At 37.9% G+C, this 69165-nt stretch overlaps 4 protein-coding genes across 6 annotated transcripts in view; 1 reads left to right on the top strand and 3 right to left on the bottom strand.

The window, feature by feature from the left end:
• The window catches only part of slc1a2b (solute carrier family 1 member 2b), a 13496-nt gene extending 8780 nt beyond the window's left edge, over positions 1-4716 (top strand). The window contains exon 11 of the mRNA XM_067501736.1: positions 1337-4716. Coding sequence (XP_067357837.1) covers positions 1337-1408 — 72 coding nt within the window. The 3' untranslated portion in view covers positions 1409-4716. The remainder of the gene's footprint in view (positions 1-1336) is intronic.
• A 4128-nt stretch (positions 4717-8844) lies between these two features.
• Positions 8845-20830, bottom strand: LOC137125863 (CD44 antigen-like). Of its 2 annotated transcripts, none has more exons than XM_067501994.1 (8): positions 20364-20830; positions 13691-13856; positions 13079-13221; positions 12900-12953; positions 11479-11760; positions 10768-10818; positions 10550-10631; positions 8845-10393 (listed from the first exon to the last, which is right to left on the bottom strand). In XM_067501994.1, the coding sequence occupies exons 1-8, from the start codon at positions 20428-20430 to the stop codon at positions 10183-10185; spliced, it is 1056 nt and encodes a 351-aa protein (XP_067358095.1). In that variant the 5' UTR covers positions 20431-20830; the 3' UTR covers positions 8845-10182. The 2 variants fall into 2 exon arrangements, with proteins under 2 accessions (XP_067358095.1, XP_067358093.1); XM_067501992.1 differs by having other exon boundaries at positions 11479-11763; positions 20364-20828.
• A 4198-nt stretch (positions 20831-25028) lies between these two features.
• On the bottom strand, positions 25029-49051 carry pdhx (pyruvate dehydrogenase complex component X). Its single transcript, XM_067501735.1, has 11 exons — positions 48805-49051; positions 46016-46099; positions 43901-44001; positions 39295-39491; positions 38358-38456; positions 33695-33860; positions 33184-33331; positions 31191-31249; positions 30484-30642; positions 28611-28675; positions 25029-27646 (listed from the first exon to the last, which is right to left on the bottom strand). Exons 1-11 carry the CDS (start codon positions 48938-48940, stop codon positions 27391-27393), a joined length of 1470 nt encoding a protein of 489 aa, XP_067357836.1. The 5' UTR covers positions 48941-49051; the 3' UTR covers positions 25029-27390.
• Positions 49052-53338: 4287 nt separating this feature from the next.
• ehf (ets homologous factor) lies at positions 53339-60428 on the bottom strand. 2 transcript variants are annotated; one of them, XM_067502714.1, is made up of 9 exons: positions 60242-60428; positions 57720-57858; positions 57157-57222; positions 55902-55937; positions 55741-55782; positions 55575-55646; positions 55397-55441; positions 55110-55305; positions 53339-53994 (listed from the first exon to the last, which is right to left on the bottom strand). In XM_067502714.1, the coding sequence occupies exons 2-9, from the start codon at positions 57793-57795 to the stop codon at positions 53895-53897; spliced, it is 633 nt and encodes a 210-aa protein (XP_067358815.1). In that variant the 5' UTR covers positions 57796-57858; positions 60242-60428; the 3' UTR covers positions 53339-53894. The 2 variants fall into 2 exon arrangements, with proteins under 2 accessions (XP_067358815.1, XP_067358814.1); XM_067502713.1 differs by having other exon boundaries at positions 56965-57222; positions 60242-60427.
• Between the last annotated feature and the right edge of the window lie 8737 nt (positions 60429-69165).

The following is a 69165-nucleotide window of genomic DNA, read 5'->3' as shown; positions in this document are numbered from 1 at the left end:
TCACCTAATGACCGAAATATGGTGGGCATTGGCTCTGACTCAGCAGCACTATATAATCCTTATTATGTGCCTAAGGAATTATTTAACATCCTTCCCGTCTATCAAAAGTTGACACAACATCCAGCCTCCAAAAAACACTTAATGCTTCCCTTTCTCTGTAATAAGCTCCTTATAAGCGTACACAGTGTGGATCATTCTGCTCAGAATTTTAAAAAGTGTCTGCTTTGTTTTAAATGCAGACAGAGAGAGTGTTACAACTACACATAGAATATTTACCATGCTGTCACGGAAACATTCATCTCTTTCTGCCCATTGTGAGAGACGTGCTGTGAAAATTAAGTTTCCGAAATGCGCATGCACATGCACTTTAAATCTTGTTTTGAATGTATCCCAGGCATTTAAAATAATAGAATGTAGTTCAGAGTGCTGAACAGTTCCCTGATACACACACACCCTGGTGAAAAAGGTCTACTGATGAGCCTTTTCATTTATTAAAGGATGAAAGGTGTTGCCTAGCAACACTGACAACCTGACACACTGCCAATCGGTATAGTAAAAAGTTATAGGCTGTCTTCCGCACTAAATCTCCATTCATTAATCGAAATTTACATATACATTTGTCAAAAAAGCTGCTATTTCCAGTATCCATGACTAATTTTTTTCTGTTTTCTTTTCTGCTTGCCTGTAAAAAGAGTGACTTACATTTCCAAACCCATTTTCAAAGAAACAAACCACTTTAAAAATGGGGTTTTAGAAGTGCTTGCAAAACAGCTAGAACATGGCCATGCATTCATTCTGTAGAATTTGTACTTTGTTTTCTATTTACTGTCTATTTTGCATTTGTAATTTATTTGTTTAATATTTATTATTTATTATTGGTCATCAAAAGTGTGTGGTCTGTCCCAATGTCAGAAACTGGACTCTCATAAGCATCATCACCAGTGGTTGTCCAGACATTCCAGTTTTCATCTATAGTTTATATTTCTTCATCTATAGTACCTAAGAGACTGTGTTTTAATCACCAAAGTAACAGTGCTACAACATTCAAGTTAATAAAAGCTATATGTTCCAAAGGGTATTCGGGCTTTACAGTAATAACATTTTTTCCAGTTGTGTATTATTTAAAATGATTACCTCAACATAGATTTTTATATAACAGGATATATCGAAGTATAGAAAGTTTTAAGCCTTATAAGCCTCATCCATCAATTAGAGTTTTTGGCTTAAACCTGTAAGTGGCATAAAATCATGTGGTGTTTATTTCTTTTATGTACTCTGTCAATATTACTTGTGCCTTGGATCCATTGATTAGATCTCCATTGCTAACTGCTTGCAGGTAACCTCAGCCACTAACGGCTCTGCTGCGGAGTGCACGCTTGTTGAGGAGGAACCATGGAAACATGAATAATGGCAGCACAGAGATCCCCTGCTCCTGGGCTCCACAAGCTTTCTTATCTGGTGATAAAAAATGAGCGAATGACAAAAAAGTCACACAAACAGAACTACTAATTGTTTTTCTTTATGTAATTTAGTTTTCTTTTTTTTTTAGTCCCTTTAAAAGTTTTGTAACTGTCTATGTGTCTGATATACAATACTAATTCACTTAACTATGAAGTGATAATTGAGGTATACTGTACCTGTTAGAGCACAATTATATCCTGTATACAGTAGCAGATACTTGCACAACATACTTCAAGGCTTGGGGAGGGAAGGAAGAGAAAAAATGTTAGATAAGCTATCATTAGCAATACGGTGTGGTTTTATATTGCAAAATGAGAGAAGTGGCTGTATAACATGGAATGCACTGGAATGCACGCACACAGATTATCTTCCAAGTTTTATGCAGGTGATTCATTATTGTAATGCCAGAAGATATGTGAGACTTGATTGGTTGATCATCACAACCAATGTAATGTTTGTACTAAACATCCTTGCTTTAGACCCCTGTCAGTGCCATTATGTATGTTTGGCCACTGCTCTGCCTTTTCAGCTCAGTGGCTCATCTGAGCACTTCACTTAACTGTCAGAGTCTATGAAGTGCCTCTGACTGCATTTGCATTTCCCCGATATTACCCACCAAGCTCCAGCAAACTGATGAAAGAGTAGGGAGACCAATAACAAAGAGGGAAACTATACTGAGCCTTATAACCTCACAGTCACCATGGATTCATAGAGCACAACAATATCCAATATCTCAAAGCCCATTTTTATCCTTATATTGTTTTATTTTTTTCTTCTAATGTAAAGGGACTTTTTTCTTTGTGTCACCTGTTGACTGAGATATAAATCTTGTATGTTACTCGCTTTCTCTCTCTCCCTCTCTCGTTCTCTCTCTCTCTCTCTGAGAGAGAGCTGTAGTTAACCACATCCATTACAGGGACCAAACGAGCAGAAAATCAATCAATTCCCAGAGACCTTGTAACTGCGTCCAGGATGCAACACAGTTTTTTTCCTTACATTGATATACTGTATGTTTCTATAACCAGCTAGCTCAGTGGTGGTTTATAACCACTTTATCTGATGAAGCTTCGACTTAAAAAAAAATCATATAAATGTCAATAGGGTGGTGACACATAATATTTAATTAGAAATCACCTACATAATTTGTTTTGAGAAATAAACAATCTGAAATTATGATGACAATTAATATAATTGTATCACCAAATTCTAAAGAGCACAAACAAAAGGAAAGAGCACAAATTAAAGTAAATATGCCAATGAAAACAAAAATCATTTCACAATCATGCCTGTTGCATGCTGATACTGATCATGTTCCAGGTTAAAAAAAAAACTTAGTAGTACAAATCTAAATAGAAAACTTTTGGGGTCCTAGCACGGCTGGTACTTGAACTCCTAATAGGAGAGAGGAAATGATACTCAGACCTCTGTGTGTTTTATAGAGAAAATATTGTAAGTGTAAGTGTTTACTAGAGCTCTTCACCTCAAGAAAATAAATGACCTCTCAATTATACAATTTTGGAATGATTTGACTTTGAAAAGAATATTTAATGAGTTTACTGAAAAGATCTTTGTCAAAAGACAACGATTTTTAGTATGATAATGTGACAGGGAGGAGCGTTTGCCAGCACATGTAATAAGCACACACATACTTCAGACCACATTCCAGGGTTGAATGATCTTCAACCTGTATCATATGTAAAAGCACAGACAAAGTTATTGTCTTATTGTCTTATTATTAAAAACTGACACAGTACACAAGTTTTACTACCACAAAAAATGTAAAATGATGAGGAAGTTATGCAGCACTTGGTTGTCAGATTCTTGCCTTGCACAAACACAGACAGATAACACTATAATGGAGGGGTTTACCAGTTTGGTGTTTAGCCAGATCTAAAAAGGTAAATAATATGTATCTTCTCCACCAGAGCTCATGACTGTTTCTACAAACCCTAGATGCTGCAGCTGTGCCCATATTGGCAATGAGACATTTAGGAAACCTTAGAAAAGAACAATAGACTTGTACAGTGACATGCATTATGCCAGAATGTTGCCAACTATCAGGTACTAAAAATATATTTCTCTCATGAAACCAAATGACTTGAAAATGGTCTACAAACATACACACGACTCCGGACTGCCAGCTGTTAATCTTTTTTATTCTGTGTGAGCAAGAGGTCAGATTCTTGTGATGTGGGTGTGGATTTGCTTTTCTTATCAGTACTGTGTCCTTCTCTCCTGTCTTGTTTCTTGTCATTTGTTCCCAATGACAACCTTGCCTTGAAGATGTTCTCTTTGATCAAACTCCAACAACACATTCCAATTAAAGTAACACTAGGGAACTTAACAAAACATTTAGTGCAGCACTACGTCTTTTAGTTTCTGAAACATACACTGTCACAATGAAGAATACCATGCACACAGAAACAAGATGCACACACGCTCTCTCACACACACACATAATCACTCAAACATTGAAGGTCACTACATGTATAATTGTAATCAGTGAGCTGCAGAGCTCTGACACAGCACTGACACCCAGGTCAGGCCCTTTGAGTCTGATCTTTTGACCTTGTGATCTTCATGAAGAAAGAAAAAAGAAAAAAACCCTCTCCAGTAAGGAGACAATGCAGACCATAGTGTCACCCATGGGGATTGAGTGTTTGACCACTATTATGTTCAAACTCACGGTTTTAGAAGCATGAATAAAATAAAATTATGTTTTGCACCACTTTCTTAAAAGCATGATATTTTGGAGTGCCTCCTTGCACTTTGTGTATATATTGTAGGTAACTGATTTTTTTCTTTTTGCTTGTTTGTTCTCTTTTGTTTTCTTTGGGGGGCTTGAAATTTGAAAATGTAGAAACGTAGTTCTTGTGACAATTTAAATGTAATCTTCTAGGAAAAATATCATCTATGTCCTGAGTAAAATTAGATTAGACAAAATGTATAGAGAGGAAATTGTGTCATAAATTTGCTTGTTTTTTATTCTCTAATAGTTGTTAACTAGTCGTTACTTACCTGTCACAGACCAATATATAAATATTTTTTTTTTAATCTAATGTAAGCGTTTTGAATGTTTGTTCCATGAAGATATAAGCAGTGTGCATTCATTTCATTGTACATAAATAAATATATAATTGTTCTATTCAATGGCATAGCAGAATTCCAGAAATTAGGGGGATCTTGAAACAAACATTGTTTGCATGAATAAGAGAAAGAGGGAAAGAGCAAGGTGAAGTTTTGGGTTTGACAAAAGGGGTGGGGGGTGGCAACATGAGTTCTTGTTGTGGAAATTAGTGGGACAAAGGTTGCTGAGAAGAGAAACAAACAAAGGAAGAGGTTAGATCATCCCCCCATGGACGTAGGATAAGCGAGGAATCAAACAAAGCCTAATAGCTGATTTGAGTGAAAGAAAAAAAACAAAAACAAAACAACAAACATACAAAAAAAACATCAGATGTATTCAAATGCATGTCAGAGTATAAAGCAACATTCCTCAGGTGACTCATCTGAACCATTTTGTCTTTACAGTGGAGTAGTGGCTGTAGTCTCATCAGTCGCATCTTTGTTTGTTGCATCTAGGCGCAAAACATGGCTATTTACATCCTTTAGATTCTGTGTAAGGCTGTCTATAAACCAACTCTTCACACATTTTACCTAACTCCGTCATACCATAATCCTACTCTGTAAACTGCCTTTTCTCTTTTTGATTTCTACACAGAAACTATATGCACACATCAACAGCTGGAGCTGGCTGTGTAAATGGTACATGATTACATGGGAAATGAGTGACGCAGTATTTCAACAAAGAGTCAGTGTATCTTTAAGCTTGTTCTTTTCTACTGAAATGTCTTTTTGAAGAAACTCCTAAACAGATCTGATAACTTGTCACACTCCTGCCTACAATGTGCTTTCCTGATCTTACTTTTCTAGGCCTTCCCTCTTTGTAAAGCTGTTGTAATTTGGATGTAAAGGCAGAGTATATGTGTGGGAGGAGATACAGTAGCAAAAAAGACAAAAAAATTATGAATTCATTCCTTGGTCTACAGTATACATAAAAAAATCTGTTTCTACATATCAATAAGTGTTGTACCTTTGGTGTACATATACAAATATAACTAATAAATGTTCATTCATAACTAAATATTCACAGCTTTTTCTATCTTCTTTCACAATATGAATTTTTACATCATGTTGCATAATGTCGAACAATGCACACACACAATACCCTTTTCGATGCAGGTAGGCCTCTATACACTATATATATCTACAGGAAATGTGCCATGGTCGATAATTCTGAAGACGAACTCACGCGGGGAATAAAAATACAGCTTAAACAGCTTTCAGTTACACAACATGTAATTTTCCACTGTCCTGGCAGATTGCTGGGGGCTCAGAGTACAACTAGTCTTTCCTGGTTTTTGTTATCCCTAATGAGATGAACCGCCACCCATGGGGGACAGTTAGTGGTGTCTCTGTGATAACTGTGCACCGATGGACACAAAATAGGAATTATACCGTTACCTTTTCCAGTTGCTTCTTTTGCTGTGGGGGTGGGCAGCGAGCATAAAAGTTTAAGCCACATATCTAAGGGAATGCTGGAAACGGTCTTCAGGATACCGAGCAAACTAAAGCTACCAAAGCCTGCAGATGAGCATCACGTGAGTACAATTTACTACTATTATGGCTTTGTTATGGCTACTTCTAAATTCAGACAAAACTGGAATTATTCTATTTGGACCTAAAAATATAAGAACTATGCTGTCTAACTAGTAACCTTGGAGTTACCTTTAACCAGGATATGTCTTTTACATCACTTATAAAACAAATGTCTAGAACAGCCTTCTTCCACCTATGGAACATTGGAAAAAGTTAGGAGCATCCTGTCTCAAAGTGAAAAAACTGGTCCATGCATTTGTTACTTCTAGGTTATAGGTACCTTTACTAGCTTCTCTCCCTTGGCTTCCCATAAAATCTTAAATAAAGTTCAAAACCCTCCCTTTTGCATGCGAAGCTCTTAATGGTCAAGCTCCATCATATTAAGACCTCATAGTACCGTAACGTCCGATTAGACCACTTCGATGCCAGAGTGCAGGCCTACTTGTTGTTCCCAGAGTTTCCAGAAGTAGAGTGGGAGGCAGAACCTTTAGCTATCAGGCTTGCCTCTAAATACTTGTATAGTCTGGACTTTGTTATGTAAAGTGCCTTGAGAGGACCCTGTTGTGAATTGGCCCTATATAAATAAAGTTGAAATTAATTGAATTGAATTGTTGTTTTAGCTTCTTGCTAACATTTAGTAAAGTTGCCAATTCAGGCCTGTGGGGCTTTATGTGTTGCTTCGAGTAACTAACATTACAATGTCAAGTTTCTTAGCATTTCTATCAATACCTTGTGCTGTTAGCTTGGCTTTAGCAGATATCAGCAACTCAATGCTAACATTTATATTTTTAGGCAATACAACATAAAATTTAACCGTAGAGTATAGTGAGATTTTGTTTTCACTTGCATAAGTCGTTACGTTACTGCATAAAAGTCCCCTGGCTTGAAGTGGACGATAAAAATATTGTTTTCAAACTTCCCTTCACTGCATACTGTATTCTTTTCTTAATGGTTTTCCAGCCTGGTACAATGCAGGTCGACACCACTGCGGCTAAAAAGTTCTTCTGAATCAATTAGAGCCAAGTAAAAAACTTTGTTCTAATAATACATCAATCGTAAAAACAAACTGAACAACCAGCAAGCGGTCTACTACCTGTAATAGAAGTTGCTTGCAGTAGTCCTGTCCTCTGACCTGCAGAGGCCTAACCAAGCGGGCGTGCGGCCTTGGAAATGCCAGAGCGCAATGCATTTTGGGTGTTGTAATTCACCCGTTTTCTCTGTTTTCTCCTGACCCAGAAAACCAATTCCAAATGTAACTGCACATTTCAACAACAGGTGTGCACAATATCTAAGAAATTACTGTTTGTTCAGAGGTGAAAAATCACTTTAAGAGGTGGTTGTAATATTTTGGCCACCCAATTTAAATAACACCTGTGCATCAGGTCACAGGTGTATCTAATGTTGTGACTGATTGGTGAACACATGACACGTCCCACATTAGAACTCAATACCAGAGCAAGAACACACTTGTCAAGTCTGTGACTTTAAAGTGACAATAGTGGCCTAAGGCAACAAAACACTAAACAGGGCCACAATTACTACTAATTCATGTGTACCATACATTAGTCTTCACAGTAATCACAAAGACACAACATGAACACAAAAATTACTCCACACAAAACAATTCAAAGAACAACATGTGTAACAGAGAATGCATGTTCCTCTTAAACCTATCTGCGATTAAGTCATTATGATGGCAGCGTAGTCACAGCATTTATTGATTGAGTGCTCTGTATGAACGCACCATGGAAACCCAACTTCTTCTTATCTGGAGGATATGTAACTGCTCGCATCCCCCTCTCATGGCATTTATTTGTTCCCTTTTGTCTTCGCACACACCCAGTAATCAGTAAGTGAAAACCACATGCCAGCACATCTCTTTCTATACACATTTATTTTGTTCATGACTTTACAAATTTTTTTCAGCTTTTCTTAATTTTTCATAAAATCAGCCTACACTGTCACAGTTGCTACATTTCCTCAAAATTAATCATTTAAAAGTGAAAGCAGGACACAAAATAATAATTAAAATCAGTAAGAAACCTTTGTTGGCAATTGCTGTATGAATTGAGCCATTTGAAAACAACAACAACTACTAGCTTGAGCACATGGGATATTTATATGACACAACGTATGATATATTTTATTAAAAACATTTAATTTACATGTGTGACTCCACAGAGTTTCAACACCTCGAATGTGGAAGCTTTGTTTTCTAATTCTATATTTTGACAGTACCCATTATCATATGTTATTTAGTCCCACATCTGAGTTAATTAAGAAAAAATCCATATGCTATAGATATAATCCAATCTCTTCCCCTTCCAATCAAGATACACACTGTGTATATCAGAGTATGCATGTCATTGTTTTTCTACTTATCCTCGGGATAATATCACAGACTTTTAATCTTTTTCCCACTTTACTTTAAATGTGTGTAAACTGTGTAAATTTTACTTAAGTGATACATAAAATGTGGTTGATATTTAAATGCAATGCATCAAGTTGATTTCTATCCACACCACTATGACTATTCAAAATCCATTCACAATTGTTTACCTCAAAGGTACTGCTTCTAATTAAATAACTCTGAAAAATGACACATTCCTTTATTTAAAACCCCTTCCTACCAACAAATAAAAACGCATTGGCAGCTATATTGCTAAGGCAATTCATATACTTTATATACAGAGACAAGCAAAAATTGAATAAAAGGTTCATAAATTAATGTTGTGACGTTGCCGTTTTATTGAAACTCGAAAAAAACAAACTGTAGTACACAAGCAATGTCTGATATATACACAACCTTACAATAACAAATCAAAAAAATTATACACCTGGAAAACACAAAGTGTGTTTCTTTGATTTTTTGTCTGCAAATTATTTGTTTCCTTTTTTCTCCTTTTTTTTTTGTCCTTTTGGCTTATGCCGTGAGTTCAGGGTCACCACTGTGGAGCATTGTCCACAAGTTGATTTGGCACAGTTTTTTATGGGTTAACAATGAGCGCCACTGGTGCTGTTGACCTACAGCATAGCGGTGGAAATTAGGCTACTGTTGGTCAAAGAAGGAGAGGAGGAAGGCGTGTTTGTAGGCAGAGAGAGAAGAGGAAAGCCAAGAGTGTAGGACTGACAGTAGGGACTGTGAATGTTGGAACGATGACAGGGAAGGCTAGACAGTTGGTTGACATGATGCATAGAAGGAAGGTGGATATTCTGTGTGTAGCAAGGCTCAAAGCTTACGAGCAGGGTTCAAGTTGTTTTACCATGGGTCGGATAGAAAGAGAACTGGAGTAGGAGTTATCCTGAAAAAGCAGTTTGTGAGGAATGTTCTAAAGGTGAAAAGAGTATCAGAGAGGTCGATGAGTCTGAAGCTGAAAATTCAAGGTGTGATGTTCAATGTTGTGAGAAGAGAGAGTTGTTATAGAAGAGAAGGAAAAATTCTGGAGTGAGTTAGATGAAGTGATGAGGAGCATCAACAGAGGTAAGAGAGTGTGGGGATTGGTGCAGATTTGGTTTGAAACGGTCTGACATGTTCAGAGGAAAGACTGTGATTATATCGGTAGAAGGAGGTTAGAGGTTGGAGCTGCCAGGCAGGAGGTCTAGAGGAAGACCAAAGAGGAGATTTATGGATGTAGTGAGAGAGGTGTGAAAGGAGAGCATGCAGAGAATAGGGTTAGATGGAGACACATCCCCCGAGTTATCATTTGTCATTTATGCAGAAAGGGCTTACGTGGAAAGGGCTTCGTCAATTATATATAAAAAGTGAACAATCACAAATCCAATCACAAAGTGGACCCCATCCACGAACGCTCCCTCTAAAACCCAAAGCACACAACCTCACAAACACAAAAAACACATTCACACACCATTCGTGCTTTGATGTACATTAACACATTCATGTCAATCTATCTACACACACATACACCCTTACTCAATGTTCATTCAGTGCTGACCACCAACCCAGTTTATATTACCAGTGTATGGAGCCCCAACCCCTCACCCATTCCTCGCTATATCTCTCTGCTTGTACCTATTGTGTATCCTCCCTGATGCTACACTCTCTCATGCCTGTTGTTCTTTCTCTGGCGACTCCTCTAGCGTGATGACAGTGAACTCCTCTGTGTTGCCATTTTCCTGGACCTTCTCCTTGTTCATGAGAGTCACCATCTCCTGTTCTCTCTCCTGGGCATGGGAGCTGGATGCTACTGCTGTTGCCCCATTCCCCTCACCTTCTTTGTCTGTGATCATCAGGGTCCTTCGTTTGCCACACATGCTGCAAAAGCACATTCACAAAACACATTTATTTTCTTTGATTGTTTTTTTTTGATTATCCATTTTGCAGCAAAATGTTATGGGAACCTGACTATGTTTAGTTTAAAAAGGTGTGACATGATGACATGACAATATAAAATAGCAATCAAAGTCATACCCTTTTTTTTTGGCGAAAACGGCACACAGACACAGAAGTGCAGCCAAAACTGCTAAGATGATTAGAAGGATCACCAGCCATTCTGGATGTGGAAGGAAAAAGCAGCCAGTCAACAGTAATAAAGCTGAGGCAGTCACATCAGTTTCACAACATGATTTCATTTGACAGAAATCGCTTTAGTGTGCGAGATGCACATGTAAAGTAACACAACTGCTCACCTGGTCGCCAACTGGTCTGTCTGTGATTATTACCCAGGTCTAGAGGTGTGCCTCAATAAAACACAAATGTAAACATTCACTTTTAGATACAGACTATTCATATTATAGTAGTATAGTACATTTATTAAACAGAAAAGGTCTTTATTTTCCCATAATGAGCCATTTGACTGGAATTGATTTGTGCAGCAAACTGAACTTAATATATGTTTCAATGCCTTCAATGCACACTTTTTCATTTTACTATACACTAACCCTGATTGTAATTCCTCCTAAGTACACAGTAACAATTTCATGAGGCCTGCTTTGTGACAAATCTGGATCACAACTTTAACCAACACAAGGGGGTGCCATGTCTTCTAGAAGTTGCCTCAGTCCTCCAAAAACCATTGGTGCTGTTCTTTAAGAATGCTTCAATGCATTTTAAATGTAAAGTGACTCAAGTGTTGCCATTATCTATCATTTCTTCCTTGGATTCACAGAGGACAGACCATATTGTATAGCAGGAGGTAAGGAACATCAAGATTCAGCAGCCCTTTATTATTATGGCCATTATATTGTCAGGTGTTGTTATTTCTCCCAAACCCTAAATACTTTACTGAGCTGCAACCCTACATGTGTTTTGATTTGAAGCAATGATGTGTTTTGGTGTATTGTTTTGCTTGTTGTTGTTTTTCTTACACGCTGTAATTACATCATCTTCAACATTCTTACTTTTGTCAATAGAAGTTTCAGTTGAAGTTGGTGTTTCCCTGTTTTCTCCAGTAGCTGCTTTGTCATCAGTGGCAGATGGCTGCATCCCAGAACCACTGGTCTGGTCGAAATTGTCACTAGTCGTCGCCACAGCCCTCCTCCCACTATTTGTTATAGGATCCTTTTCCCAATAGTCCTCTGATGTTGTGGGTGTTGGAATAGTATTTACTGATGTGTTCACATCTTCATATGTTGGAGTTGGAGCTGCTGTGGGGTCAGAATCCACCTCAGGTTGTGGCCCATCTTCTGATCAGACAATGAAGAGAATCACGCTTGGTTAAATTCCCTTATATTTATGAATAGCCATTTCGTAGCAAAGCAGTAATGTCTATCTAGATAGAGTTTGTTAGTTTAAATCAAATTTGCTTGTAAGATTTGTTATAATATTTATGTTTTAATTCAATTTTATGTCAATATGTATGATATAATAACAACTACAATATATAGCTAAAAACATGAATAAAAAAAACATGATTGACACTTCTAGTCTTGTGCAGAAACATGATCCATACAGTACTGCAGCATAGTATGTATTAAATAGACTTAAATCATTGAACAATGTCTTGTCAGACACTACATTTAGAGACAAACAATGTTGGGGCTGGGATATAAATACGTGTGACAAATTCACACATTCTGCTTAATTCAATTGGGGTCCATCATTCGTTCTCTCCATATGTGGTCTTAAGAAAGACAGGCAGGATTATATTATGCATTTTAAAACGTATATGAGATCATTGTGCAAATCATTGTTTGGACCAAACTGTTGTTTGGTGTTACATCCTGATCAAATTATACAAAATACTGTGTTAGAGCTACTTTCATTATTATGCATTTCAAATGTATTGTTCTGTGATTCCAGTATACATTTTTTTATTTGTATACATTTGCTACCACTGCTCATGAACTTACATTTACATTTACAATTAGTCGTTTATCAGACGCTTTTATCCAAATCAACTTACAAGTGAGGTACATGAATGATCTTAGTTGTGCAGTTTAACCCAGTAGTTGGGGAACTGATTGCTCATACGCTCTCAAAGCTGTGGTCTACTTTAAGCAAAGAAAATTTGGGTTAACCGTATGCCAATGTGGGTACCATAGTAGTAGCTGCTAGTAGCTGGGAGGATGTCAGCTTTGAATGTAGTGATGTTTCCTATCATAGCAGATCTGAGTAATCTGAGTTTCACTACCTGCAAAATCTGCAGCTTTAAAGCTCCAGGTGTAAAGACAGACAACATATTACACTGATGTTAATCTATTAGTTTGGAACTTTAGTTTGGTCCATCAAACACCAATGGGACTTCATCATCAGTGATGAATATACTACATACCACAGTGACAAAAGAGTGTGAGTTAAGGCAGGGGTGTACCGTACTGACCTGCTGCACTGAAGTTCCTATTGAAGGACATCGTACAATTCATCTCTAGCCCAGCTGGCAGATGTGAAAACAGGAAGAAGACATTAACAAAATGAGGTGTTCAATGAGAGTAAATGAGATTCTCAGCTTTGGACTGCACAGAAAAAAGGCAACTGATTATTTCATGTGGATATAATCACCTTTCTCATCAAAGCAGTATGCATCAAATAGATCATCAATCTTTACATACGAAGAAATAAAAAGCCCAGTCATGTTCTTTGCACAGTTTTCATGGTGCGTGTGTCTGAGGATGGCAACGCTCCCATTACTGATCCAGCCATTCCTGAATGGACACAACAATATTATTATTAGAAGACATGTTTTAAACACATTTCGTTGATACAGAATTTAATATGTCATATCCAGGTCTAAACACACAGATGAGGAACAGATGGTAGCTTCCATTGTTAGAAGTTTACTCAGTTTCAACCACACCACAAATGTTGGGTAAAACTAAAAAGATCCTCATCCTCTTGTCAGATGTAATGTTGCTGGATGATGTAAAGTGATAGTTACTAGGTTGATTTAAAGTATAATTGATTTACTGTAATTATGATTCTGACTATAAGTAAAATCATCTTCATGACATTTTAAAAGGTGCAATTTTGAAGGGTGTGAGTGGGCCAGATCTTGGGAATTTGCGACCATGAAGCTTTCATAATATACTGTACAGTCAGTCAGTACAGCGTCTCAAGTACAAAGTCTCAAGTTCAAACAAGTTATTACAAAAAGGGAAAGGCATGTGGTTTCACCTGCAGGTTTCCATATTGTTATCATAGGCCTTTTTGACTTCGTCTGGAAATGCAATGGTGGTGTTCAACTGTTTGCACACATTTTCGGCCATCACAAAGTTCAGGCTGTGCCGCTGTTCCCCCTCAACCAGAAATACCCCAGCATAGCTGCAGCCACGAAACCTCACTTTAGGGAGGGAAAAAGAAACAAGAAGAAGAAACATCTACAATAGGTTAAGTGTTTCACAAAATCCATCATCATTTAGACACAGTCTATGGGGGTTAAACCCTGCTTTATTTAGGTGTGGTGTGTTACACATCAATATTCAAGTATGAGTCACAAGATGACTGGTTTGTTTAGTCAGCTTACTGAGAGAGACATCATGAGACAGGCAGCATATTCATATACAGTGTTTGGCCCTTAGGACAAGCTAAGGTTTAATTTCAGTCTTTTTGGTCTAAACAAAGTGTGCAGTCTGTGTATACATAGCACTTAGAGAGAGGGAGGGATATACAAAAGTACACAAACACATCCATAAGCATGTTGTTTAATGAGTTTTATGAATAAATGTGAATTGACTTAACATACTGGATAGAAGCAAATACTTTCGTCATCCAAATATAATGTGGAGATATCAGAATCTTTTGGCTGTTGTGAAAGAAGCCAACGAAGCAAATTGTGCTTGCTGGACAAACTTTGATACCTCTTTAAAGCGCATTTTATTTTGAGCTTTAGGCTGTGACATTATTTATTTTAATAAACAATTTAGGAATGATAAATTGATCAGTAACATGTCATTTCCGAGCACACCTTGTGCGTTATTAGATTTGTGTGTTTTCTCATCTTTCACAACTTAGGGTGTGCTCACAGCTGAAAGTTCAAACCAAAGTTGTTTTTGTTAAAATGCATACATTTGACCCAGTTAGTTTTGGTTTCACGTTGCAATGTTGTGAGCACACTACAGACCTTTGCATTCCATCACCTACACAGGAATTTTCTTATATTAATGTTTTGCTATGGTAATGTTCTGTGTAATGGTTAATGTTCTTCTGTCCTGTCATACCCCCTCTCTCTCAGGAAATAAAAGGTGTATGTTTCAGCTCACTTTATTTCTTCCTATTGTAGGACCAAATTGAATTTAAATATCTTGTCTCTTCCTCTCCCACAAGTTCTCCACAGCTCAGTTTTAATTGAGCTTTTTTTCCTTCTATGATATACTGCCTCAACTTCCTGTAATTGTTCCAAAAGTCTGTACCATCCAAACAGTGTTTTCACACTAAACAAAACCCAAACCATGGTTCAGATTGATCCAGTCCTTTGGTCGTTCCTTTGATCTGGAACATGATGTGGTAGGTACACTTTTTAATTTTGGATCAAACTTGAAAAGTCGGAAAATGCGAACAAAAACCAGAAGTGGTAAAAAACCCCGTTTCTGTCTGTGTAATTAGCTTTGTATTCTTCACGCACTTTATTTGTATTTGGTCTAAATAAAAGCATTTGATAGTGAAGTGGTTAAAGAATAGATTGAAGCTTCAAAGCTTTTGTGCACATAAAACATAGACCAGTGAAAGGTTTTAGAGTAAAACATATTTATTAATGCACAATGTGTGTTGCCTCTTTGCTTTTAATTTTTACTCTCAGCCTCATTGAAACCAACACAAAAATGCAAGTTAGAGCCAGCAAATAAACAGGTGAGCTAGCGTCAGTACATTTACACATCACCTCATTCAAATAGCCATATGCACTGAGCACACACGCCACACAACAACAAAGCAATAGTTAGACTTGGAATGAAATGCAATTTTAAATTGAAACTCTAAGGGATTTTCTTCACAGGGGAAGTTGAACATTTGCATTGCAAATACTACACCTGTTATCTTTGCATTAGAGTTCCCCCTCCAACACAGAAAATAGTTTAGTGTAAAACTATTTACTTAATCACGTGTTTTACAACAATTGGTAAAAAAGTAAGGGCGTGGTAAGAGCGTAGTGGCATTTGTGGTACCTTCAAAAGAGTTTTTGAAATCTGTACCGTTGATGCATAAATCTATATTTGCCTTGTTTGGTGCTTGTTTAAATATGCTACCATGGTGACAGATGCAAAAATTATGAAAGATGTGTAAGTCACTTTGCAACAACATGACACTTACACAGGAAGGATCTTTTAGATTGCAGAGCTTCCTGGAAAGTAGACAAACAATATCTTAAAGCTGCAATCACAGTTAGAACCGAATTTTGAACAAACAAAACCTCTATTATCCTTTTTTAATTAAAAGATTGCCCCCCCCCCCCCCCCCCCCCCCCCCCCCCCCCCCCCCCCCACACACACACACACACACACACACACACACACACACACACACACACACACACACACAACACACAAACACACACACACTTTCCTTTTTATAGCAGTGAAAACACCAAAAACATGCCTGGACACAATTATACAGCAACTTAAAAATGTTGTAAACAACAATGCCTCTACAATGTATAATCTAATACAATTGTTCTACAATAAATTCCACATCGGATAGCAATTAAGTCAGCTCTAGTGCTTTTTCTCTACAGTGGCTTCCTCCTGCATGTGGGCACATAGTAGTCACATGTTGTGTAGCAAAATAGCAGTCAAATGTTCAGTTTCACTAAAAAAGGAAGTGAACACTTTGGCAACCAAATGTACTGATTGCCAGTTTCTTAGGCTGTATCCTGAAGCTGGGTCTTGCATTGCAGCCTGACATGATGAAATACTGAGATTATAGAAAAACTGTTCTGTACCTCCGCCTCACCCCATACACCCCCTAACCTCATGAACAATGTTTATCTGCGAAAGCTGACCTCCTTAAGACTATGATTAAAATAAAATCCCCCCACCTTTCCACTGGTTGTTATGAGTAAACAGATTGCTAGCAGCAGCAGGAAACTGAGCTCTCTGCTGCTAGTGGCATTTGGGCAACAAGAAAGTTTCAGTTCTTTGCCTCCCTCCTTCACTCTCACACTCACATAAACACACACTGAAAGAACCTCAACACATGCTGCCACATGGCACAGTGTCCCTAAAAGTAAAGGGTTGAAAAACAAGACAACAGGCCTGGTCTTCCAAACCTGGCCAGAAAGATCAAAGGGCATAGCTTTGCATCAGTGAGCTGAAAAGCGGTCTGAGTAGTCATTAGTATGCAGAGGGGACGGCCATTGGTGTCTTTATACAGTCCAGAGGCCTGCTATGCCAAGGCACTGACTCTCCCAAAGGCTCTATTGTTACCTAATGGAGTTGAAACCAAGGAGACTGCAAAGTCTGGGTGTTCAGGACCTGGGAGAAAGGGAGGTTTAAAACAGCAACTTGCCAAAGACTACAGCTGCACTAGAAGTAATAGACAAAGCCAGAGGTCCACTCTCACATACTCCTCCTCACTTATTTTCTCTTGTTTTCTCTCATTACTCCCTGTTTGTCTTTTCCATGCCAGCAATAATACATTCATGCAGGTAAAACACACACACACACAAATGCAGTTGAAGGTTGGCTTTTAATTTCTTAACTCATATCCTCTGTTGACTCATGACACAGCATGGAGAGTAAGATATCAGTAGGCTTACTACCCTGATGTGAAGATTAAGAAGATGCACCACAATTACTTTTTTTTTTAACCCTTTAATGCTTTCCTTTGCCCTCGTCATTTTAACACACGCCGAGTTTTCTGAACATATTCAAAGAGCATTAAAGATGCATTATATGTTTCCCACTACTGTTTTTACTATTTTTTTTAAAGTTCACCAGCTGGTTCAGAGAGAGACCATGTTACCATCACTCCCACAATACTCCAATGTCCTGCATCATCACAGGTGAGTGAAAGTGCTCTGTCAGCAGACATGTCATAGCTTCCACTGGTCATAACAAAGGTCCACCGGGCAAGTGGGACAGGTGAAACATGAGATCTGGTGGAAATGTGCTTGTGTATACACACACGCACACACATACACATTACCTAAAGGCCACGAGAAGGACTTTCAGAGTTAGAATTTTTTCTCTAAGGTACCATTTCCTTATCAACATCCACCTACACTTTGAAACAATGAAAGTGTTTTTCAAGTAGAACAGGGAGGGGCCCCTTTTATTTTGCCTTTTGATAAACATCAGCTTCAAAGCCCTCTGCTAAATGACAAAGATGGTTAAAAAACATTTTCACTGAATTGAAATAGATGATATGTGATAATCATGACCCCACTGTTCTTTTCAAAGATTCACATATAAAGATATTGCAACACCCATATTCGAGGTTTTTGTTCTTTAGAAATCCACTATAATCCTCTGTTATTCGTAATGATACAGTGATTTTGGAAATTCCTGCTTGGTGCTGGAGGATGTGTGTGCATTTCAGAGCTCTTGTTAAGCAGCTTCCCCAGAGACACAAAGACGTAGTGTAAATGGGGAAGCACACATGAAGAGTGTAGTCAAGGAGTTTGACGGACACAGAAAAGCTCATAAAACGTAATTTGAAGGTTTACAAATTTACAGCAAGATAAACATAATCTGCAGGTTTTGAGGACCTGTGCACCATTTAGGACAAGATACTTCAGTGTTGATGGCGCTGGCCTGAAGAATAGAAAATAAGGAGAGGACAGTTATACACAATGGTGCAGGGCCATGTAATTTCAGGGTGGTTTGTTTAGTTTTACCAGTACAGGAGGCAAACGTGTGAGAGTCTCGGGTAGCAGAAGATGGTACTCAGAGGTTGTACAGGCACAAGCCCTCTTTGTCAGGGCCCATTCTCAGTCCACAGAGCCCCTGTCTAGCCTTCACCTTGAAACATGACACTAACACTTGAAGGAGGTGTTGAAGGAGGGGTTTTAAATGCATTTACAGGAAGTCCAGCAGTGAAGTTGCCCTGAGTGCATGGATTTGTGTTTATATTGTGTGAGTGTGTTTGTGATCAGTTACTATGTTAGGGCCCAGAAAAAGGACCTTTTGGCAAAGTAACAACATTTTGCCAGTCCTAACAAGTTTGTGGGGCTGTTGAAAGGGTCATGGCTTCGAGTTAGAAGTAGGATTTAGAAATGTAGTGAGTGTGTTATTACTTTGAGTGGACAATCTGCACTGACCGGCATAAAAGGAAACTCAAGGTACCGATACATGGCCTCTAAGCTCGCCAATCAGATAATATTACTGAGAAATTTGCATGTGGGGTCTGCTCTGCATATAATTTTCTATGATGAGCAGATTACTACAGCTGAATCCCTGACTTGGGGTTGGACAAAAGAATATCAAATATAAACTGAAAAACTAAACTAAAAAATAAACGCTCTCGCAGATCTGGTGATACCTCCATACAGTCCTATGATCAACGGAATACACTGATTAAGTAAGTGATGAGTGATCCCACATTATGTATGTTTTACATTACCTGTAGTTGGCCAGTTGGTGGAAAAAACACTTTTGAATGCCTTTACAACAAGTTAAGTCACTACTGTACTACTGTACATATTAGAGGTTGATACTGTTTTGCTCGGACAGAGATTAAATCATTCATGTTCATTGGCAGTGGGTACAAAGGCAGTACTGTAAAAAACGATCATAAAAATTATCTGTTTAAATATAGTAGTCTGGCATGGCCATACAGTAAATCCTGATATAAATTATTTAATTTAGGCTAAACAGCGCTACTGGCTTGAAGTTCAAAGTCGTCTGGACGAGGATGAGCAGTCACTACACTGATCCTTTTTCTCCATGACACCAGTTACTCTCAAGACTCAGACATGGAGATATGTGCATAAATACACACCGAAAAACAAATATCTGTGTAGTTGTTACCTCCTTGCCCCCACCCACTCCGCCCCCCCCTCCCCTCATGAGAATAACTGACAAGAAAAACACATGAAAAAGTACCTCCCTGTTTCAACATACTGTTACTTCCCACCAAATGTTGGTCACAATTATAGCTTGATGCTGATTATTGCCAGAGGGAATCTTTATGAACAGCCACCTCCAGAGGGAACAAGCCAGACAAATCCTAGACCTGTTTGATTCAGATTCAACTTTACCTCCAGAGATATTTTGCTCTGAGAAACAAATCCATTTAAAACCTAACACAGAAAGCACATGTGGATGAGAGACAAAGAGAAAAGAGGAAGCCATTGATGAAAGGATAACTAGAGGGATTGCTGATCGTCCTTTGTGTCAGAGAATAAAACATTAAGCATGGCAGCAAAGACTCCAGCTGTAGCAGCACAGCAGACTCGAAAAATTTAATTTCAACATCCCTATTTTCCATTCTAACTAAAAATGTCTGAAAGCTAGACTGATTATCCAACACCCAGATAAGTCTGGTTCACTCCCCAGCATGTGAATACATGTGAGACGGAGAATGAGCGAGAGCGCCTGTCTCCTTTGTGTCTATCAGGAGTCTCAGACAGCCAGACGTAAGCCTGTCTGTGCTGGTGTAGCACACACTCTTGCCGGCATCCACTCATCCATTCGACCAGTAGCAGTAGCAGCAGCAGCAGCAGACCACAGCCTATTTCTTACACCGTCTTGTCTTTAAATTTAAAGTCTTAACAAGGATAAAAGAAATACCAATACCATCAGTGTTTTAAAATCGGTTGCCAGACTGCATGGCACAATTTATGCTGACTAAGGTAAGGAAAAAAAAAATCCCTAAACAAAGAGCCATCCGCTGGGTGCAGGCACACTCCCCTCACCTTTGAGTTGTTCTGAACTGGAAGAGGCCAGTAATCCAAAGGTGACCCCAAAGAGAAGCATCCACATCTTGGACACAGCGTCTTTTGATGGTTGGGTGAGTAGCTGGGAGTCAAGGTGTGTAACGGTTCTTCTGTGGTCCTGTCTTCCCTCTGCCAGGAGTGATGGTGGTGTGTGTGTGTGTTTGTGTGTGTGTGTGTGTGTGCGTGCGTGTGTGCTTGTGTGTGTGAAAGAGAGAGCGAGTTAATGAGTAAAAGAGCTGTCAAAAAAGAGAGAGAGAGATGAGTGAAAAAGGAAACCTGGTAGTGTGCAGTTGGAGTTGATGTGAGTGTCTGGTAGCTGCTGGAACTGACTCAGACTTTGCTCCAACTTTTCTATTCTCTGACAGAGAGACGCAGAGGCTAGTGGCACACACACCAAAGAGGATAAGTGGTTTGTGTTAGCACACACCCTTCTGCCTCTCCCACACTCGCCCCACCTCCCCTCCCGCCCCACCTCACACAGCCTCTCTTTTCCTGTCTTGCTCTTTCTCTCCCTTTCTGTCCGCCTCTACTGTATGTAATTGATAAAAGGAAGATCAGCTCTCCTTCTGACTTTTTATCGTTGTCTGTCTCCCGCTTTACTTTCCTACCTCCCTAGACACCCCCAGCACAGCCCCTCCTCTTTTCATGATCCTGACACGAACCGTTTCTGAGACCCCATCTGGTCTTTTGTTCACTCATCACTTCATTTTCAATTCATCAGATTTTCTTGTCTCTGCTCTCCTGCACTCTGGGTTTCTCCCTGCATGATCCTGTGCCACCAACTGAAAAAAGTCACATTCATGTAACAGAAATCCACAATTTATTGATCCACAATATTGATTTCTTGTAGTTTGTACCTGTTATGGTCCCCCCTTCACTGACTAGACACCATACTATATTTCACAAATAGAGACAAGTTTAAAATACAGCAAAAGAAAAGCCCTGCTTGTCCTATTAAAACCTCTCCTTACTGTACACTCATAGGACAAACATAATAGTCATGGAAATATTTCATTAATTTTCTTACTAAGAACCCACGCTTACAAGTATGGGCAAAATCTCGGTAGCCAGATAATTTTCCACTTTCCTTATTTCAAACTTTCCTTCACTCCTACTTCAGCTTTAGTCACTTAACCAGATGCCAGATGGAATCAACTGTTTCCTAGAATCTCCCCAGCAACAACATATCCAGTGCAGTGTGTGTATTTGATTGTTGTGCAATACCTGAAATAAACTGCTGTGGTAAAAAAGAACTACTGCTTGTCTGTAATTGTGTGACTTCCTCTCTAACTGATCATGAACAATGTCTAATTCAACATGGCCAGTAATTGTGAAGTCATGGGAACAGCAAAGAAACTAAATAAACTATGACTCAATCATTAGCCTCAGGTTACTAAGGAATCACATTCACAGCAGCTTATGAAACTTAAATCTGAAAAAAAAAAAGTTTAATTATATCAGGACACAGTAAAACAGGACCTTTGGGAGCTCGAAGAGGCTATTGGGTGATTTTATCAGCATTAAAATCACCTTATTTGAAACATTTGATTCTGGCACTAAACACGAAATGAACACAGTTCATAACTGTGCTGTGAAGATAAATGTGCAAGCATTAGTAACAACATAATACTAACATGCAGATATTAGGCAGGTGGGATATTTACTCTGTTGACCACTTTAGCTTTGTTACTTAAGCCTGTTTAGTTATAAGCATTGTGCAAAGTGATGTAGTTATAGCATTAAATGAAAAGCTAAATGATTATTTAAATAATTACAGTGCATCTAAAGTGGAGTGTAGATATCTGACCCACATTTAATGGTAATTCATTGAAAAGGACAGTTGTTGTGCAATTTACCACAGCCAAAGCCACAAATGTTAACCTCCTGTTGGTAATGTATGGAAAATCAGGTGATGATTAAAGTCATTAGGCCACCCAATCTGGGTGACATAAAATCTTCTTCAGGACAAATTTCAAACCAAAATGATACTATTGTGCACCGTAGTCGTGCTGCATGGGTAAAAATGTAAGAATACACATTTACATAAATGTTGACATCATGATCAGCTGATAAAGACCTATAATTAATCATGCAGGAAAAGGTCAACAAATGAGTGGAACTCAAACAATGCTGAAGACATTGAGAATAATTTCAAGATTCAAGATTCAAAGTGTTTATTGTCATATGCATAGACAGAAAGCATGTTTCCCTGCACAATGAGAACAATGTAGTCCACTCCAGTTAAATCCCTCAACTTCCCCTTAGCCTTCACTGATCTCCGGTTTTGGGCCAAACTACTGAGTGATTTCTTAAGAGACTACTACTACTGGGACATTTTCTGAGTTTCTGACGGGATCTGGAGAAGATACTGCACATGGAATTAATTACTTCAAACTGAAATCTGGATACGATTATACACCCAAACACAGTTTGTTTTCTGATGATTCACACTCATCACTGAAAAAATTAAATAAAATATAGGTTATAAGAAGTCTTCACATTTCCTACAATACAGATGAAACTCACTTCCTGTTTTAGATGTTGCCATAGTGATATTTGTTTACCGGTCGCACACATTTAGAACATCCATGTACAGGAAGGCAATCAACAAGAAAAAACGTGCACAGCTGTATGTGTTAATTTTAGTTTTTTTTTCTTAAGTAAACCACACTGAATTTTTTCATGCTACATGAATTGTGCTACATAAATAACATTTGTCTTACCCTGCCAGTAGTGATTGATATACAGTACTTTGAAGACTAATGTTGAAATTAAAAAGGATTTATAGTCCAATGTAATAATGTCTAACTAAAAACAAAACTGATAAATTGAAAGTGAAATCTTAACAGATAATGAAAAAAAAGAAAGTTACAGAAACATTAAACATGTATAATAAAATATTATACAGTCTGAATTTGCTTGTCTCAGAACAATATGTGCCCTAGTTACTCTCTCTGGAGAAACACTGACACAAAACCAATGATGATCCACTTCTTTAATGAACTCTTGGTTAAATGTGTAACATTTGCTGTAATATATTGATGGGCTTCTTTTCAAACAGACAAATATACACATTTCCCCCCTAGACTGAATAAAGGAACTATTCAATCAACTATTCACTACAACACAATAGACAAAACTCTCACTTGTATACATGTAAAATAAAGTCATTCACTGTAGTTGGACTCATCGTGCTTAAGAGCTTGTGTGAACATGAAGGTGGCCTAAAAAAAAGTAGGTCATTTTAATCTTTTTATGAGGGAAGTAGCAATATAAAAAATGTAAAGAGGGAAAAAGCCTCGTTGAGCCAGATCAGCCCGTTGGTTTGGAAAAATAAACCATTAACCAAGACGCCAGGGTTATTATGAGGCTATATTTGCTGTATGACGTTACAGCACCAAGGAAGAGAGAATCACTGGCAGTGAACAGCTGCATACTGAGCTTGACTGAACCCAAAATGAAACATTAGACTGTTGAGTCAGCCAATACGCATCCGAAATCCTAAATCCACAACAGTTACCTAGCGAGGACACACACTGCCATTCTCGTCAGACGTCCTTGTGGTTGGGGATCCTTGCGGTAGGAGCCAGCTACTGGCACCTCCTCAACATTCCTTTTAGGCAACGTTCCTTTTTCCCTCTAACCAGTACAGTCGCTGGAATGCGAGTAGAACAGATTAAAATTTGTCCATATACGTACAGATCAGCAAGTTGACATCTCCTATTCACTGATCACACATGCAATAAATATGCACGGTTATTGTGTAATAATGAGAGCTGGATAGTTACTTTTGCAGAATATCTGCATTTAATATCAGATGGGGACATATAAGTGTATTACATTTCTATTCATTCTAATCTGATCAATCTAAGGAAGAACATGTGACCTCATGGGATTATTTTTGGTTTGTCTTCACCTTGTACTACTTTCTGTGAGTTGAAACTACAGCTGATCACAAGTATTTGCTACTGTTCATGTTGGGGCTCTCTGACGAGGTGTCAGGAGTGTGTCCTTGTTGTGAACCTTTGACCAGCAGTGTGTCTGTCTGCGAATGAGCTGTCCCAGCATCATGGAAGCATGACTGGACTGCTTCAAAAGGCCAGGCTTTGTCCAACAACAACAAAGCAAGGGCCTAGCGTGTTTGGGTGCTGGGACAACAGAGCGAGCATGTTTGGACAGTGAGTGTCACAGCGTACTGTATAGCCAAATGGAATGTCCTTTGTCATCCCGTGTGTATGTACCCTCAGTGAGCATGGTGAAGATTAGCCATAATCATGTCACAAGTAAAAAGTTTGCAGCTGCAAGTCTCTTTGTAGATTTTTGAAATGAGCTTCCTCTGAGAACACGTAACAGGGTGCCTCAAGTTGAGGGTGTACAAACCTGAATGTAGCATACATGTGAAACTTAGGATGTTAACAAGGAACATCTGAAAACTGGTCACTGCAATTTACAACTGAATAGATCTTGTTAGTAAGGGAAAATGGGGAGACAAGAGGAAATCCTGTCAACAATGGTTGTACAAACGTGAGCGTGAGATAATGTGGGTGAGACTGAGCCTCTCCCCAACCCTGGTCATTCAGAAAGGCTTTTCAGACAGTGAAACGTGTGTGTATGTAAAAGAGACACCAGAGAGACAGAAGGGGAGCCATGTATAAAATGGTTTACTATTGGATATTACAAACATCAGTTCCCTTTTATAAGTGGGCAAATAATTCATTATCATCCTCCAGAACCTTCTGTTTGTAAGCAATAAGACTGTTAATACAGAATGGTTCAATGCTTGCCCAGGTGGACTGGATGAAGGCTTAGGAAAAGGGCGGGTGTGGATGTTTGGATGTGTGGCAGAAACTCCTCACACATGGAATTCAGTCCTTCAGATCAATTCTTCTATTTTGCCCAATACATTAATCAGCCAAAATGTCTGAAGGACACCCAAATATTAGCACAACAGAACTGCACACTTCCCCACTATGGTTTCCATAGCAACTGCCTGCTTCATTCAGCAACACGCTGTGCGTCTATGAGTCTGACCTACACGCCTGCCAGTGTGCGCGCACTATCTTCAAGAGCCTGCACGCAGTTCATCAAAACCTCGGTGGGAGCAAATCGGATTCCCTCTGTCTGCCGGCTCCCTTGCCCAGCTGTTTCACATAACAACATTGCTGGGCAGAGATTGGCAGCCAGCATTCAGAGGAGTAAATGTTAAATTGTGACAGGCAAGCCAAAGAGAGGTGTCTGATTCTGTTTTGCTGCATTTTCAGAGCGAATATTTACACAGGCATTGTTCAACTGCTGTGCTTAACAGCTCCAGCAGCTGTCAAGCTGATGGCATAGCAGGAAGGTGTAACAAAGGAACAAGATTTCATCAACCTGATTTACAGTACACCAAACAAGGCTGCATAACCAAAAAGCTTATTGTACTAACAGCAAGAGCGGTCAAGGATATTACGCGAGGAGGCTTTGTACAAACACAAACGTGTTATAAAGCTACGAAATATGGAGCATGACCATGGGAACATTTACATGTGGTTATCACATGCTCTGAGCCTTCTTCACATCTTTTTTTATGTGAAAATAAAAAGCTACAGTATGTAAAAAAAAAAAAAAAAAAGCATACTACATGTATATACACACATTCTTAGAAATGTGTTAAACGATTGGTTAAACTGCTCTGTAGGTGTATGTGAGAACAGTGGACATGCAGGTAAACATATGCTGCACCAGATGCATTACCCCCTCCCCCATCCACGTCTACCCTGGTTGGACATCTTGCTTCTCAACACTACACGCTACACATCAACCCCAGAAGGAAAGGTTATTGCTTCACAGTCATTATAAAGTGGCTGTCAAGAGTATGAAGAGCCAGAATAAAAGCAGAATATTAAATGAAAAAAGTCAGTTGTTGGCAGCGGTTTTCACTACAGCCCTGGTCAGGACCATATTAAATATGAATGCACCTTCGTTGCAAAGAGTATTATCCACAACTCTGAATTATGGTGTAAAACTCACATCTTATAAATCAGGAACTGCACGATGAAAATAAAAGTCATGAATACATGGGTGTCTTATGAGTGGTGTCCCTATAAATTCATTTTCCTATAAGTGAGTGAGACAGTATGTGGTGGATAGAATGAAACTGTAGAGTGATAACATAAGAAAGTGTGACCCCAGCCGTGTCTTTTTAACAAACATTCTCTGTAAACTTTAAAAATAACAATATCTATGAAAAGCTTTGCTCAACGTGTGCAGGTACATATGTAAACAGCTGTTCTGCCTATGCTCAAAGGTAAGATAAACATCTGGCAGCAGTAGCTGGCCCCTGATCTCAGCCCAGCAAATTATCTTAACTGGCTTTTAGACAAAAAAAAAAAAAGAAAAAAAAAGTAATCTCCAGATTAAATATTAACTCCCCTCCCCCCGGGACACAAACACACCTGCACACCTGTAAGTTGGGGGAGAATTGTGTTGTAATTAGGCACACAGATATTTTAAGGGTGTTTTATTGTCATCTGAAGAAACCAAAATCAAAATGATTGTATGTATTAAGTATACACATGTACCTTAAAGTTTAGTTTTTTTTAGGGATGACTTCATATTATTTAAAATAAGTTACAACATATTATCATGAACATGTAGACTCCTAACAGAAAACAATGGGACTGTATGCGACTTTCGACGTAGTATATGGCCACTCACATTCAGTAATATATATCAAATTTACAAAGGATGTTTATAGTCTCATGGACTGCTTGTGTCTTAATAGGGAGTCAGTACATGGACTGGAATACAGAAGTTGAAACAGAATGACCACATCGAGCCTTATTACAAGTAGCTTGCAATGCCACCTCTGTGTTTCCACTTCCATCACAAATACAGCTACTCTGTATTTGTTAATCAAAACATGAAACGAAATCTACTTTTTCCAAGTTTTCGAGACAGGCTTTGTCATGCAGGTGTTTTGAAGATTTAATTTTCCAATTAATTAAATGCATTTTTTCTTAGTTTTTCAGGATAAGGCCATGCGTTGAGGTCGTTCTAAGTTAGCGCGGAATTTATCAAGAAACTGTGAGGCTAATTCATCATCAACTAGGCGTCCATCACTGGAAAGAGTAACTGTCATTAGTTGCTGGGTACGCAGTGTCTGGTTATCCTCGCACAGGTGAAGCTCAGCCCTGGAGGTCCCGATGGCGAGGATACATGCTTGAGGAGGGTTGATCACTGCGCTGAAGCCAGTGATACCAAACATCCCTAGGTTAGATATACTGTCACAGAAAGAAACAGAGCAAACAGAGGGAGGAGAGAGGAAAATATGCATGTATTACATAAGTCAAGCTCACCAGAGGAGAACATTCATAAAAACAAAATAAAGTTAACCAGGCATTACTGTTGTTTTAAAACCAGTTTCTTGATACAAAAGGCAACATTGCTTAGAGTGACTAAATAAAAAATGAGAGGGTGAATAACTAAGCACTAAAGATTAAGACAAAAGCACCAGCTTCAAATCCTAAATGTTGTGTTTGGTGAGTAAGACAGAACGGAGCCAGGGCAGTTTGCCTTAATGAAAATTCAAGCTCAGGGGGATAAAAAATGAAAGAGGAAGGGCATAGACATATATCCCCAGGAGGACAAAGAGGGCTGCTTCTCTATAGGAATTCATTGCGCCTGCCTGACACAGAAACCCATTTATTCCTAAATGACATCATTAATTCTAATGAGTTGAAATGAAACCCTTTTTCATTTTTCTGCAATTGATGGCACAGTAACTGATGGTCATTGCACCCCCCAATACCTAATTCAGTTAAGGCTAACGTGATATGTAGGTTGTGACTAATAGCTTGATTTAAATCATAGTAGTTGATAATAGTTGAAATTTAGGCTGGCTGTTTTATAACTGAGGTACACAAGAAAAAGTAAGATGGATGTTAGAGATGAAAGGACGCTACAATCGCACAAGCGACAATGACTACCAACAAGCGTTGTAGTTTGTGTAATAACCATGAAAGAGGGCCATAAAATTCATGGTTATACCTAAAATATTACCCCTATATTACATTGTTATATTTGAAATATTACCCCACCATTATAGAGCTGTGTTACCCAAAAATGTATTTTATGAATTTACAAGTTATGCTAAAGGCTGAAGCCTAATGTGTTTAATGTTTAAAACGCTACGACTCTCCATTTGTGTCTTCTATACCAAAGAGTCAATGTAGGACTTAGGTTTACCTAAACGATCCTCCCTGGTACTCCTCAGGTAGTAGCTTCCCATCTCGAGCCTTCTGGGCCAATGCCTATAAAAGAAAAGAAATGTGTCATGTTACTCAGAATTCCAAGATTTGTTTCAGAAATGGAAAGATCCAAGCAGCTATTTAGAGGGCAAAAAGGAAGAACAACTGTACTCATGCCATGGAACAAAATGCAAAATAAAGCTAACATCCACATGATTAAATGGAAGATATTAAAAACACCAAATTCTACCACTGAATGCCAGTCATTAAAGAGATGCATTACAGAATAGGAAGAGCTTGCTGGACCTTTTCCATGAACGATACAATCGATTCTATAAGCATATAGTCATATCGTTGATCAAATAATAACAAAATTTCAGCACAAACCATTCTGAAAGAATCGTAGACTACTCTTAAAAATATATTATTAAAATGATCTTTTTCTAAAATATTGCTGTCAGGTTGAAACTGCTGGATGGCCACCACATGTGTAACAAGATGTTTATTTGAATGGACTTGAACTTAAAAGGTTAATGCAGAGACAGAACTACCACACAGTCTAGAATGAATCACAGGATTGTGAGACACAGTTAGAAATGGTGGGCACATTTGAGATAAAAGCTTTAATTAAGTACAAGCAACAGCCGTATGTTACAATCCATCAGATCAATAGCCAGGAGCAATCTCCCAATGTTTTATTAAACTGCATACCCTCATTAATTTAAGACCAATTGCCACTTACAAGTTTAAATTTAACTGTAATCTGATTGCATGGATTTATATCATTACAGAATAGTCATAGATGTTGGAATTTAGGTAATAGTAAGTCTAAAACACAATTTTACAGCCTCTAACTTCCTCCTGACACACACAAACTGTGTGTGTTCCCTAAAACTGCCACATACACTCTCACCTATGCCAGGCTGAAATAAGTACTGTCACTACTACACATATATGTAGACTAATTCTACTTCAGCCAGAGTCAGCATTAACAATACAGCTACTACTGCTTATTACTACTGCTAAAGTTGAAATGTGATGTCAACACTCTTCAGGCTAATACTGTATCATTAGGTTAATTGGCAGGTGTCCACAGTCACACGTCTGCCATGTTTGTTGCATCTTAAGAGACTTGATTTACATAAACATGTTATGGGATAAAATACATGGTAATAACATTACATTTTTACTTACATCTTGAGAAACTCATCTATTTGATCAGATTAATTTGTGTGTATCTCTTTAACATGCCATGGAGCTAATCATTAACACTGGAGAGCATATAAGGTTTTGAAAAGATCTTTGTGTGTTTGTGAGGAAAAGCCTGTCCACAGCTGCAGACTGTGAGCAGGCAAAAGCACTGATCAATGTTGTTTCATACTCCAACTGTGCCCAGTGACAGCTGACAACATAAACCTAACAATCAAAAATTCAAACTATCCCAGGTCTAAAAAGTAATTTATGAATCTATCCAGGGAATTTGAAGCAATCGTTTACGCTTTCCTTTTTCGGTAATTTCTGAGTGAATATGAATTGTTTGAATTTAGTGCCTCAGTGATTTGATGGATAAAAGTAAATAACTATTTGCTAACGCTTTAATCACAGGGCCAAGTGGGGCACAAACTGCAGATACACATAGAATGTGCTTTCCTATACAAGAGGGCTGTAGACAAGCTTCAACTCCCTTCTCTATTTCCACAAATAAATTAACAGTGTAGCTGCACATCAACTTACTGAACACCCCAAGATTTTGAGGTTATAAACTTACTAATATAGGAGACTTTAGGGGACAATTCACCACATTACTAATAACATATTATAACATATTTGCTTATAGTTTTATAGCCCTACCCTGTAATTCTTACCCTTACCTTAGCATTAGTAGAGATCTCCTGAACACCTTTGTTAGCAGCATCCTTGATGATGGGAGTAATGAGGCCTTTATCTGTCGCCACTGCAACTGAAATATGGATTGAATCAAGTGCACAGGGTCCATCACCAGACCAGGTCACGTTCACTTCTGGCATTTCCTAGAATAAGGAGTGAGAGGTCAGCATGTTGTTGCATGACGCTCTGACAGTACAGTGATATAAAAATTATGTAGTGTTCGAAATTACAGAGCTGCTTGTTTGTGAACCGTTTTAGTCGTCTCTATATTTGCAGATATATATATGACCTTAATCATATTCTAATTTTACAAAAGTACTCGAGTCCTAAAAGTAAAAGATAAAAAAAAAAAGACAAAATAAATTAATTACTAGTAAGTGGTTATTAGCCATGTATATTGAGTTTCTATTTACAGAACAGCTCAAACCTGATTATGTTAGATAGCTTTGCTAGAACAACTTCTGGTTTTGTTCCTTGTCTTGCTGCATGACCTACAATGTTACCAATAAGCTAAACCATTATATTCTTTACTGAATTGCAGTAGGCTGAGCTTTAAGGCACAGAGGAAATAGAACAGAATATTGTACACATACACCACATTCAGGAATGACTTAACAAAAACCCTAACTTGAAAATGAAACAGATTAAACCAACAAATTACACAGAAGAACGGATTCTCAACCATACTTACTTTAAGTGTAACAGCAGCTGCCTTAATAATGAAATCATTAACAGACACTTTGATCTGCTCTGAAAGACAAAGGAAACACAGAATGTGAGCCGGATTCACTGATTCACTGATGACAAGCAACATGGGTCCCCTATTCTTTACAGGACCTTTGACATGTGATGGTCCACAAAGCACCCAGTCCCTACATGGGAAACATTAGCAAAATATATCAGTCAGTTTCAAACACTCTGTTGCAAAAGAGTTATACTACACACTGCTGCACTGCATCTGATAAGAATCTTTCCCCCTCTATACAACCCAGTCTCTCACTATGTGTGACACTTACAGGCCAAATAGCTTTGTCCTGGCATCACGGCCAACTTTTACTAGTGACCATTAGGGCTGTAGCAGACAGATATGAATGCTTTGAGCAGGATGATTAACGAGCTAACCGTGAAATCGTGCTGCTCCTGAACAATGAGATTCCGCAAAAACAACCGGACACAGAATCCCTCATAGACACACAACCTCCCTAATAGGTCTGGTATAACCATAACCATTTCCTCCGTCACAGAGACAGGACCTAGAGAGATTTACTGTTTGGTTGATTGCTAGGCAATGTCAAGCTAAATAAAGTGAATTATGTGATAATATGTTGAACTAAAAGTTTAAAATAAGAATCTGACACAGTACTCTTGTGATACAAGCAGGCATTGTGGCCCAAAGTAAGCATAAGTTACATCCTAGGAAGGAATGAAAATAGGCCGTTAAGTGTAAAAAAAATGTCCTTATCAACAAACCGCCTATTCTGATGGGCGTTGCACAAGAAGCTGTGGTTTGGTCAACAACAGTTACTAGGGGAGGATACGAGACTTACAAAGTGAAGGAGCAGCTTCATGGAAGGACAATGCAAGACCATGCTAGTATTTTCTTGGGGGGGTATTTAGGCTACATCAAGCTTAGTCTATCCAGATGTTTTCCTCTAATGAACATCTCAAACACTCTCAAAAGAGTGTTAATGCTTTTACTGATCTTAAATACGGTCATTAATCACACAGGGCACACTAAGAGCTAACACACAAAAAATCCATTAGAAAGTGTTGGGACTAGAGAAAATGTATTCTGGATAAATATCTCACTGCCCTGTAGAACACAAAAGTGTATGATTGAAAGCTCATGTTTATGAATGACAACAGCTTCCATTTCAATCAAATGTTATTAATGTATATGACACTACTTGATTACTGAACTTATGTGATTCATTCCAAGTTTGTTAGTCAATTGACAAAAATTATACATTAGAGCTACTATGTGCTACAGGTATGAAGTATAGTCATACAATGATGTGATTTGAGTAAAAAAGCAGGTATGGTCATTTCAGATGTAGATGCTTAAAATATCCCATAATGCATTATTCAGACTTCTGGAGGTGTCAGGCCTCAGGATGTGTTTCAACCATTAAGGAAACCTACCACCCAAACCTCGACTGGTACCTCTACTTTTGTTTCCATGGCCATTCCCCTGCCACGGTGACCAGTTGCAGGAGCTATATTTTAGAATACCTTAGGGAAGTTATGCTAAATCAAATCTTGAGGGGGTACTTTGGCTCATTCTTGGCCAAACAGAATTATGGTCATTAGTAACCTCAATTTAAATTTTACCTTCTGAGTTTACATTTGCCAAAAAAGATGTTAGAACCTGTCTTTGCTGTTGCATTTTTATTAACATACATCTGATCTTTCGGTTTGCAGTGGAAAATTTAAAAATATGACATTCGAACTGCCACCCACCTACACCATTCCAGGCTATACTTAGAGAAAAGGTGAATTTTGTACGATATGAAAAGAAATTGACCACAGGTCCTTTCAATGACTGTACAATGAAAATCTTGAAATCCACATCCTCACAGGAACATTTCTTCCCAAATTTTATTGTCAGACACTGACTGAAGAACCTTGCAGTTATGTGGACATAAACATCAATGGTAATGTGAAAAATTTCAGCATATATTTACCTTTAGCCAAGTCTTTGCGAAGCTGCATGACGGCAGCCATATCACAGTCGATTGAGGCATATGCATGGGGGATGGTGGTCTTTGATTGTGTTAGTCTTTGAGCAATGACACGACGGATATTTGAGGTTGGGATTTCAGTGAAAGTGCCCTAAGGAAGATAGGTGTTTGGAAGGGGGGAGGTAAATAATTGAATGAGGAGAAAAGGGAATTTTGAGAAAGACAAAAAAGCTAAAGGAGGAGATGTAGCAGAATAAAATGAGTAAGGACTGAGCAAATTAATTATTAAAAATCTAAAACAAATGGATGGTAAGCAATATAAAGATGCTATTCATAAGCTTAGATCAGGTCTTAAAGCTTGCACAGTTGTGAATAACATTTTTTGCCATTATTGCCTAACAGATAAAACCAGTTGCTGGTTACAATATACGTACAGCAATACCAAATAAATTGAGCTAGTAGGCATTAAAGAGACTTGAGTGCTTGAAATACAAACAGGGAAAGAGGTGCTCACCGGTGCTCCTGGTTTCCCTGGTATAGAGAGAGGAGGGATGTTGGGTCTAACGCCTGGTGGTGGAGGTGTAACTGTTGGGGTGGGGACAGGACTTGGGGCAGTGGGGGCATCCATGGCTTGACTTGCTTTAGGGGCAGGAGCTGTCTTCAAGAGATTCAAGGCATCTCTGTGAAAGTAAAAACCACCACAAAAATAATATGGGGCAGAATTTCATATAGTAATGTAAAAAAAAACATCATTATGGTGCTGTTACTCTGACACGATTGACAAGGTACCCAAAAAGTCAATTTTCTTGTGCTAGAATTCATATGTTTAGGCACTGGTACAAACAATTACTTTGTCATATTTTCCACAATGTTATTATCCAAAAGTAAACAGGAAAAGCTCTTTAGTCAAACTTGTGGAAAATTGGTATTCTAATTACAGAGCAGGAGTGCTGTGGGTAGAAAAACAGGCTAAAAAGCAGTGATTGGAGTATACCTGAACCTTTGGAAACAAAGCTGGGCAAATATTGTATGTTGACATGATGAAATATTCATGATGATAACACATGTTCACTCACATGGGTACAGATATTTTCTGAAATATTCAGCTTAATGTCAGTGTAAATTTCAGTTGGTTTTATTTTTATTGACCTGCAGTGTCCAGTATGACATATTGAATTATTCTATGCCATGGCTCTGGCAAACATTTTATCCATCATGTTCTTGTTTATTTTAGTATACTGTATATTAATCAGTTCCTTTAGTAATTCGTGATATTGCGACAGAAAATAATTCAATCAACCCCTCATGAATTTTGTATGGCATTGCAATTCGAAACAAAATACAATATCACAACTTTCAGAGGAATATTTTTTAGACAATCTGTGCCAAAATCTGGCATTTTATGCTGTAACAGTTACAAAAGGTTTGCAAAATCCAAAAAAGAGCTAATGATTTACAATTATACTACTTGACAACCTTGTAAGTGCCACTTTTCTACCCTTGTCTGGTTTATATTTGCGTCACACCTGTAGACCGAAAGGTAGCTTTAAACTTTCTAATTTTAAAATGTAATGTTATCTTTTCATGGATTTGCATCATGGGAATCATTTGCTAGACACAAACAAACCCCAACAGCCTAGGCAGGATCAGGTGTCATCTGCATCAAGAGACAAACCACTGCGTTCATTATTGTTCCCACTGGTATGGTGAGCCATGGATATCCCTACTTTTCATATAACATCCTTTTCCTAAGGCAACAACTCTAAAAAGCACAGACCTCATGTAAATTTGAATCTTTTATTAAGTTGCAGAGAAACCTAGATGATAAAATGAGATAAACCAAGATGCAGACTGAAAAACTGAATATTTATAAAAGGTCAAGAAAAAAATAGAAGCAATGATTTTGGCCAGTATTCAGAGAATTGCCCTGTTTTTTTTCACCCAATAATTTAGGTCTTAGCAGAGAAAGAGGTGAGAAGGGCAGGTATCAGGTGTGCCTGCTTGAAGCTCTGCAATTCCAGCTCAGTGCACTGGGATCTACAATCCCTCATGCGTCTTTTGTCTAGACCAGCTGCCTCTGACCTCACCATGTAGCCTTAACCAGTCTGGCCCACAGCCATTCTCTTCTTGTTCCTCTCTGAGCCACATCATTTTAGATATCTTTTAGCAGACTGGCCCCTCCCTTTCTCTCACTGACAGGATTATTTGTTAGTGGAAGGACTGAGGCAACTTGGAAATCCCCTGCTGCTACTTTAAAAAAAAAAAAAAAGAAAAAAAAAAAAAGAAATTCAGCAATTTAAAAAAAACAGATAATCTAGACAAGGTTATACATTATAAATAAGTAAATAGAAAAAAAGTAAAAGTAAATGAAAGTTAACAAAAGATCCAAAATGCAAAGTTGTGCAAAACCTAATGTATTCTTTAATGAGAATGTACAGGAATATCCTATATTATTCACACAATGTTTCTGTTGAAATGAAAGGAAGTAATTTCAATAGCTGCCTGCATTGGCCATGAAGATGACACCATGGATACTTTTTGTGTGACTACCTGATGTGCATTTTTCACACTGACCATTTACACCCGTACTGACAACCAAGGCAAAAGAACCTCTGAAGGCTGTGAGACAGTGACTGGAATATTAAAAGGTATCGAGGCAAAGCTCACATGTGCATTGGTACCCTCCTAAAGTGAGCACCAAACAGACACACATTAATAAACTTACTCTTCTACTGCCATCTAGAACAAGCCAAGAGAGGAAAAGGTTGTTAATAGGCAACTTGCCCATTGGAATGATGTCCATATGCCCTGTTCATCCACAATCAATGATGAAAATTACAATGTATGAGTAAGCTTAAAAGAACAGTAAGACAATTTACACATCCGGTTATGGCTGACATCGAGTAGTCACTTAGGAAAGAGCAATGCTGTAGTGCAATTTTGTGTGGATCTTCTCTTTAGTAATAACACTAGAGAAGCATCACAAAAAACAGTAAGTACAACTACAACAGTGGCACAGTACACAAGAGAAAAAAGAAAAGATAAAGTTTCCAATTTACTACTTCATCCTTCAAATGGTTAAGAAATTTGACATAATATTTACACTAAAGTTTGGCTAGTGCAGCTACTAATACTGCTACAGCTTGTTTTCTTGCAGATAATAGTATGGGAAGACTGTTTAAATAGGATACCATATGTACTGTATAGTACTCAATATAATATAATTCATATTTAATCATTGGAAAAAAGGTTTATAAAGTAAGATTTTGTCCCAAATTTGTTAATGTGGATTATGTAATATTCTAAGATCTCTTCCCCGGTTTGCATGCCCGCTAAAGAGGGGTGTCAGTGGAGCAGAAGGAGGAATCGGAGGGGTATCTTACCCCAATTGAATGTTATCTGAGGTGCCAAATGACAAAGAAAAGGAAATGGGGAGCATGCTTCCCTTTCTTAAAAGGTACTTCGCCTGTGTGAAAGTATTTACACAAGAGATTTGGTTTCCGACAAGCACAGAAGTGTTCATTTATAAGACATTGCGATACTAAAGCCCCAGTTTGGCCAGTCGGTGACATTAAATTGAACATATCTAAATTTCCAAGACACTGACGATATGAAACTATTTTCACGCCAATGGATTTCTATGCTTGAGTAAGCAGCCATCTGAAAAGTCAAACGATCGTCTCAGCGAGGATCAGTGAGTATATCAACATGCATGTAGACTACTGAATTAAATTAAAAATTAAATAGACTTGTAGTCTGGGGTACTGAAAACATTACACAACAGAAAATGTAAACAGTTGGACCATTTGTGGCTTGATCAGCCAATTTAGGCCTCCTATAGCAAAGAGACACATTGGTTTCTCTTAAATATATCTGTTCACTGATCCTCTTCTCTGTCGTCTTTTTTCTTTCAGCATCATTATTTGTTTTTAAAGATTTTCTGAGCTAATTAGCCAGATTAGACATCAGTAAGTGAATCGCCAAACCATTTATTCAAATCTTGATTTGAATATGTGGCTCTAATTGATGTAACTGAACAATTCTTTCAAATTAAATCACTGCCTTGTAATTAAATTTGCATTACTATTTAAAAACTTCACACTCTAGAAATTATAATGACACCTGTACAGTACACAGCATGTTTCTGTGTATTAACCTAGAATATTAATTTACAGCTTTAAACTAACGGAAATGCCTTCTCACAGTGGTGTTCCTTTTATATTATAAAGTTTCTAGTGTGTCATTTTATGACAGCAGACCTGACACCCAGCTTACTGTAGAAGAAAAATTATGAAGATGCATATGAGACGTTATCTCAAATGTAAACAGATAGTTTACAGTTCCTCATGGTTATACCATATATTCAGTTTTAAATTTGCCCATTTGTTTCATTTACAGAAAAAAAAAAAAACATAATTTACTGTTCACAGTGTTTGGCTTATGAAACTTCATAGTTATTTCAATTTTACTCTCTAAGACACACGTCGGTGAAAACACATGGTCTTTTCTTTCTATGGTCACTGGTGGATTCTAAAGACTGGGTTGCTATGGCAACAGAACTTGCTTAATGAGATTCCCCAGCAGGGTGTTAGGTGGGTAACACGAGCATTCAATCAGGTCCCAACTGGCAGTAGTTATCTAGATGAACTGTGTGTGTCTGTCACTCTGTCTGTGATCACAGCTTTCTGCAGTGTGAATTCAACACATAACAGGATTAAGTTACCTAAAATCTTAAACATCTCTCAGTCACACTTTTTAATTTACCTAGTCTCACCTTTTCTATTTCTATGGCTACAACAGCTTTTGATGACTGACATCACTTCCCTTCAGAGATAGTATGATGGCCACAAGTGGACCCTTTCGAATCTGTGTCCTTAGACCTATCGAAATCCTAAAGAAGCACCTAATCCCAACACACTAATGTCTGTGTTAATGACTGAATGTAACGCACTGGCAATGTACGTGCGTAATTTCTTTATTTTGAATGTCAAAGCAAATTTTTTCCACTAACATGGCAAAAAATGCTCCATCCCAAACCCGGGATCATAGTAAGTTAGTTTGAGGAACAGAGAATGATAAATGTTTCTACCATGAAAGAGCTAATTGATTTTGCTAACCCTGATGTGGCTTTGGCTATTACAAATGTGACTTAGCGGTAAGCAAAAGACCATACTCACTCCTTGGTGATAAGTCCTCTGGGTCCAGTGGGTGTAGCCAATTTCGGGTCTAAACCATGAGTGTCCAGGATGTGTCTTGCTGCTGGACTCAGACGTAACCTAGACAAGGAAGCGAGAATAACAACTACACAGTGGTTCTACTTCTAACTTGCTTTAAACATTATTCTTGTGCTTTAGAGACTGGATAACTGATGTATACCAGGTAATTATATAAAAAAGTCAATTTCTCTATTTACCGTTTAAGTCTTAACAAGAACAGGAGCTACCCAATATACTACTACATGCTTGATTATAGCATAATTAGCGATTAGCAAAGCTCCATGTTTGACTCAAAACATAGCTTATTCCTACATCTTTTTTCTAGTAATCATGATTTTTTGCCTTTTATCTTCTACGCATTTACTTTTCATCTTTAAAGCATGCTTGGGGTGATTGCACCAGGTTGCAAATCTGAAAGTGTGGATGGACACAGTGTAAAATGTTTGCATACCAAATAGGCCTGTTTATTCTGTGGCAGTATTCAGCATGTAAATAGGGGAAGGCAAGATATTACACATTTTGAAATGTCAACACAGGGCTTTTCTATTTACATCTTATTTAGCATGTTAGGTGGCAATAGATGTGGCTAAACCTGAAATCAGCACGGTTCTAACCTTCAGTTCAATCTTAATGTGTTTTATATAACTGAATCTGGATACAATGGGTATTTCATCAACTAGAATTATAACAAACTACCACAAGTTAATGGTAATCTTAGACTAGTCATTGATACTATGACTGACTCTTTACTTTTCTATTTACTTACAGATGAACAAGATGCAGTTTATTTTGCAGGCTCACTTTATAAGTGAGCTTAAGAACATTCATGGTCAACTTATTAATCTACATACAAGACAGGTATGACTTGAGCAGTTCAAATAAGGGGATTAACACTCACATGGCTGTTGTGGCCGATCTCGGTGGAGGTGGTGGAGAGGGAGCCGCAGATTGCACAAATTGGGCAACAGCTGCCTGCATAGAAGGTGGAGCTGCAACATCTGGTGGAGGGATGTCAACCTGCTTCCAATCTTGCCCTTCCTCTACCATAAGAGCAATGGGAGTGCCCAGTCGTACACTGCGACTGCCCTCCTCCATCTGTAAACAGAGGGATAGAGGCACTTATAGAGGAGCATGTCAGCAAAAGCTCCTCAGCAGTGCAACTGAGATAAAGGTGATGTGTCTTGTTAATGATTCTGAAGCAGAGATTAAAAAAAACAAAAACAAAAAAAAAACCCCACAATGATCACTGAACAAAAATCTTTTTGAGACCTCATCAAAATAAATGTTTTGCATCAATTAACTCTATTAACTAAAAAAACAACAATCGTGTTGGAAAAGAAGGCCAATGGATTTGTTTTGATGCTGTTCAAAGCTGTGATTCACTCTCTTGTTACTGAGTAATCTAAATCCAAAGCAACCCCTTTGCTGCTCTCCCAAAGCTTTGCAAGGTGTTGTTATTCAGTCAATATTGATCATTCTAAATGAAAGGCCAGGCACAATATCCAGCTGCAGCACATCTCTTCTCAAAAGGCATCCACTTAGTGAGCTGTCTCTTAAAGCTGTGGGTCGATACAAGGAAACAAGCAAGAGGCACCAAAATGACAAAGAGACATCGGATTCTAGCTGTGCTTGTTCATTCTTTCATTCATCCAACATCATAAAGTTATTTTGGTGATGATCATCACCACATCCCATTGCCAGCCCCTGTTTCTAGCAGGCCTGCAAAATCAAAGGCAGCACTTCAACAATCACTTCTACCTAAAACAGCACTGGAATATATGAAAACCACTGGTCACTGGTATTAAAGACCCAGGTCTTCCTTCTTATTCTTTGCTGACTACTATAGGCAATATGATTGTAACCTTTTTCAGTCGGGGGCCTGGTGGAGTAGGGGTAGAGCATTGGATTGGGATACAGAAGGCCATGGGTTTGAGGCCACAAGGTGTGACCCTGCCCAGCCACCAAGGGCAGCCTTGGCGCCATTCCCGAGCCCGGATGAAAAAAAAATTGATCATTGATTGATTGATCATTTATTGGTACTCTTTTTAAACAAAGGCCGACACCATAAGGGCTTTTCTTGTGTACATGTATATAGTTTAAAAAAAAAAAGTGTTCTGTATGTGTAGATTGGCAAATATTAGAAAGATGTTCCAGATAAAGTATAATACAAGGCTTTTCTCAGAAATCTGGAAGTGACTACGTGAAATCAATTATTTAATTTATGAAATAAATCCCCCACCCACACACATATTTTTTATTCTTGTTAGGACTAATTGACATAATACTTTAGCTCTTCTACTAACTGATCATCACAAATGAAAGCCTAACCCTAATCCTTTCCCTAACCTAAACCACATTTCAACTGTAAAAACAACTCATAATCAAGCCTTTAATTTGTTAGGATTAGCAAAATGCCCCCACTTTGCCAAAATGTTCTCACACAGTTAGGTAAAAACTTTTTTTGTACAATCAGACACAGACACAAAATAGCATTTGGGTGGATTCAAAGTCAAACAGTAAAGACAGTGTGCAATATGGATGATAGGTTGCTACATAACCAGATGCTTTGGCAACACAGTGTCGTTTTACTCAACACTGCCACCAAATGCTTACGCAACAAAGTTGAACCTATAGAGAGTGTAAACATGTATTTACAATAGTTAAACTATACATAATACTAAAATACACAAACCCTGTACTTATTTGCCATTTACAAGGAAATGTTCTAGATGAATGGGGGACTCAATAATGTAATTACATGATGTGGGATCTTTGATCCTTAGTGTGTCATGTTGTCACAGCCATTGACCGTGAAGAAAACACCCTGCTAGCATTTTCTATGGGAACACTCACTGTAAATACGCTGACAAATTGCATAAGGGGATCTCAAAGGACCTCATAAGAGCCCATCAGCAAAGCTAATATTAATACAAAGTCAGACCAGACCATTTATGAGGCTTAACCAACTTAATACCTAACTGTTATTATACAGCCACACAAGACCCCTGAGAAAACAGATCAGTTTCAATTAGTTTAGCTTTGAAAGGTATAAATGCTTACGTTACTTTAACAGGTCAGATGGTAAAGCTTTCGATTTTCATTACATAAAACTTGATGGTTTTCTTTGTGTCAGTAAGTTGACATAGGTGACAATTTATAATCAAACGATACAAAGTGAATGGTTATTTACATTAGTTAGGAAGGTCAATAGAGCATGAAAGATATTGAAAAAGAAAGATCAGGCACATCGATCTACTCAGCCTGCTAGTTCCATGTAATTTCACACATAAAACGACAACGATACAAATCTGAGACCAATCTTTCTTTTTTTATCTTGATCATTTTTGGTTTCTAACCATATAACTGCGATGTCCTGGGTTCAACCCTCCAAGTTGTCTTTAATCACAGGTTATTTCCACCTTTTCTATCACATATTTTTAATTTGGTGTTCACTCTGAGCCATTAAATTTATGTATAATCTTATGATGTTTTAGATACCCACTGGGATATATGGACTGTAAACTAATTCAGTTTAGCATTTTACCCTGTAGTATAAAGGCTCTTTAGCCTCAATTTGAAGTTTATTTGATTTGAAATTCAGAAACAGAAAATAAGACAGTGGTATTTTTAAAAAAAGGGCTTCAACAAGGTTAGACAAGTTATTAATCTAGAACGTGCTGGATTTAGTCAACTCCTCTATTCAAATATCTTGCTCTTAATATGTTTCTGCCATGCAATTCATTATATGAGTAATCAAATCATGAAGATTGAAATACTTATCCGTCCATTTGTAGCCTAGTGTTTTTAATTTTAGGTTGAGGCTTATACAAAACACAGAGGAGCTTTATGCGTTTATCGTCGGACAGACGGATGGACTGATGGACTGTACCACCGCAGATTTTCACAGTGAAGCCCTCAGGTTAGGGTAGTTAAAGTGCTACAAGATCCAGAAATCCATGTTTATGCCTGTATCCCCAACCACCCCTCCCCAATATGATAAGAATATATCCTTCATTCTCTAACCCAAGCAGCCATAGTTTGAAATTGGTAGAGGGCCACATCAGTAATTGACCCCCCATAAATAATTCCCATGGAGCACAGGAAGCTTTACATCTACTGCAGCCTGTACAGGCATTTTGCCACAGGCAGGTCATTATGGTAGCCCCTAAATTAGAAGCCTACTGGGTGCCTGGAAAGCCACAATTTCACCACTGAGGACTAATGCGCTCTTGCCCAGACAAAGCAGATGCTACATTTCCTATGCCATGTAAGGGGAGTGTGCACATCTCTAAAATATTTCCACTAGGTGTTGTTTTCCTTATTAACTAAACATGTGTTCTCTACCACAGTGACAGAAAAAAAACAGAGTTAGGAGGCTTACCCAATGCCGACCATCTTTTTCTGCCAGCTTCAGCGGTAAAGCCCCCTACCCCCTAATTCCTGGGTGGTTGCTATGGAAACTACCTCATCCCCACAGTACATGAGACAAGGATGGAGTAAGTGAATGTAAAAAGGGAAGTGAAATAGCAGGAAATTATATTTAAGCCAATATAGTTTATAACTAACAATCACTCTTCTAATTATGGATTCATTAGTTTACTCACTTGACACTAAGACAGGGCATATAAGCTTGTACTATGCTTGTAATGCGAACTTGCTGGTGCTAGCTGGCTATGTATTTGTTTATTATAAATGTTGCACAGACAGACATTTCCTAATTAAACTCGGCTGTACTCAGGCTCTACTAGAATGTGAGCATGTCCAAATTTCACAACCAAGGAACATGTTGCATTGTTAAAAAAAGTCACACGGGTGTGTGTTCTTCAGCATATGCTGCAACCCCTCACTGCCATTCCTCATTTTCTTTAATAGGAAGCTCGTGAACTGTCTGGCATTATTACATATTTTTTAAAATTATTTTATTGTCCCATTATAGTGCTGTTAGTGTTTGTTTGTGTATTTGTGTGTCTTTGAGAGTTACTTTGTTGCCTTTACTAATTGGCCAAGCTTGTTAAAGCTGCTTTCCTTATGAAGTGACAGCAAGCTTTGCTGAGGTGTCTTTAGTGACAAATATTTTTTTCCTTTATTTTATTATTTTTCTCCATGTTCATCCGACCAGATGACTTTCATCAGTACCCCAATCACATGTTCATTCCCATAACAAAAAGATAAAGCTGTTTTATCATCTTTTACTTTTGGACTGCTCTGTGACAGATCTGAGTACAGTATGTGAAGTGGGAGAAAATGAAGGTCATTATGCAAACTGCTGACTTTACATAGTTTGAAGCCATACTAACAGCACTAAAGTCTAAAGAACACTATCTTCAAAAAGCTACATTTTAAATCCTTGTGTTGACGCACAAATTAATACAGCCTCAGCCCCCGATTTTTATAGCTAATATGGCACTAAAGGCATATTCAAGAGTCACATGCTAATTGCAAATAAATTCCCTTATCTAATCATATCCTAATAGAGAGGTGTGTGTGTGATTTTACTTACTCACCAAGATTTTCGCCAAGATACCATCATCATTAGATTCCATGGTAACAACAGCTTTGTCAGTCTCAATCTCACAAAGGGCATCACCAGCTGACACTACCTCACCTGCAGAGGTAAAACACATTACAGCGTGTTTAATGTTATACATTTTTATATGGCAATTTAAGTTCTCTAATCCACAGACAAACATTTCATTATGAAGGGTTCAAACAAAAAATAATTAATGCCAGTTGTTATGGGAAGTGCATGAATCATATTCACTGTAAGAATGTTTAAAACAAACTGTTTACTGGTGCTTTGCATGCACCGCAAGTGACAAAAGAGTAACATGAGGAAAACATCTTGCTTTGGCCTCAGTATCCAATAAAGAGCCTCATCAGTTATACATGGGAAAGAATGTTAGATACAACATTTCTGACAGAAGGCCAGATCTTTGCCTAGCTGTAGATTGCCAGTAGGCTCCCACTGGTCCACCACATGATAGAGCTGGAATAAATTAGCATCTGCTCAGCAATGAAAGACTGTGGCAGCCACTTGTTTAGTGTTTTCTTGCTCATATACCAATTTTGAGCTACATCTCTGTGGATAAACTCAAATGAGGGTTCACTGGAAAAAAAACACAGAAAAATTGTCCCTATTGTCTCTAAGGACATAGAGGAAAGTAGACAGAATAAATATTACTGTTGCGTGTACAGCTCATTTGTACAGGAAATGCTTAAGTGTTTTGATTACACGGTTTCCCTGGCAACATTGCAGCTCTCAAGACTTGCTAATTTCCACCCACTGACACTTTAAGTCAAGCTATTTTATGACAAGTTTCACAACTACAGTAGTCACTGTAGGAGCAAATGCTCTTTGTGATATATGTCTGTGAGCTAAGATGTGAGATGTGGAACAAAAGTTCAAGGGTGATTCAAAGCTGACATGTGGTCACATTTCTATCCCGTCAGATAGAGCTATTAGGAGGTACCCCAATTGGAAATGTAGCAAAATGCAGAACGATCAAGGACAAGATTTATTGCAAAAGCAAAAAGTATCTTGTTAAACCGCAAACAAAGTAAAACAAATTTTTAAAAAAGACGTGATTTTGTAGGCTATGTTTCAGTAAGTAAGGAAGGTAATATAAGGGAAAGGGTAAGTAAGGACAAGAGAAGATGGCAGTTGGAGAGGGGAGGGTTGAAAGAGCACCGCCAGTATTGATATTGGAAGCCCCTGAGAGCAAGCATTGGAGTCAAGATTGGATTTGTATGAGGTTTTAACACTGTATGACCCCAGGGGTTAGGTGTAATGTGCAATATTAAAGATTAAACAGGCACCTCCAAGCCTTTTCACCTCTGCTCTACCACAAAGGCAATTGGCCACAACATTAAAGGACACTATACACCATAGCTGTGCAGGCAAGGGCTATGGTTTGATTTTATAGTAAAGTTTAATTCAGTATAGGTGTTTTCTACGGTAATAATACATTCACACAAATACGGAAAAAATAACTTTTAATCTCACAAAAAAAAGCTGTATTCAAATCCTTTTAAGCATTTGAGGTAGATATTATTATTCTTTATACATTATTTTTCTGGTAGTGAAAATGTATTTCTTTCCCTTGTCCACAAACACACGCAAGTACATACATCACCCCAAGTCACACAAGCACATGGCAACACAGCACTACAGCCAATCAGAATTCAGTGTGTGGCCTCCTGATAATGAGTGTGTGGCTGAGGCGCCTGGTAAAGTACAGTTGCTAAGCAGTGATAAACAGTGACTGCCATGTTTCCCTGAGCCAGTTAGCCACCAGAGACCCTTAAAGTAGGTGTTCCACTACTCAGACCTGTACAGAGCCAGGTGATGTAATTGATTAATGCTCAGTGCTTCCATTGGTCCATCACTGAGACAAAAAAATGCTGAACGTTTTCATCTGATGAGTGCAGAAGCAGAGGGTGTTATTATATGAACTAAATACAATACAATTGGACAGAAAACAAAGGAAGAATTCATATATTGGGAGAAATTATCAGAAGGCAAAATTTCCAAGCAAAGATGCAAGTAAGGCCTTTGTCCCTTTAGGATTATAAAAGTGAAGAGTATCTATAATAGCTTTTGTGTGATATGTTTCTTTTACCTTCCTTCTTCAGCCATTTGACTATATTTCCCTCTTCCATGGTAGGAGAGAGAGCGGGCATTTGCACTTTGAGTGGGCTGACACCTACAGAACAGAAAGAGAATAACATAAAATTTACATGGAGGTGGTAGAAATGCCAGAGGTCATCAGGCTTAAAGTAAAGAACAATAAATATTTCAGTAGATCTCATGGAGAACCATAGAGTTAGGTCTATTTTTAACTGGTTTCATGTAAATTCAAAAATATCAAGTTTATAACTTGAAGAAGCTGTGTTTGGCTGCAACCAGCACTAGGATGTTCAGCTCAGCAGCAGACAAAAGGAAGAGACTATATTATGCTATATTATTATATACTATATTTTGCTATATTATGTCAGAAAAATTCTTGCAGGTCATTTATGTAACTGGGATCTTGGCTGACACAGAGCCACTCGTACACTAACAGGCCTTCGAGCTACTCTCGAGACCCCACTGTCACCAGCTGCAGCAACTCGGAAGGCCAAGGTTCATCTGGCTCGCAAACACTGTTTGACACTGGTTTTACAAAAGTCTGCTAGAGGTGAGGATAAATCCAAGCTGCCAATGCCTCACTGCTTTACCACAACTAGCCTAGAGTCCTGGAGTTTGGAGAGTTTTGTGCTCTCTTATATTTGTTAGATGCAATTTATGATATGATTTATGTATATAAAGAAATCTGATTATACAATTGATAAGAAACTATCAAAGTTGATTTGAGGCTAAAGAAAAGTGTAGATACAAAGGGGTTCTGGAGTTCTGTCTTTTTTTGTAATTGGTTGGGACCCAGTAGTTCTAACTAATTAACAATTTGGTGTTATTTTATGATGCAGAATTAAACTAAACATAATTAACTAAAATCACTGGGAGAAATATCAGATTAAATATAATAAGTACTTTTATATTTCTCTGAGGTTTACATGGCAGATTATTATGAATCCATAATATAGGGAATGTAGGGTTTTCTCCTGTATTCCAATAACCCAAAATCGTCATTCAAATATGTGTGATCCCTAACAATGTTGTGTGATGCTGCCACCTGCTGGACGTTTTGGAAATTTCACAGAATATAAATTTAAAGTCTTCTGAAGTTTTTGCCAGTTTTTGTATTAACTTGTCCCTTGTTGGGCATTTACCTGAAATTCAATATCACTGCAACCTGCAACAGCTTTTTGGCTTGCCAAGTGTGACCTATTCCACATGGCACACATACACCAAGTATTTTCTCATAAATACAATAACATATTAGCCTTTTTTTTCATAGAATTGTTCGAATAATAGTTCTATTTATTAGTTTTTCCTGTATGTGTGCCTGACAGTGTTTTACTCCACTCTTAAAGGTTCCAAAGTAAATGTAATAAACCACAAATATAGCACTTATATCTTATTTTCTGACAGACATTCTGACCTATTTTAACAGGAAAGGCACAGGTATAATTAACAACATTACTGACAGATGCATTCCATTTAGGTGTGCCAATTCCAGGACACAACATGCTTGTTTGCTTACTGGCAGAGTCTGGATGGGGCCGCTATCAATCATCATTAAGTACACTTGTTCTTAATATAGTAATAGCTACACTAGCCACTGTGAGCATAAGCAGATTATTACTCTATTGTTTTTCATATCAGATTTAAAAAGGAATTTATGAAACACCCATGTTAAGTCCTTGCTCAACATACGTCCCATATCACTTTATAAAATTCCTCGAACAACCAAACTCTGAGCCTGTACACATTACTGTGGTAAATGCTGGGTGTGTGTCAGGCTATTCATGAAACTAATTAACTGCTAAATAGTAATTAAAATTTAAAAAATGATATAGATAGAACCTCATTGACATCATTTATTTTACTTAGCTACGCTGCATTTTGCTAACTTGGTGTAATCAGTGTAATCCTGCTACAGTTCTAGACAAGATGAACTCTTTCATAGCAGATATTTTAAGTTATCAATGCAGGAAAACCACAAGCATTACAGCCCAGTAATTCAGCATGCATCACTATTGTCATGTTTTCATTGACTCGTCAATGTGTCTGCTGTGAAATATAAAAAAAAAAAAAAAAGAAAGGAACCTGACAGTCATATCCAAAACAAACACAGTAATAAGTAAGTGTTTACAGAAATAATATTTTCAAACCTAAACTATGGAAAACTGTTGAACTCACTTTGGCAAATGCAAATTAATCAAAATGACAGGTGTCAAAAAAAGACATGAATGCTTAGCTAAACAACACTGATTTAAGGTCAGGCAGTGATTTATTTTTTTTTTTTCTGTGAGCAATTTCAGAGGTTACTCATTGAACTAACTATGTTGTGATAAAACCTCACTAATGTTATGATTTTCAACCGTCACAAAAAAGTAATTATTATGATAAGACAACACAAATTACTTTTTGTTGTTTCCCTTAAAATATATACACATACTGGTTTTACACTATTGTGGACACTTGCTTGAACAAAGTTAGCTCGCGTTTAGTTCTTTCTTTCTTATTCTTCGTGGACCCAACTTTCAGATAATGTCGGGCCGAATAAAACCGTCACCACTCAAGATGAAACGCACGTCGTTCCTTTTAGATTATCGTTCAATCAAAATCGATAGCAAGGTAGGTTACCTGACGAAACGCTGGTCTTATTATTTAAAAAAGGAGAAAATGACTGCACTTTATTCATTTGCTACAGTATAACATTAATTTAGTTACATGAAATGTCAGCGGCTGTCGAACAAGAGACAAGGACAACAGATATTTGTTAATTAAATTGTCAACACTCACCGAGGGACCATTGTGAAATAAATAAGTGTCTGACATTCTCCTGCCATGGCTGTGTAGCTCCTAAATATTTATTAATATGAGATAATCGGAGGCCAAATAAAACCCCTTGACGACCCAGACGCAAGGAAGCCGCCATGTTGTCGTCCTTCTTTAATCAGACGTGCCCATAAAAGTGCCTGACGGCAAACCAGGATAACGTAAGAAAGACGGCGTTACTTTACAAAATATAATTATTTTGCAAAAACTATCAACACCACAAAAAATATTGGTAATGTTTGCTAAACGTTTTACCGCATGTCTTGAATAAAAAAAATGTAGTAATCCTTGATTCGAGCGATATTAAGTGAACAGGTTAAAAAAAAAAAAAAAATCCTTTGAGGTCCATTGGTGACTTAAATTCTCCTGTTCTGTTGCATTTGAAATCGGTCCGATCCCCAGGTCACAATCTGGTAGCGCCCTCTAACGGGGGGATGCCAATGGCTCCTGTAACGCTGTAAAAATTGAATTGAGAAACGAGGTCAATAGTGGATAACATCAAAACTTAAAACTATATTTATATAAAAAGTTCCCAAACACACACACACAGACACACGGATAATGTCACTTTTAATTTCTAGTAGGGCTTATTCGTTATCAGTCTCAATTAATAAATGTATAGGATATGTAAAATGAAAATTGAGTCAGCAAACAAATATAATATGTTGCAGGAAGAATCCATGTCCTTCTTAATTTATTCTCTGATAAAGATTAGTTTTTTACCCTCAAAAAACATTGCATAAAATGTATAATGATTTTCAAAAATTTAAAAAGAGTCTTGTATAATATGAAATAATTAAGTTTAATAATGCAGTACACTACAGTACAGTAACATCAGCCAAGCATGAGGACAAGCTGTTATGGTGCTGTAATGTAAATTTGGATACTTGTTGGGTTACAAATATGTGAGATGTTTCAAATTTTCTAGTAATCACATGTAGGTTTGTCACGTGATTTTCCATCCGTTTTTTCCATTACAACACAATCACATGCGTAATAAATGTCAAATGTGTATAGTACACAAAATTCATATCTTAAATATAATCAACAGGTATAGTAATCTACAGAGGAAAATGCAAATGAGCCACTGTTAACTCACTGTGTAACAAACAATATTGGAAAGTCCAAAAATCTGAGCAGGAAATTGGCTTTAATAACAGGCTGGCATAATGACTTTTCATCATTATGACTACTTCCTCGTGGTTTGGTGTCATCAAAAATGCAGAGTCGAAATGCCGGAAATCACAGTTTATTATGAAAAGATTTTGTGAGCACAGTGGCTCAGATGAACCTTGGGGATTTTTTTTTTTTACATTTATACCGTCTCTTATGTTACTATCATACTTCACAAGGTTACATTGTCTTTTTCTAACTGGTCAGTGAACTATGACTCAGTCCCGCATTCAAAAAGTAAAACTGCATCAGTGACGCAGTTCCAATCTGTTCAACTCACAGTTTGCCTCACAGGTCTATTTGAGTGTGAAGAGAAAATGATAAGGGGCCTGATAAGCTGTGGCTCTGTATCTACTGAGAGAACACAATAGGCCCACTGAGCAGACAGGGGACACAAAATCCCAGCTGCCTCTCTTTATGCCAATGCCTAGGCTATCTTTCATCACTTCCCTGTTCTTCCTTCACGATCTGATTGAATTAATGCACTCATTTTTAAATGATAAAATATTGCTGGCGTGGCTTATTCAAATCTGAAAATATATTTCTGACAATAATAGATGCAGGCACTGGTGTAGCGATCTTGCATATTGTTTTTTTACTTAACAATGCCAGTCATTGTTTCATATGTGTAGCCTAGTGTAACTAAAGTAGAGACTATTACTAAGGTACAGTACCTACACGTATTTAGTTGTCATCTTCCTAGACAGTTTTCTGCATTATTTTTTATAATAATAATTTTTTTGTGTAACAAAACCACTCACCACGGAAATTAAACACATGGTTTAAATACCTCTTCTCGGGTGCTTATGTGTTTTTTCTTCCTTCCCAGATCTATTACAACCGGTTTGGGTGCATGCTTGCCTAGTTCCACCAGTGCCAGTACCCTTCCACTAAGTGTTGTAAATACCTGTTATGCTGGTTTAACGGTAGTTTCCCAAATTTCTGAGATACATTATCTATTCTAACTCACTCTTGACTCTTGAGAACCCTTTGGGGCTCAGATAATGCACACACAAAAACTGTCACATAAAATATAACACATGCTGAAGTCTCCTGATTTGTATCAAATGTCAGAGGTCACATGCTGAGTGTATGTAAAAGCTGAAGTTTGCATGCAGGGCAGTGATCTGTTAGGAAAATAAAGCCCCTGTCTCTTTGCTGTAAATGCTAGGTCAGTTTAGACAATTTGCCTAACTGTACACTTATCTTCAATCAGTCACATCAAACATGTCCCCATGAGCTCACAGCAGCTTCTACATCTATATTCAAACATGGAGCACAGTTAAAGATTCAAAGAACTTTAAAAATCTTAGAGGTTTTGGCTTGTTACATCTCTACTCAGTTAGAAACAAAAAGGGAAATAACCACATAACCACTCGAAAGAAAAGAACACAAAAACACAAATACCTGCAAAAGAATAAAATAAATCTTATATATATATATATATATATATATATATATATATATATATATATATATATGTATATATATATATATATATATATATATATACATATATATATATCTCTACATATATGTATATATATATATATGTATATATATATACACACACACACACACACACACACACACACACACACATATATATATATATATATATATATATATATATATATATATATATATATATATATATATATAACATCAATATATATAAAAACAGCCCTCTGGGTTTTAACAACTTAACAAATCCACACAAGGTAAATAACTTGGACCCAACCAGTCAGAACTGATGGAACCTTTGTGATGAGAGATGAAATGTCATCTAGCACTACATGAAAGTACAGCACCTTTTTGTTATTATTAATCTCCAAGTTGGTTTGTCTCTATATTGCTATAATATTTCTGTACAATATTTTGAGGCTTGAGGGATGGTAATTAAGTATAATTAATGATTAGAAAAAACTAGTTATAATAATATTAACAATATAAATAATAACAATAATAAATATATGTTCTTTACTGCTTTTATATAAAAATCTCCTTTTTCTCAAGATTGAAGTACTTTAAACAAATGGAACTTAAATAAACTTTTACACAAGTGAAACATTAGTCACAAAGCTATGTTTAATGTAATTTAAATTCAAAGTGTAAATGGGGAAAAAGCAAGTGCTGCTAAACAAAAACCAAACAATGGAATATTTGTTCTCCTCTTTGGATGGAATTGCTCTGCCTTCTTGGTTCATCTAAAGTAATATAACAATATGACAATCAGTAGCTATTATCTCTATCAAATCAGGAGCCGTCAATGGCTATATTGTCTCTGTATGCAGTTTTCTCTGTTTTATTCAATCATCATTGGAAAACAAAATTACAGCAAACTCCTCTAATCAGACACGGCTTTCTACCACCAGGAAGAAACACTCTTTTATAAAATTCCATCAAGTCTGACACTGGAAGATTGATGTCAGTTCTTGGTAATGACATGTGGTGTAATTTTGCTCAGCTTGCATCATGACAGCGTTGGTTAGTGACACTGAGGGGAGCAACAAAACTGAAAAGGATGAGTCAGTGCAGTGGGATAATTTGAAACCATCAGGAAAGATAGAAACAGAAGATGGTGTCAATCATGCCACGCTATGTAAAGGAGGGTTACCAAAGCCAGATAAATCAAAGTGAAGATTAGACACAAATTTGCTTGTGAAAATAGACTAAAGAAAGCAGCTTTTTATTTTCCCTGTATTTGTCTTGCTGGCCATCGAGAAGCAGCCATTTGTCTGTTGCCTGCAGAAAGCGACTTAGCAGTTGTTGCATGCACAGGTGAACAATTAACCGTGTACCATTTCAAACTGTCTAAATCAAACCGAAACGAGTTGTAGTGGGGAGTGTGTGGGTTTTCAGTGTCAGACTTGCAGACTGAGAAATCTGTTGTCAGTTAATATCAAGTCTGGGCAAGAAGAACTGCAACTTGGAGTCGTGGACTGTGGTCAAAACAACTGGTCATTCTGTAAATATGAAAAAATGACTTGGTAAAATGGTCAGCACGGTGGTGGAGCGGAGTTTATATGTTTTCCTGGTGCTTGCATGGGAATACTTCAGGGTACTACAGTTTCCTCTCCCAGTCCAAAAAATGCATGATAGGTTAAGTGGTTACATAACATGCCCCTATCAACATATTTTTGAATGTGAGTGTGAACTATTGTCTTTCTGTGTATGTCTCTCTGTGGGCCTGCCTTGGTGATTTGTCCAGGGTGTATGCTGCCTCTTACCAGATGACAGCTGGGTTAGGCTCTAGCCCGCCTCCCCATCCCCCCCGTGACCCACACAGGATAAGTGGTGACAGATGATGGATGGACTCGATGAATAAAAACAATCACAAACTTTATTTGTATAAACACACATTTACACAGCTTTTTACAGGCCAATGAATGAAAAGAATGAAATGAACCAAATAAGACAAACCATATTTTGATTAAAACATTTAAACTTTATAAATTATTTATGCATTCTCATGGCATATTATTTTTTAAAGCATCCTATCCCAAAGGACACTTCACAGTATCAGTGTCAAAACACTCAACTCACTTTTGTTTGCCACATGTGTTTTGAAACGTGTAGCATCATGTGATCCTTTGGGACTACAGTAAAAAGTGTATGACTTGACTAAATATAAAGTTAAAGTTTGTAAAAGGTTTATGGGTTTTTTTTTCAGAGTTGGCAAGTCAGTGTCATAAGAAAACATTTGAGGTGCAAATATGATGTCAGTGCAGTGTCACAAAAAGGAACAAATTTCTAATAAAACAAAAAAACAGTTCTACACGTGTAAACAGTTCAAACATATTTATCATAAACAGAAGGTAAAAACTATGATAAAACCACATTTACATACAACTTAAACATAAATAACTGTAATGAAATTGTCATGTCTCTGACTCTCTCCATCCTCTTGCATTCCTTCCGAACTTGTAAACCAGTCTACGTCCGTCTACTCGCTCTAGGATTTCTCTTTTGTAGTAATATCTGTAACAAAGAACAAACAAAACTGGCTAGAAAAATACTTTTATCAAATTGGATCTATACAGTGGCTTTCTAATTATTAATGACATCGTAATAGTCTTTCACTATATTGCCTTTTTTTCTCCCACTTTAGGAATTAGGTAACTTCAGTGAAAAAAGAAATAACTGCCACACAAAATTCTACAGCATTAAAAAGTACAAATGTCTTTACATTTTTTTAGAATTACATTTTGATCATATTACTATAATCGTCTGATGTGCGGATCACACATTCTGCATATAAAAAGGTGGTAGAGTAATGTTACTATTTCGGCCCAATTTACTTTAATTTCGTCTTATTAATGTTAGTCACTGCAATTTTTCCATTAAATGGATGATTTTTATTTTACCGTTAACACAATCAAAAGCACTACGCAAGGTGTGCAATTAGTTTTTGCTTCTATCGAAATTAAACAAATGAAACAAAGTCACTTTAGTTCTTTTGCTTTTGATATTCATAACACAAAGCACCACTCTGTCTCGTGATGCCATCAAGCTCAAAATCTTTCTGTGGCACCACAGTAAATAGCAAATCAGCTTTGTGGTCACACTGACAATACCTGTGGGCACATTCTGTAGTTCCCAATGGTTTGCACTACAATGAAGGTAAGCTCATTAGATTAGCTCATTTGAATGTGAAACTGTGACTATTGCAGGAAGCAGCAAGATTTTCTCAGGAGAGGACCATTTTAGTTCATTAGGGAAAAAAGGGAAATGTGTAGCAGCTTAAAAATCAGTCAGTTTTAGATAATCAGTAATGAGGAGCGATAAACATTTGTTTTAATGGGCTTCACTGGTTTTAGATGTGTGCCTCTTAATAATTCATCTACTAGAATCTAAGGTTGCTTCAAAGTAATGTTTGTAGTTGTTGCAATGGTAAGTGCATTATTCTTTAAATAAGCTGGATTAGGAACAGTGCAGTGTGAAAAGTCTTCCTCATCACGCGTTGTTGCCAACCTAAAGAAAATTGCTGTGTTGGAGAGGGATGTTCATTGTCATGGGCCCATGGTGCGTGTGTTGACAGTATGCAATCATGAGGTTTTGTGTTTGTGTAACAACAAAGTAGGGTGCTGGTGTACCGCATTGCCCGACTCAGTTTTTCGTATGTCATGCTGCTGTTGTTCTTCTTCTTGCCCCATAACTGTGCCACTGCCTCTGACTTCAGAAAGCGGAAAACCCCCTCTGTCCGATCCTCCCATTTGATCAGCCCTGGGTTTCGCTCTGGGTTCAGCAGAATGTCCCTGATGAACTCCCACAGGTGTGTCCCCCTTGGGTCTGCGTGGGGGGGAAAACAGATGAATGATAGGACTAAATATATGTTCTGAAAATCAAAAGGGGATAAAATGTTATTATTTGTCTCACTTACTGTGTTTTTTGACCTGATGAGGACGACTGTAAGTTCTTTTTATGTCTGAGAAAGAAAAAAAAAAAAGTTTTCAAGTTCTACTGTTGACTTATTCCAGCGAGCTAAAATGGCTCCTGTGTGATATCACAAAAAGAGCATCATGATTTTGAATTTAGGTAAAAGTCATCCAATTTCTTACCAGGACTAGAAGGTGTAGGAGAGGCAACAGGTGCAAGGGGATGAATTGCTGGATTGTAGATTTCTAAGTTACCTTAAAAAAACAGAGTGTTTGCTTGATGTGATTTGGTTTCAAATGCAGCATTTGCAGCACTAAAGCAGTAGAGTTACAGATACATTTGCAGTACCTCCAGGATAGCTGACATCTGGAAATGGGCAGGAGAAATCCACTGTGCCAAAGAAAAAAAAAAAAAACCCAAAAAGTTAAAGCAGAATGTGTCAGAATGCAATGAACATTTTGATTGTTCATAATTGTGGTTTACTTGCTGATAATTAGTTTGTCTCTTACTATCTGGTTTAATTTCCAGTTGTCCTATTTCCTGTCCTGTGCAGAGATTAGAAGGAAAAGGGAAGTTAATTACAAGCAGAAATCATGAAATTCAATATGATAGTTCTCTTTATATTTGATCATTGATTATTCACGTCCACATTTATGGTGAGATGACCAAAAGTTATTAAGCCATGCGCTAAAAGCTCTTCAGTGGCCACATGTTACACAGGGCGACGGTTTAAGAAACTGTTACATCGCTTTTTGGTGCATTAAAACAATTTATAGTGAAAAAAGGTGAATAACGGTTGGTTGATGACTTGTGGTGCTCTTATACATATTCTGCATGTCAGAATAAAACAGAAAAGCAGAACTTTCTAACAGGAGCCAACAAGGGAAACGTAACCTTTAAGTTTGGGAGGAAATTGTGCTCAGGTATCTTCTCTGGCTCGACTGTAATATTTGGTGTATAAAAATGTAACTCCTTGTCTCAGGATAGTGTCGGCTGCTTTTTTTCAATGCCAGCAAAAACAATAGCAGCATTGTGCTCTAGTCTGGTTTACCTTGATTTTTCCGTGAACTGGAGGTTAAACCTGTTGTGCCATTGTGTCATCATTAATTAACTTCTCATGCTAAAGCACAAAAGACATCACTTTACATATTTTTATTTTCTCCAAGCCACATTCTGCACACAACTGTTATAGTTAAAAGCCCACACGAAGCCTTAAGTCCCTGAACTTGTTTCTTTTTATTTTCCGTTTTGAAATAACTTTCAAACTCTAATTATAAAACAGCCAGCCAGTGAGCCAGATCTCAGCATGTTCCTCAGCCTCACACCCCTCTGTGCTTTGTTAGGAGACCCACTCTGGCAAGAGCAAACAACAAATCCATCATCTCCCTCGTTTTAAGCCATCCTTCACTCCTCTACAGCATCATGATGTGTGACCCCTGACCCACTCTGCGATCCCTCCTCAGCAACACTTCATCAAGACTCTATTCCAGACACAACTCTTATCACCCAGTTCCTCTTTTGCTGGCACTCATCATCTTTCTCCCCCCTCCCCAATCAGACTAAAAGACGCACCGCTCCACTTGAGCTCTGTGATGCTGTGGAAGAGAATGGGTCCCACGCTGCCTGCAGCACGGACGAAGTCCTGGTAGCTCAGGCTGCAAAGTTGATGGCCGTCCATGTCAAAATTTTGGAAGGGAATGCTGGCAGCGTCGATCTGGTGCATGTCCATGACTTGCTGCAGCCACTCCCACACCTGGTACTTACTCCAGAACTGAGGCTGGGAGTCTTGAGGCCACAGGCGACTGGTGTAACCAGACATCACCGTCGGAACTGGGGATAAATGTCAGTGGTTAGCAGTGTGTCAAAACTATCTGAAAACAGCTTTTGTCTACATCAGCCGCTTCATTTTGTTTTAGTGTAAATGAGCAACTGATGAGGAAACATTAATTCATCAACTGAGTATTTGTCAATAATTAATATGCGGAGCAGTTAACTGAAAGAGCTGTTGAGCTACTTCTCAGTCGGAAATCCCTAAATCATGCTTTGTGTGTCGGAGCTCTGGGCTCACCAGGTGAGCAATACATCAGTTGCTAACTGTTGAATGATTTTCATCTTGCACGGCAGTTTGCTAACCAGTGAGGGAATTGGATTGTTAAATAGAGAGCAATCAGAATCCTTCAGCAGAACACATTTGCATATTTTCTTGAGGCATTTATAGGACATTATTCTGACAATCTAATTAGCTGATTCATGTCAGTAAAGAGTTCATACAGAACGCCAGGAGCGTGTACTGCAGGATGCATTAAGGGTCTCTCACTATAACTCACCATCAGGGTAAGTGTTAGGAAGTCCCCAGGTAGTGATCAGCTGGCTGTCCAAGGTGGTGGTTGGAGTTGTGCTCATGTTGAAGCTGCGACACTCTGATGTACCATGGCCCAGGGGCTGGGGCAGGAGAGGAGTGTGTTACTGTGAGGATAAATAAAAAATGAAACAAATGTTTACAGCTTCAAGACGTCTAATGACCCATTTTGAACATAACAGAACAGAACAGAACATTTGACTGGAGACATCATATTTACTCATTACTAATATTTTGATATATTTATACATACATATGTTGTAGACATGGCATTTTAGAGTGTTTAAGTTGAGAAATTAATGAGTAGATTTTTAATTAATGGAGCAATTCTCTTGCTACATTCTGATGTATGCAAGGATTCCCAGGAAAACACCACATTTGTATAACGCAGGGCAGTGCGGTGCCACTGTAACACACATTAGACTGTGTCAGCTCTCTATGTTAGGTTGTGGTAAATGCAAACAGAAAATACAACTGTTGCTGATCTGTTAATGAAATTGCATTCCACCTATCTTCTTGTTCCCGTTGCAGTCACAGGTGTCACTAAATCAGCCAGGCTTAAGCTTCAGCCTAAAGAGCAACTTTTTAATAAATATAATTATGCAGCGATGCATAACGACACACAAAGTAGTGGGAAATGCTTTGTCAACTCAGTTTATGACTTAGGAGCCGACTAATGGACATGCAGAACATAATATGAACTGCATGACGGGTTTTAGGATTTAATGGTAGAATCTGTCCTTTTATGTACATTGTGTAAAATGTCAGTTTATAATTTTCACTTTTTTCTCAGTTTTTTAGTTACATTTGCTTTGAGCTGCTTGCAATTTCTCCAGTTCAGCAAATGCTCAGACTTCCATGTTGCTGCTGTTTGAGTTACTGGTGTTATTATATTTCCTACACTTGTTGATTGTACATAATTACAGCTGCTGACTGTGAGTTGATTTAGTGTTAAGGCTGCACTTCCTCTCATGCTCCACATTTGCAATGCCGTGTACCCGCAGTATAGAGGTAAATAAAGGCATGTTTCAGACTCAACCACAAGTATATTTGCATCCCATGTAAATAAAGCATGTCAGAACTTCAGCAGCTCTACTGTTTTGCCCACCAGGAGGTAGAGAAGTGTTGCACACAGAAGCTTAGTCATGTCTGATAGTGTTCACAGTATGCGGTTATGTTAAGTTACACGAAATTGCAGAACATGAGCAAAACAATACTAGATTTTAAAACCTAAAAGAGCATTCAACTGAATTAGTGTAAAATATGCATATTAAAAGGGCACAAACCCTTGATGTTTGTTCTGTTAAGACGGCGTTAGTGTTACTTGGAGCTGTAAATCATATCATTTCTTAATCAAACTGTCAAAGGTCAACGCGACAAGTGACATCTGTTTCAATATAGGTACACAACGAAAGTAATTGTGAACACAGTGATCCACACTTCACCTGTTCCCTGGAAGAATTTGGTTGCACCCTTTATGGCCCGGTTATAAACAAAATTATACCAAGCCTCGTCATACATTTTTACAGTAAACATTGTTCAGCCAGTCAAACTTGTATGTGACATACAGCACATCTATGCAACTGAGTCTTTTTTTAACATATAGAAACTTTGTAATGACCTAAATTTAAAATCCCTAAATAAAAAGATTTCCACTGGAGATAGTTGACATGTGTCGTCATGTCAGTGGATCAGCTCCGATGTCTTATGGTGTGTGGTAACCCTGTCTATCTGTGCCAAACAGGTGCTTTATTAGCAACAAACAATTATGTAGCAAGAAACGAGACAAAGACACAATAAAACGTATTGATTCACATCCTGCTTGCTGAGTCACAGTAAAAAATCATTAAGCTACTGATGCCTTTCCCTTGAGATAAGGACTCTGAAGAGGTTTACACCAGAATTGTGTCAACTCTTCAGCAGTTTGTTTCATTTCTTTCATAGTGGCCCTATGATTGCGTCGAGCCTAACTAGGTTGGTAGCTCTTCAGTTTTACATAATTCTTGGCATTTTATGTGCATATGTATTGTATATTTTACTTTTGGAACTTTCCTATAAATCACACTGAGATTGATGCCACAGCATTAAAGCTACAACCTTTCTGTGACAAGAGCAGCAGAAATCAATGTTGACAGAGTGAAAGTGTGCTGGAAAATCACAAGTATATAGGAATATGTTAAAGTTCACATATTATTATATTGGACTGCGGATAAATAGGCCAATTCCTGCACTATGGATTCAATTTTCAGTAGGATTTCACAGATAGGTTTACTTTCGTCGTATTTTCTGTGGCATAACTCTATTGTCTAAAATTGTTACGAGAACAACTGGTACAACAAACACAGCTGAAAGTCTTAATATAGTGGTTATAGTGTTAAAGAAATAAATGCCATTAAAACAAACAAAACTGGACCAATTTGGACCAACCACCAGTTTAATAACATCGCATTCTGTCATTCAAAAAAGCAATGCTGCAATATGTCAGCCTACCAGAGCAGTAGAATTAATCCCGAACAGGCCCGATGGAGGTCTCACGTAGATAGATGCACTCTCAATAGAGAGGAACAAAGATCAATAGGGTTTCTGGAGGCTCCAGAAGAGTTGCATTTACGCTGAGACGAACCTTTGAATTAACTAATGAAACTATGCAGACTCACTAGGTGCTGCCCCACCACAATGGGTGTTTTATCCTGCTAACTCCCTTGTCCTGCTCCAATTGGTTACCTGTCCAGGCTCATACCAGCTAAGTATTTGCATAATGCACACCCACTCACTAACACCCCCGCACACAAGCAACTGACATAAAACACATACGCACCTGACATAACTTTTATATTTCCTATTGGCACCGTTCCCACTAACCTACTCTCGCAAACACACTCCCTCAAGTAAAGACACTTGTGAGGAGACATGTACAGATGCCTGAATCCAAACACTCTCGAAATCCCACAGAAATAACTGCTTAAAGTAATTGTTTATATGGTTACTTAAAATAGCGTTTAACCTTTAAAGGAAATCCCATCTGTGTTCTTATGTTGCACAACTTTAGTTTTTTAGTTTTTCACCATGATGAACGACGTGCTGACAGTTTAGGTTTTAAGAGGACCGGAAAATATTTCTTCCTATTCTTTTCTAAAGTCAGTGGATATGCACGGAAGGAAAACAAAATACTAAACTAAAATAAAAAAACAACTGGTGACCGTGTGCCTCAAGGGAGTGTTAGTAAATGCCCCCACCAGGGTTGCAGATATGAAAATATCCATATTTTTCGACTGTGTCTTCTAATACAGTGGCCTCATTGAGCCTTGTATTTGCAAATTAAATTCACACTTTTGCATCTGTTTAAGCAATGATTACTTTTGTGAATGAGCCTGGTTTCACATCATAATCACATCAAAGTCTGATCCACATATGTCAGAAGGGTGGCAATCACATTGGTTACTGGTTACAATGTGTGTCCCACAAAACTCTAAGCATTACATGGAGCTCTTTGCCAGTATTCATATATGCGGAACTATTTTCCTGTCATGTATCCTATGTCCATGTGACATTTAGAAAATGAGCAGCACTATAGGCGACATTGAGCGAGGTTGGGTAGTTGTTTTTAACAAAAGTTTCTTATCAAATTGGCCATTGCATGGCCGTTCTATAAAGTAAGACTTAGAAAGTGAAAGTGATTGCTTTTTAAAATTCCTAAAACATGTTTGTCCTGTTTTGATGTTTTTTACAGTTGGCATGACTCAAATGCAGAGCAAGTATTTTCCAAATAAATGGACCAATTATGTAAACGCTTCTTTGCAGAATGTGTCAAAAAAGCAATTTTACCAAACTTTGCCACCCTTTATATTCGCTGTTGCCCTATACTGACAATGGTGGAGGGGGAGTTCAGACTTTCTATTTTTGCCTGATGCCAATTAGGGTGCGCGCAAAACGAAACAACTTTGATCTGAGATCTAAATCTGAGCTGTAGCATTGTACTGCTACAATACCTCTAGGGAACAGAGGTGCTAACAGTATCACGTCGATAATTGAAATGACTCTGAGCACGGTTGAACTGTATAATGGGCTGAAGCAGGTAGATGTCTGTGAGAAAAGTATGTCAGGTCACTTTTCTTCAGCAGTCATGCAGAAGGAAAAAAGAGATGGTGCTGAACAAATAAACTTTATTAAATTCTTTCTATATATAATGTAAATGTATGGAGTGATGCAATAATATAAAGAAGCTCTAAGGATGAAAATTTCATTTATTATCCCTATAAGTTGACAGATAGATCCCTGATTAACACATTGGCTTCAGTGCTCTCCACAAGTTTCACGAAGCCTCTCTCTCTTTCTCTCTCATTCTCTTTCTCTCTCTCTCTTTCTCTCACTCTCTTTCTCTCCCTCTTTCTGTGTGTGTGTGTTTCTGACTTGGACTCCTGCCCACAGCTCAGCCCCAGAGGTAATGAGGGAATTCAGTGTTAGCATGATTCTCTCTGAGAGTTCCCATCATCTCCCTATGCATGCTAAATCACTACAGTCCTAATGGTAAAACCCACCACTCCTGATCTTTGCAACTCTCCAACACCATCCCACCTGCATATACAGCTACAGATACGTTGCCTTTAGCTCTCCCTGCAGCCCGTCTGCTGCCTATTTGTACCACAGGTGCTATTTTTGTTGCAGCAGTTACCCATTCTCTTTCTAAAGGCTAAAGTGCCTCCAGGGTGTAATTTGGCACCTATGCAGCATTTGGTGGCATCTAACTGTGAATGCCTGGCCAGATTTTATTGTAGCAAGATTAATACGCTCATCAACGATGAACTAAGACCACACACTTCTCATTATGGCCAACCGTTTGGTCGGCTTCTCAACTTCTTCTTTTATTTGTTCTTCCTCCATCACTTTTTTTTTTCACCATGTCAGATAGAACGCCTAGTATTTGGCATCTCATTTCACGGATCTTCGTTCTGCTTTTTCAGGGTGGATGTGGGTCGACATATGCAGAGGTCCACTGGGGGAATAGCAAAAAAGAGAGACAGAGTGGGAGAGATCAAAGTCTGTCAAATCAGCTCCAGTCTGTGTGAGTCAGTCTAGCAACATCGTGTGAGGGAGTGAAGTCATCCACCCAGACACAAGAAAATGTCATCAAAATGCTGGCATTATAGACACTGTCATCTATTTTTAAATAGAGTCAAGTAGAGGTTTACGTCAGCCTCCAATAATAGCACACCACTGATACATTTATAAAGAGGCTTATAACTTGGTTAGTGATAGTATTTGTGGATGAGGTCGAAACTTTCCCTTTGACAGAAAAGGCTGTCAAAGCTGTCAGTCAGAAGAAACAGACAAGACAGGAGGAGGGTACAGTTTGCATGCTCTAATGAACAGAAACATATTAGCGGGAGTATGTCTATTACTGTCCCACTTGCCTCCCCTCTTTCATTAGCTGCTTATCACGCCCGTTAGTGTCATCTTTAATACTTCACATTTTGATTAGCATATGATCCACGGGGAAAGAAGGAAAAATCTTTTTATTAGTGTCAATTACTGCTACAAATGACAATTTCACTGCTTAAATTGTAATTTTACGTTTCCTCCCTGCCAAAGAACAATGGCTTTGTAATTACAGCAATGAGAAGTGCCAAAGACAGAATGAATTATTCACATTCCTCTTCCTTTCTTGTTCTTTTGAACCCCACTGGGTCTATTTGCTCTGCATCTGGCTGGATGTATTACTGATTCGGCATGAAGAACACAGGTTCTGCATACCTGACAAGTGACATGTTCAGGTGCATGAACGCTGGAGTATGACACGATGAAAAAAGAACCTTTTCACGTGCACAGTGTCCAAGAAGTTGACTGCAGTTAAAGAGAGAGTGTAGATCTCTTCTTAGCCCATAGGTGACACTGTTGTCTCATATACAGCCAAGGAGCTTTGAAAGCGAGGTTATTTAATGAACAACACAGATGTGATATGGGAATGTGTAGGCAATGAAACATGCTTCCTGACAGTTATTGACTACGATGCCTATGGCTGGTGCTACTCATATGGGATACAGTAACCTACATATATTATCGTACTCATCCTTCTTACAGAGAGGTGTGAGAAGGACACATGAAAGAGAAAGAGAAATGTGGGAGGGTTGGAGCTGAGTGCAGAGCCAGTTTGTTGTGAGTGACAGTGAACATCGGGCTATTTGCGAGATATTTGTGAACTAAAAAATGTGACTCTAAAGGATTGTTAATTTTAATTTGTCTTCAACTGCAGCAACTCTGTGATAATACACCAGTGCTGTTTTTAGTGATTTCTAGTTTTAAATAACCAAAATAATACCCAAAGCATCAGTTTGAAAATGAGGACAACATGCGCTTTACCCAGTAAGACTGATACCTCCCTCTTGTCTGGCTGTTAAATATAAAGATACGGGCGACAGACTGTTAACTTAGCTTGTCTTATCTTATAAAAAATCTTCCCACCAACACCTCTTAAGCTCACTAACTAACACATAAACTTCTTGTTTTGTCTTGATTATTTATTAAATAAAATGTTTCATGGTGTTATAGTATTGCGGGAGCTTGTGTTATTTGCATTATACTTAAGTATGTTAAAATAAACAATCACTGTTCAGGGCAACACTTCAGATTTTACCACCATAATAACACTAGACTATTTTCTACATACTCTACATACATTCAGTAAGTTTTCAATACCAATTCCTTATCAGTAAGACACAAGTCAAAATGCTGAAGGACTATGTTTCATACAGTGTAACCTATTTCCAGCTTTTTGGGGGATTTTTGCAACAAGCACGTATCTTCTAAGCAAAATGCAAACATAGAGTTTGATGGCTACAATTGTACTGCAGTACCTATGTCTAAGTGGAAAGGGAATGACTTTTTCATCCTCCATTAGCATTTCATTGTTGGGGCTGACTTAGCCAAAATGTTTTAACAGAAACAAATAAACAACAACAGCAACACACACACACACGCACACACACATATATATATTCATATATATGTATATATATATATATATATATATATATATATATACACATATATATACGTCTATATACACAGATTTGTTCTACTTGTATGTAAAAGACATTTTTTTCTGGGATAATGCAAATGTTTCAAACAGGTTTCTCATTTCAGTAACAAAAGCTTTTTATTCAATCTTTTCGTTGACAGTGGTTTTTGATATTTGATCGGATGAATAATATCCACATGACAGAGAACTCACAGCAGCATGATATGAAAGTACACAATCTTCTGTAATCGGGTGTTGGCCAAGCATATGGGTATAGTGGTTGCCATGGAAACATAGAGTATGCATCTTGTCTTTGTCGATTCTTTATAAAATGACATCCCTACTTTGTACAGGTTGTCTGCAATCATGAACAGAATGAGCTTTGATGAGTTGTTAAATTTGGAAGGACCAGTTATGAAAAAAAATCACCTGATACAGCAGCTCTACATGTGGAGCCTTACTGTCAGCTAACCACCTGTGTAAGCCGGGGAATGATTTTCTGAACTCAGTAAATTAGCTTTAATGCCTTAGGAGATGTCAGCCTTTTCCCAAAATGACTAGAGATCTCACTGCATGCATATTGTTCTAGTGGTATGACTCAGTGAAACTGAATGTCTTGGGGCAAATTAATACATTTTGACCCTTCCCTGCTGAGTCAAAGCTGTTGTCTGTAGGACAATATTTTGCAGTATCTCACATTTTACAGGTGGATATGAAAAGGCGAGAAGGAGCAGAGTCAGAAAACAGCACGGTTCCATGATAATGAGGTATGATATTTGTAGTTTGTCATATTTTACCAGTGAAGAAAGTGGGGAGCATGATTTTTGGTTTCTGCATGAGTAAAACTGATATTCATCATACTGTGGGAAATCGGATCACAAAGTTGCCTTGTAGGCAGCAGAAAGCTAAACTGCACAGTTTAAAGGAAAAATTTACATTTACATTTCTACAACACAATACTCACAAGCCCATACCCATGTTAAAATAGTCTAGTCATTGTTTTTGTTCTGTCTATACTGGCTGTGATGCACTTGTTTCATATTGCTCATCAACTTCAATCTGAAACAAAAACCATAGTCTTTTTTTCTGTACAGTAATGCAATGCAGTTGAATGGTGTCAGTTAGTTATAGTTATAGTTCTATTTTGCTACTGCAGTTTAGCAAACAAACACTGTCTGGGCACACAAAAATAATAACTAGAAGATACCAAAATTGATTTTGTACATCAACGCATGTTGATTTTGATTGACATCTGTCCCTTCAAAGCTGCACTACAAAGTGTCTACTGACCATTAAGAACTGGATCAAATACCTACTGTGCAGCAGTGCATGAAATTTGAGGTTTGACTAAGTTGGAGAAGATTGTTGTTGTAGGAAAATATGGGCTACAGATATGGTAAAAATTAGCCGACTAAAACAATTATTTAAGGTCAGGTAAAGGAAAAGTCTGCTGCATAAGTCGGATTCACCCAGACCTCCATGACCTGTACAAGCTTTTATAAACTTTTTTGTTTTTTGTTTATTCTAATCTTACTCATATTGCAGCTGTGGACTTTGTGCACATAGTGTAGACATCATAGTTATTTAAAACTTTATGTTTTAAAATACGTATAATAGAAAATCCTAGCTAGTTTAAAACACTCTTAGCATTACAATGCGAGCACTGTAAGTGGCAGCCCCTCATCTGATTGACAGTCTTGAAAACTTAGATAATAAACCTGTTTCTACTTATTCTTTCAACAGTTAGAAACAGCACACTGACATTTGCACCGTTCCATTTGGGAGTCCCCCGTCTGGAGCAGTAGAAGTTGTTGTTATGACAAGTTGCCATGTCTGAAAGCACATCAGTGTTGATTGATCGAGCTCTATGCAGTAATCAATTCCAACCTAGCAAAAGTAGCACTACTTTTCCATTAGCAGAACCATTTTTGGCTTCTGAATTCTGTCTTTGTTACAAAAGTGTAGTTAATCATAGTTCATTGATTATAAATTAGCACTAAATATTAGAGATACTAAGGGTGGCTGAAGGCAGCACCAAGCAGGGCTTTTTGATAAATAAGCAATAAATTCAAAATGAGGCCCCAGTTTGCAGTTTTCCATTCACTATAATGATCCATTTCCAGGCTTTGCTTCTTTATGAAGTTTCCAATTAAAGTTTTTTTCTCCTCTGCCTTTAAAAGCAAAAGAAACAAAATCAATTTCAGGATGTGACTGTGGACACTCTAAAGACTGAGGAGCTGTGCAATTACAGTGAGTCCTCGCACTAACCACCATCAGCATACACTTTCTGCTGACCTGTTCCCCTAAACGAGCAGCCAGCGATGTATGATGGAGTGAGATGGAGACAGGAAAGGAGAGTTGTTCCAGGACATGTGTCTAACACATTTGGGTTCTGGGAGGTGATGAAACTGTCTAAGCCCTCCAGTCTGCCATCCATACCTTTTTTTCCCCTTTTGTCTCACTCTCTCTGTCTGTCTGTCTCTTGCTCTGTCTCCATTATGAAGTTAATGGGCTCGCAGCAGGGAAATTTAAACTGTAATTTGAAAGCTTTTCTCAACAACTTTGACAGTCTAAAAGTGGCACACTATGCCACTTGCAGAGTGAACAAATAAGAGAAAGGAGGAGGATTAGAGAAACTGTACAGAAAGAAATGAGCGAGTGAGGGGAGGAGAGCAACAATTAGCATTCCTGAGGCTGCATGTGTAGCTAATTATGTGTGAGCATTGTGACAGGGAGGCTGTTGAGTGCAGTAATGGGATCCCTGCTGGTTAATGAATATGTCACAAGCCTTTGTCTGAACTGAAGGAAAGAGACAGTGCTTGATGACCACTGGATATACTCTGGACATTGTGCATATTTCATGTGTTTTTGTACACTCATTCCTTTTGCAAGCTCGCAAGCTTACAAAACTATTTGCTGGGTAAAGTGGTTGTAAACTCCAAACGTAATTATTAATCATTCAAACATAATCATTCTGTCTTACTAACATTATTAACATTCATGTATATCCAATGACGAATGTTTGTATTAACCCTTCTCTAGATAATGATTGTAATGTGGCTGTATATAATATTGTTGGTTAAAACAATCCTATGAACGCTGCTTTAGATGTGTAGAGTAACATCGTATGGAGAGTGTGCACGTTGATGAGTAAAAAATGCAACTGTACTTAAAAAAATGCCAATTTGGGAGCATTTATTCAGTGTGTGAGCGCTCTGTATTCCAGAGACTTCTGAGACTAATGATCAGTGTTGCTCAAAAAGCCCCCCTGCTGGCTCTGTCTGGTGTTAATCAATAACAGTTGTGATGTTTGCATGCAAAATATCATTTGGTTTCTGCCAATCTTTGACGTGACATTTACTGTTTTAAACTAAGAAAAATCAAAACATGAATGCTCAAATTTCACCCAGCTTTTATACATAGCCATGTGAAGTACGGGTGCTGGGGGATGCTGCAGCACCCCCTGCTGGTGCACCCCCCCAACCCCACCCTCACCGAACATCCTCCAGCCCCCGCCCTTTTTTATCACAACAGCCATAACACTACAAAAATAGATTTCTAAAATGGAGTTAATCTCTTAGAAATTATTTTGAAAGCAGTGTACATCCTTACAAGCCTTACTCGCAAAGTGTTGACCTTAGACTGTAGTTGTTACAGCCAAATATGGAACAGAAATGGGATTTTATTCCCAAAACATCAGCCTAAAAGCAATTGTTGTTGCCTTCTTTTCAAATCTCACTGTACATTACTCAGCCTAACACTAAACGGAAGACGGGCATTTTCAGATACTAAAAGGTAAATATACGGAGACAAGTATTAGGTAGAACCATTAACAGAGCAAATAGGAAACTTAGACTCATTTGGTGCCCAGAAAGCAACAGACGTCTCCAAATGATGGATAATGTTTCCCCTTCTAACTCTCATGATTTACAGGAATCATTTATTTTACTTTCATACAAACAATAACGTATGGTTAATATAAAAAACAAGTCCACATTTGTGTTGTATAAAAAAATTAAAAGATCCGCAACATTTATCAAACACATGAAAATATAAATGAAATGCAAATCACTGTCACTGCCACTGCTCAAATATCTTCTTTAAAATGTGACGTAGACCAGGAGAACTCTTGAAAATCTACATTTCCAAACTTTAACTAGTCCTTTTAAAAAAAGAATCCCCTCAAATACTATTAAGTCGCCATAATCACTTTCCTGAAGACAACTGCAAGAAAAGAAAGATTAATGCTGTGGAAGAGGTGTAAGGGAGGGGGCATATTCTTTACCATCTTGCCCCTCATGCTTACTTCCTTTCACCCCCACCTTTTTTGAACAGCTGAAAAGTCTAAGATACATTATTGGAGCTAATCAGAGGCGAATGAGGAAAGCGCTGAGGTGAG

Source organism: Channa argus, chromosome 4 (assembly GCF_033026475.1).
Source record: "Channa argus isolate prfri chromosome 4, Channa argus male v1.0, whole genome shotgun sequence".
Classification (NCBI taxonomy): domain Eukaryota; kingdom Metazoa; phylum Chordata; class Actinopteri; order Anabantiformes; family Channidae; genus Channa; species Channa argus.
The sequence above is the reverse complement of the archived record's forward strand: the minus strand, read 5'-3'. Positions and strand labels throughout refer to the sequence as shown.

Excerpts from the sequence above, each read along its gene's own strand:
- LOC137125863 (XM_067501992.1), bottom strand. The coding sequence starts at position 20,430 with ATGTGGATGCTTCTCTTTGGGGTCACCTTTGGATTACTGGCCTCTTCC. Across the intron at positions 12,954-13,078 it reads ATACTGCTTTGATGAGAAAG|CTGGGCTAGAGATGAATTGT; the intron begins GTGATTATATCC and ends CACATCTGCCAG. Across the intron at positions 10,394-10,549 it reads GTTTTCGCCAAAAAAAAAGG|CATGTGTGGCAAACGAAGGA; the intron begins GTATGACTTTGA and ends GTGCTTTTGCAG.
- pdhx (XM_067501735.1), bottom strand. The coding sequence starts at position 48,940 with ATGGCGGCTTCCTTGCGTCTGGGTCGTCAAGGGGTTTTATTTGGCCTC. Across the intron at positions 46,100-48,804 it reads TATTTCACAATGGTCCCTCG|GTGTCAGCCCACTCAAAGTG; the intron begins GTGAGTGTTGAC and ends TCTGTTCTGTAG. Across the intron at positions 30,643-31,190 it reads CAGCTGCTGTTACACTTAAA|GAAATGCCAGAAGTGAACGT; the intron begins GTAAGTATGGTT and ends TCCTTATTCTAG.
- ehf (XM_067502713.1), bottom strand. The coding sequence starts at position 57,795 with ATGAGCACAACTCCAACCACCACCTTGGACAGCCAGCTGATCACTACC. Across the intron at positions 57,223-57,719 it reads TCCTAACACTTACCCTGATG|TTCCGACGGTGATGTCTGGT; the intron begins GTGAGTTATAGT and ends ATTTATCCCCAG. Across the intron at positions 55,938-56,964 it reads CACAGAGCTCAAGTGGAGCG|GACAGGAAATAGGACAACTG; the intron begins GTGCGTCTTTTA and ends ATCTCTGCACAG.